Consider the following 71,793-nt stretch of genomic DNA (forward strand, 5'->3'; position numbering starts at 1 on the left):
GAATGCAAGGTCTTGACAGAATTGAGCTTCTAAACCGGTTTTCTTCAGCTTCTGAACGTTCATAGTGCAAGTTCAAGTAAGAACTGGTTCTCTCCTCTGGTTTGTGAGAGTCTAAAAGCTTCATGAGCTCTAAAGTTTCATCCTCAAGATAGCCATGCTCTCCATGTTCCTTTGTTAAAGCTATCTGAAGATGATCTTCTGTGTTTAACTCCTCTAAAAGCTCATCAGCAAGATTATCCATTGTCTCAACATAGAAGCATTGCCCTTCTATTGTTGGCTTCTTCATCATTGCATTCACATCAAACTTCAGCCTTTCAGAACCAAGTTGAAGCTCTATGATGCCACCTCTCACATCAATGATTTCTCCTGCTGTGGCCAAGAATGGCCTGCCCAAAATAAGAGGATCAACTGGTTCCTCATCCATCTCTAGCACAATAAAGTCAGTAGGAACCTCAAAACTACCTATCTTGACAGGCAGATCTTCCAGCATCCCAACAGGTAACCTAACTGATCTGTCTGCAAGGACAAGAGAGATCCTACCAGGTTTGAACACTCTAAATCCAAGCCTCCTTGCTAAGGAGAATGGCATTAAGCTGACAGATGCTCCCAGATCACAAAGGCACCCAGAGAAAATCAGGGGTCCTATGGCACAAGGGAGTGTGAAGCTCCCTGGATCAGTTAACTTTCTTGGGATTGCCTTTCTCTGAATGATGGCACTGCATTCATGACTCAATAACACCATACCTTGAAGCTCTTTTGTCTTGTTCAGAATAGCATCTTTTAAGAATTTACCCATTTTTTGCATCATTAGAAATGCATCAATGAGAGGCATTGTGAGTGGTGTCTGATGTTGATCTTGATGTGTGGTGTCGAGGGTTGTCAAGTTTTACCCTAATTGAAATCAATAGCCGCAAGTGCACAGCTGATCGATTGTAGTACTTAGGGATCGAATCCACAGGGAAGGAGGATCTTTTGCTGCAAAAAGCCTTTGAAATAAGTTAAAGTAAGGAAGTCTAGAACAAAAACGGTTTAGTGGGGGTTTGGTAGTGTGTTTAAAATCTAAAAACGAAATCTTAAAAGAGAATACGGAAATTAAATGGCGTAATAACTAAACTTAACGAAAATAACTAAAAATAATAAAAACGGATATTCTAATGCTTAAATGAAAATGAACTAAAAAGGAAAGACAATATTGAATTAAAGCTTAAAGAAAATCGGTGTAAAAAACAATGGAGAAGAAAGCGTTGGGCTTCAGGGAAGTTTTCTCAGGGGTACGAACGATTCAAAACAATGCTAGAGAGGAAATTTTGTAAGATCTTAGCTTAAACTTTTCGAACTGGAGTCACGGACGTATGAATACGCCACTGTCGTGATCATAGACAACTATCTCTCTCAACCCTGACCAGTAGGTTTCCACTCTGGCCCTGGAAGAGAAGAGATGCATTATGTTTAAGACTCGTCCTAATTCACAAATCACCCATAGGTAGGTTTCCACTCCTATGTTTGTTTTGCTCTCCCAAACTAGATCTGATACCTGATGAACACTTTCGTGTCACCAAGCATCTGGATCAGATTGTAGTTCATGACGCTACCTACATGCAGTAAAAACGAATTCCGAAGAAAAAGTTCTAAGATTCAGCTCAATAGCCAATGGAATCCTCACCGAACATATAAATTCCCATCGAAAATCCCTTAATCCCAACAATAAAACTACTCAGACATAATGAACGAAATCAAAGACATAATATTAAGAAGTAGAATAGGAACCGAAATTGAAAAAGAAAGAACAAGGGTTCAAGAGAACAAATCTCTCTCTCCCTAAAAGCTAAAGCAAAAACAATAAGAATATGAAGTAAATATTTCGGTGGTGATAGGTTACACGATTTCTAGGGCTCCTAAGACATGTATTTATAGTGCTCAAGACCTCTCTGGACGTCACTTAGGGTTTCTCCAAATGTGGGCTTCAGAAATGGGCTTTTTGGGCTCGGAGGTTGAAGGCCGCGGTCGGGACAAGTGTGACCGCGGTGGATGAGTGGTTTGCCGCGGTCGGGATGCTCCTGACCGCGGGAAAATGCTTGTTGGCTGCGGGTGGAAGTGCTGGCCAGCTGGTTTACGGGACATCTTGCTCTTCGCGTATCTTTTGATTGAACTGTTGGATTGCCAAGCTGTAAAGTGCACTGGAAAGCTGATACTTCCATCTTTAAGGTCTCCAAATTTGAGCTGGATCAGACGGTGAGAAGGCCTTCAATCAGGGGTGAACTTCTGACGGTTTGACTCTGAGCTGAAATCTGGTTTTCTATCCATTTTGTTAAGCTTTTCCCTAAGTTACCTGAAAAGAGTCTTGGAACTACAAATACTAGAAAAACGTGATAAAAGTACTTAAAAGCAATTAAAAACATAGAAAAAGTATTTCAAAACGATCCATAAAAGTGGTCAAAATACGGTGTTATCAACTCCCCCAGACTTAAACCTTTGTTTGTCTTCAAACAAAGCAAAAGCCTAAACTGGTTAAGTGAAAACAAAAATAAGGAATGCACAAATCTCATAGACATGAACTCCTAAACTAGGACCAAAGATAGTGCATCAATCCACAACTTAGTCTAGAAAATTCTCACTAATGCACAAGAGATACTAGTCCACTTTTTCCGTCATGCAAAACTTAAACAATTTAAATCTTGATTTCAGTCAACTAGCTCTCTACATTCATTAAGTTCAATAGTGAGTTCTCATTAAAGACATCATCCAGGGTAGACGGCGTTTGGTATTAAAGGGCTATTTAAGTGGTGGAGTTAAAGTGTTTCGGGTTACCTGAAGATCTGGAGGATGCAAGATAATATGCAAAACCGCAAGAGAGATAAGGACCTGTTGATGACCACAGTTTTCAATCACTTCTTCTTGCCAAATGTTGTTGCATAATCCTTCCTCTTTTGTTGTAAACAGCTATTCCCCCAGACTTAGATTCTTTCCGGGAATCAGAAAACAATCTCCAAAACTCCATAAACTCAAACTCCAATTGCCTTCGGACTTAAAATTCGACTTCTCTAGACTCTCTAAGGCTTTTATCTCTTTTCTTTTCTTATTTTCGGATTTTTTTTTTTTTTTGGAAAGGAAATGCCTTTTAAAGGGAGAGAGACTAGAGGACGAGATTGTACCAAAATTTGAGATTTTTCTAAGGCAAACTGAGCTTCCTCTTGTGTTGAATCCTTCCGGGAACTTTTCCGGAAAATCGCAGGTCTCTGTCCTTGGTGACTGAAAACTGCGTCGTTCCTCTTTCTCTCCAACGTTTTTGCACTTATCTGCATATAAGACAATAGAAAACAAGAGTGCATGTGGTTTGAAAGAGGATTGGTTAAGGTGGGGAACTAGCTAAAGATGAACTAGCCATTCAGGATCAACAGAGAGTGGTAAAAGGATAAAGGAGTCCTGAATGTATGATTCGTTTCCCTAGTCTAATGCTTCAATGAGAAAATTAAGTCCAAATTAAGTCCAAATAAAACAGAGCTAGTGTATCCCTTCATCTAAATCGAAATCATTCAAATTCCTCTAGGGTACTTCGTTTCAAATGTGCTTAGCTACCCCCTAGTCTAGTCCTAAATCATGAATGAGCATGTCACTAGGAACAGTCTAAAGCACACAGTCAACTATCATTGATTCATGTTCGCCATTCCCTTTAAAACGTATTTTGTTTTGAAAACCGATTTTAAAAAACTTTAAGGAAAACGCAAAAAGTGTAGATAATGCAAGACTCATGAAAGAAAAGTGGTTAGAAAGGGATGAAATCCTCCCCCAGACTTAAATCACACTGTCCTCAGTGTGAAACAAGTCGAGATTGGATGAGATAAATGCATAAATAATCGAATTGGTAAGGACAAAGAGAACTTACTTGGATCCGGGATGCTGGTGGAGATGAACTGGGTTCATTCGAAGGGGTTTGGGAAGGTGATTAGGTGGTGATGAAGGTGGTGGAGGGTGATGAATGAGGTGGAGGGTGATTGGTGAGTTGAAATGAGGTGAAAGGGGTGGTTTGGGTCGGGTTTGGATCTCAACGACCAAGTGCCGCGGTCAGGGGCTGCACGACCGTGGCAAACAAGCACTTGGCCGCGGTCAGGATCACGCGACTGCGGCCGACGGTAGGTTTCCCGCGGTCAGAACGTCTGCGACCGCGGGGGCTTATATCGCGGCCTCTTCCTGCTTCTCCTTGGTTCCTGCTGGGCCGAGCAGTCAGGTACCATCCTTCTTTTTGGTTTTTTTCTGGTTTTTTTGATATTTCTGGCTTTTTTGTTTTATAAGAAACACCTGAAACTAAGAAAAAGAAAAAGATCAAAAGAAAAAGAAAGAAAAATTCTAAAGAAAACAATACCTAAATGGGTTGCCTCCCATTAAGCGCTTTTGTTTTAAGTCGTTTAGCTCGACTTTTGGTGATGGACGTGACTTATTCCAATGAAGAAGACCTTGTCCTGAGACAAGTCTTTTTCGACATCTCCTTGCTTTGCTTAGCAGGTTCTTCGTCGCTCCAAAGTTCTTCTTCAAACTCTTCTGTTGCAGGACGTTTTTCTGCTTTGCTGTTGTATGGAACAGCTTTTGTGAAGACATCTTTGTCGATATTAGCAAATGAAATCCTCCGGTTTGGCCAGTCCATTATAGCTCCGGAAGTTGCTAGAAAAGACCATCCGAGAATCACTGGATAAGTTGCATCTCTCGTCTCGACAATGTAGAAGTCGACAGGAACTATGCAATCTCCTATTCTCAAAGGAATTTCATGAGCTATTCCTTGAGGTGTTGCATTTGAATCATCAGCTAGGCTAATTTTTTCTCTAGTCCTGCGCAGGTGTCTAATACCAAGTCTCAAAGCAATTGCCTTGGACATCATGTTAGGACAAGCTCCAGAATCACATAGCACGTTTTTAAACATCTCTCCTCTAATAGAATAAGAGATAAGAAACTGACCTATACCTTCTATTTTATGAAGTGTTCGAACAGGTTTACCTCTTGGCATGATTGAACAAGTCTTCTATCTCAGGGATTGATTCTTTGCTCTCACAGAAGTAGTGGCCTATCATGAAGTCCTTGCAAGCTTTGGCAAACGTGATTCCTTCGGGCAAATTTCGAACCACATCATTAAATTCATCGAGCTTTTCTTTGCTGATTCTGTTGGTGTAGTGGCTGCAGTCTTCCGAATTTTTGAGGTGAATCGCATAGACAGCTGCTTCTGGTGTTGTCATGTATCGAGCTCTCATAAAGTATCTATGGATATCCTCTTTAGACTCCTTGCAGTACCTGAAAAAGACTTGCAAACGACCAAGTTTCCAGATTTCATCAAAGCTTAAATGAGCAGGGAATGACCTGACTACGTTGTTGAACTCCATTAGTTTTTCTCTACTGATGTTGTTGGTGATCCATTGAATCTCTCCTCAGTCGTCTTCTGAGGAATATCCTGCGTTTGGATCTTCTACAAACAACCCATACTCTTCATCTTCAGAGTATTGCTCTTCATACTCATCTTCACTAGACAAAGCCATGTTGCAAGGCCATGACTTGTCCTCTTCTTCAGATCTTTGGGTGCTTATGGAGCAAACCAGTTGTTGTTGAAGTGGTTTAGTCATCCCAGGAGGTGTACCAGACGTACAGATGCTTGTATGAGCTGAACGGGACTGTTTTAGAACGTTTTTACGGTTGGCCTTGACTGCAGGTGACGCGACCGCGGGGAAGCGACCATGGGCCGCGGGCAGACCCATCACGACCGCGGGAGAGCGCCTGTTGGCCGCGGTCGGAGCCGACGCGACCGCGGGAGTTAGTCTCCGAGCTTCTCTGCTGCTGTTGCTTCCTCCTTTGCCTCCTTGGTGGTCTCCTGGGTCTTCTGGCTTGATGTACTTCCTCTCTGGACTTGAGTCCTTAGTTTTGGTTGCTGGAATCTGCTCTCCAAGTCCTTGCATGATCTCCTCAACCTTTTCTTCAACCTCATCAAGAGCATAGACTACTTTGTCCATGGTTGAGTCAAGCTCTTCGGTTTTGTCGATGAGTTTGTAAACTTTCTCTGAAACTTTGACTGTAAAGTCATAAGACTCGTTCTTAGCTTCGTTTAGGGCTTTTTCCACGTCATCAAGTTTGAAATCCAGGTCCATGACTTTGTTTTTGGTGTTGCGAAGCTCATAGTTGTGCTTTGCTTGCTCTTCCTCCATGCTGTTGAACCTGTTAGCAATCATAGCTGCATCCTTGGTTGCACGTTCTTCTATTGAATTGACTTGTGAGGTTAGGTTATCGATTTTTTCATTGAAAAGTTTCGATATCCCATCAATCCTTTCATTTAGAGCAGTTGTAGCGGTTGCTTGAGCTTCTATGAACTGTCTGATCACGCCTTCGAGCTGACTCAGTCTGTTGCTGAGCTGGACGTTCTCATCTTGCTGGAGAACTTGGTAAGGTAGGCGATACATAGAGTATCTAGGGTTTGCCATTTGAGGTGCGTAGGGCTCCTTTTGGAACGTTCTGTGGTCTTCGCTTTGAGTTTTTTCGTAGAGATCTCGCGGATACTGCTTCTCTCTGCGTCTGGTGGCTTGAGCAGTGTTATAGAAACCTTCCTCATAGTGTATATTTCGATTTATAGGATCCATATCTTCTGAAATGGAAACAAAATAACCGAAAAATAGAAAATTGCAGAAAAAGGAGTTCTAGAGTCGATTTACTAACCTTTCTCGGGGTTTTGCAGAAAAGAAAACGGGTGCCTTCCCCGGCAACGGCGCCAAAAACTTGATGTTGATCTTGATGTGTGGTGTCGAGGGTTGTCAAGTTTTACCTTAATTGAAATCAATAGCCGCAAGTGCACAGCTGATCGATTGTAGTACTTAGGGATCGAATCCACAGGGAAGGAGGATCTTTTGCTGCAAAAAGCCTTTGAAATAAGTTAAAGTAAGGAAGTCTAGAACAAAAACGGTTTAGTGGGGGTTTGGTAGTGTGTTTAAATTCTAAAAACGAAATCTTAAAAGAGAATACGGAAATTAAATGGCGTAATAACTAAAATTAACGAAAATAACTAAAAATAATAAAAACGGATATTCTAATGCTTAAATGAAAATGAACTAAAAAGGAAAGACAATATTGAATTAAAGCTTAAAGAAAATCGGTGTAAAACAATGGAGAAGAAAGCGTTGGGCTTCAGGGAAGTTTTCTCAGGGGTACGAACGATTCAAAACATTGCTAGAGAGGAAATTTTGTAAGATCTTAGCTTAAACTTATCGAACTGGAGTCACGGACGTATGAATACACCACTGCCGTGATCATAGACAACTATCTCTCTCAACCCTGACCAGTAGGTTTCCACTCTGGCCCTGGAAGAGAAAAGATGCATTATGTTTAAGACTCGTCCTAATTCACAAATCGCCCATAGGTAGGTTTCCACTCCTATGTTTGTTTTGCTCTCCCAAACTAGATCTGATTCCTGATGAACACTTTCGTGTCACCAAGCATCTGGATCAGATTGTAGTTCATGACGCTACCTTCATGCAGTAAAAACGAATTCAGAAGAAAAAGTTCTAAGATTCAGCTCAATAGCCAATGGAATCCTCACCGAACATATAAATCCCCATCGAAAATCCCTTAATCCCAACAATAAAACTACTCAGACATAATGAACGAAATCAAAGACATAATATTAAGAAGTAGAATAGAAACCGAAATTGAAAAAGAAAGAACAAGGGTTCAAGAGAACAAATCTCTCTCTCCCTAAAAGCTAAAGCAAAAACAATAAGAATATGAAGTAAATATTTCGGTGGTGATAGGTTACACGATTTCTAGGGCTCCCAAGAAATGTATTTATAGTGCTCAAGACCTCTCTGGACGTCACTTAGGGTTTCTCCAAATGTGGGCTTCAGAAATGGGCTTTTTGGGCTCGGAGGTTGAAGGCCGCGGTCGGGACAAGTGTGACCTCGGTGGATGAGTGGTTTGCCGCGGTCGCGATGCTCCTGACCGCGGGAAAATGCTTGTTGGCCGCGGGTGGAAGTGCTGGCCAGCTGGTTTATGGGACATCTTGCTCTTCGCGTATCTTTTGATTGAACCGTTGGATTGCCAAGCTGTAAAGTGCACTGGAAAGCTGATACTTCCATCTTTAAGGTCTCCAAATTTGAGCTGAATCAGACGGTGAGAAGGCCTTCAATCAGGGGTAAACTTCTGACGGTTTGACTTTGAGCTGAAATCTGATTTTCTATCCATTTTGTTAAGCTTTTCCCTAAGTTACCTGAAAAGAGTCTTGGAACTACAAATACTAGAAAAACGTGATAAAAGTACTTAAAAGCAATTAAAAACATAGAAAAAGTATTTCAAAACGATCCATAAAAGTGGTCAAAATACGGTGTTATCAGTGTCTCATTCAGAGCCTTCTCAAACACAGCTTTTGCCTTGTCTACAAGCTGCTTCTTGAATCTCCCTGGAAATCGGAGCTTGGGTTGGTATGGAGGTGGTGGAACATATAGCTTTTCTGGTTCAGATTCCTTTTCCACCTCTTTACTCTTTTCTTTCCTTGATCTTTCAGCAACTTGATCATCTTTTAAGGCTGCCTCCCCCTCAGTTTGATCATTGTCCTCAATGATCACATTGTTGTGCTCAATACCAGGTAGCTCTTTGCCACTTCTCAGTGTAATGGCTTTAGCATACTCTTTGGGGTTGGGTTCAGGCTTATCAGGTAGTTGGCATTGGTTCCTTGAGCTAGAGGCCTGATTTTGCTTCAATTCCTTGATGTCCTGCTGCATAGATGCATACTGACTTACAAACACTTGTTGACCCTGAAGCAGCTGTTGTAGAATCTCAACCATATCTGCCCCATCTGTGGCTGCTGGTGGACAGGTGCTGACTGAAACTGATGCTGAACCGGCGGCTGCTGCTGGAACTGTGGTGGACCAAACCCTGGTGGTCCCTTTGGCTGCTGCTGTGAACTGTAACCAGAACTCTGAAGTGATTGCTGATGCTGACTGTAACCCTGATTCTGAGAATACTGATTCTTTGGTTGAAAAGACCCTTGAAAGTTGTTCTTGGGAACAAAATTCTGTGGACCTTGAGAGGTAGCATAGACTTGGTCTTGTGAGTTTGCTACATTGGTATTCCTGTAGGAAAGGTTCTGATTGGCATTGGCATACTGATACCTTTGGAACCTCTGATTCCCAATATAGGTAAGCTCTTCCTGAGTAAGACCCTCTTCACTGATGTTCTCAAAGCATTGAGAAGGTTCCTCATACTCTCCTACAAAGTGCATTGGCTTTTGAGTGGACAATAACACCTTGCCCAGCTTGTTTTCAAGTGTTTTAAAATCCTTCTCATACCTTTGATCCCTGCTTGAACTCTCACTCCTATTTGCTCTATCAAAGTCTTCACCATCAGTATCGTTGCTCATTGCTAAGTTCTCAACCAGCTCTAAAGCAGCATGAATCTCCTTTCCCAGAAAATTTCCATTGGAGGCAGTATCCAGCTGGTTCCTTATCTTGGGAAGAGCTCCTCTATAAAGTGTGCTGAGAAGAGAAGCCTCACTAAACCCATGGTGTGTGCATTGGTTGGTGTAGCTCCTGAATCTCTCATATGCTTCACCAAAACTCTCATTGCTATGTTGAGTGAAGCTGGAGATTTGGTTTCTTAGCTTTGCTGTTCTTGAAGTTGAGAAGAACTTAGATAGAAATGCCTGCTTGCATTGCTCCTAGGTCTGAATGGAGCCTCCTGGGAGATTCTTCTCCCATTGGTGTGCTTTGTCACCAAGACTGAAGGGAAATAATCTGAGCTTGAAACTGTCTTCAGATACTCCATTTATCTTTGTCAAGTCACACACTTTATCAAATTGATACAAGTGTTCCAAGGGATCTTCCATTGCCAATCCATGGAATTTTGAGTTTTGGACCATATTCAGTAATGATGCCTTCACTTCAAAATTGTTGTTTTGCACAGGTGGTGCTTGAATTCCAGATCCATACTGATGAGCATTGGCCCTGTCATTCTCTCCAACATAGACCTGTGGCTGCTCATATCTCCTTTGTTGGTGTTGGAAGGGCTGATGGTGGTGCACTTGTTGTCTTTGCTGTACATTGGCCTGATGCCTCTGCTGATGAGCTGGAGCTTGTCCCTGGTGGACATAAGCTTGCTGTTGATGCTCCTGTTCCTGCTGAACATTACCCTGATGGAACCTTAGACCAGCTCCATTACCAGCTGCATTACCAACTCCATTACCCTGAGCCTGTTGCTCCTCCTGAGCCTGGTGCTCAATGTCAACCACATGCTCTCTTTGATCTTCCATGTCAGCCTGATCAGTCTGCCTTCCACGCCTATCCCTTCTCCTCCTTGGGACCAAAAGATTAATGTTGTCGTTTAAGGGGAAAGGTGGACCACAGCTTCTTGATCTGGACCTGGTGTTCATGCACCTGAAACTCACAACCAGAACTTGAAAGAAATTAGAAAACACAAAAGAAAATGCTTGATCTCAAGAAATGACACAATCTTAATGCTATCACACTTTGGCAACGGCGCCAATTGATAAATTAGAATTTTCAAGGCTCTAAATGAGGGGTTATCAATCCCTTTTGTCACTTTGCAGTACAAAGGGTATCAATCCATCATGTGTAGACACTAAGATGCAGGATCAGTTCTTAATTCAATCCAAATGAGTAAGGTTTTGATGTTATTTCTACTAAACAAACTTAAAACAAGAATTAAAGCTAATGATCAACTTAAACAAGAAAATGACAGGTGGTATGAATATGAGATGATGGAAGCATGAGATTCTAGACATGATAGTTGGCTAGGGTGCTTTGATGCTAAATCAGGAATGCTAATGACAATGATGAGACATGATTCAAGTGATTTAGAACTCTAATCTAGATTAATCCTCTCATGAAGGCATTAACCTCTATACTAATCCATTTTCAAACCAAATCATCATTTGTGAAATATGAATTGATAGATAAGAGTTTTTAGGCTCTTAAGGGCTACCAATCCCCTTGTCAAAGTAGTATAAGGGGTGTCAATCCAAGAATGTGGAAGCTAGACACTAGACTATATGAACTGATTCTTAATTCAAGCAAACAAATGAGGTTTGGTTTGAACTAATGATTAGAACAAGAAACTAAACAATATTAAGAGAAGATAACAATGATAAACAAAGCAAACAAAGACAAGCAAATAACAAAATGAGGATGTATGCAATATGATGAAACTAAGGCCTTAGACAGGATATTGGATTAGGGTGCATCAATGCTAAACCAGGGAGCTAATGAACCAGTAATCACACAAAGCCATTCAACTTAGAACTCAGCATTAGATTAATCCTCTCATGAAGGTATTAACCTTTACACTAATCCACTTTCATACCAAATTCCCATTTGAGAAATATGAATCAATGAGCATTAAACATCAGTTCTAATATGTCATTCACAGACAAAACAATCATTTTCATTGTCTTGATGCATGAACCTCTAATTAGCTTGGTTCAGGCATTTCATCAAACACTTTTGGTGCATGAAATGCCTATGATCTAGACCCAAGTGATGTTCAAGGATCTAGCTTTAAGAATAGCTAATAAGAAAATGGAAAATGCATGATCTAACTCCTAAACTCCCTAATCTAACATCTTTTCACCCTAATCTACCTATCTAAGACCTTATGAAAGAAGTACTCACTAATCATGATTAATACACTTAATCCTTTGCAAGATGTGATGTTAATCATGATTAGAAGCTTTGAATGATGAAAATAAATGGAAAAGAAACAGCCTTTAATGATTCAAGACGTGATATCTCTTCCCAAAATCTGGGTTTTACACAAAAGAGGCAAAGGAAACTAAGAGAGAATCAGTTAAAAGATAAGATCTAGGGTTTTTCTCCCAAAAAACTTGACAACATCCATGAGATTAGGGTTTAGTCTCCTTTGACTTTCGATTGAGTTTTTAGCATTATCCTCTAGATTTATCTTGTGCATATAAAGATCTGGGGAGATTCCAGGTATGTCATCAAGTGAATATCCTAAGGCTTTTCTATGCTTTCTCAGCTCAGTCAACAGCATTGTGGTTTCTTCTTCCGTCAAACCAGAGTTTATTTTGACAGGATAAGTAGAATTTGGTCCAAGGAAAGCGTACTTAAGTCCGATGGGAAGAGGTTTAAGCTCGACTTTAGGGGCTTTAAGCTTGCTCCAAGGATCATTAATTGCTGCAGCAGTGTCTTTAGGAGGTGTATGAATGTTTGTTTGGTCCTTAAGATCTAGATAGTTTAGAGGTTTCCTATAAGTTTCGGACTTATCAAGCATACGTGCGCATTCACTCGAAATTCCTTCAAGGAAATTGCGTTCATCTTTTGCGGGCGAAAGCGTGACACTTAAAGGGTTGTCTAGAAGCAGATCTTCATAGACTTCCTCAATAATTCTGTCTAACTCATCAACCCAACAAATTTTGCCATCCAGAGTCGGTTTATCGAAACTTTTGTTCATGTCAAACTGCATAACTAGGCCGGCTAGATGAAGGTCTATTTTTCCTTCAGGAACATTGATTATGGCTCTGGCTGTAGATAGGAATGGTCGTCCAAGAATAAGTGGATCTTTAGGTTCTCTTTCTAGTTCTAGAACTACGAAATCAGTGGGGATGGAACATTTTTCGATTTCGACAGGAACATCAATTAAGAGACCTATAGGTTGTCTAACAGAACGATCAGCTAATACTAAGGAAATTTTAGTGGGCTGGAAAGTGTGATGTCCTAAAAGTTTTGCTACTGAAAGAGGAATCATATTTATGCTAGATCCTAAATCATAGAGAGCACGCTCAAAAGCTACATCATTGATGGTGCATGAAAGTACAAAGCTTCCAGGATCGTTTTTCTTTTCAGTGATTCGGCTTTGCAGGATAGAACTACATTCATAGGTTATCATCATAACACCTTCTTCAAGAGTTAAAGAATTTGTTAGAATACCCTTCATGTATTTTCTTAAAGCAGGAATCATAGCACAAGCTTCTACGAAAGGTAATCTCACATTTAACTGATCGATTAGCTCTTTCAGCTTAGCTTTTTCTTTCTCTTTCTTAGGGGCTCTTAAGGCTCTAGGATATGGAGGTTTAGGTTTATAGACACGAGTTGGTGGAGGTGGAATCGGATCTTCTCCGAGGATTTCCCGGGATGAATCTTCTGTTACTTCTTCTCCATCCTTTTCTCCTACCACTTCTTTTTCAACATTTTCAATCGTGATTCTTTCTCTTTCTTTTTCCTTTTCCTTACCCTTTTCCTCATCTTCGGGATCTTTACGAAATTCAGGCTCTTTGTAAGCTAATCCACTCCTAAGTGTGATAGCTTTCACATGATCGGAGGGATCTGCTTCGCTTGAGCATTCGAAAGATTTTTCACTTGGCTCCTCCTCAGAATTATCTATGTTTTTGGAATTAGTTTTGATCATCAGGCTAAGGAGGGTGGATAATTTTTCATTAAAATCTTCTTGCATCGTTTTTAGTTCAGATCTAAGTTCACTAATTTTTACTGACCTAGATTTTTCAAGCTCTAGAATCTTTTTGTTTAGGTTTTCAGCTTCAGAAGAGGAAAAACTAGGATAGAAATTGCAATTAGATTGAATAGCCAAGATTGGTACGGAAGGTGGTTTCAAGACAAGTTCGGAAGACAATTTCCCGCGGTCAGAAGGCTCGCGACCGCGGTGAAACAGGTCTTGGCCGCGGTTAGCATCATCACGACCGCAGTGAAAGCTTGCTTGGCCGTGGTCCGGATGAATAGACCCGCAGTGATCAGAAATGAATGGAAAATCTTGAATTTGGTAGACTTCTGCAGTGTTAACCATCCCTTGATCATAAGAATCCATTGGGTTGTCCCAACCGTCAAAGTTACACGTATTGTGTACCTTATTTGGTTGTTGCAATCCAAGATGACTCATTATGTGATGGAGACACTTCATAACTTCCGAAATTTCTTCTTTCTTCTCAGGAAGTGCAGAATTACCAAAAGTTACTTGATTTCGGATGCTGCTTGCAAAAATTTTAATGAAAACGTGAGCATCTTCTACAGATCTAGTTGAGAAATCTCCATTACTTGCTGTGTCAAAAGAGTGTCGTAACTCTGGAGTTATACCGCGATAGAAGATACCCAGCAGGTATTCCTTGGTATATCCATGGTGTGGACAGTCTCTTTGGTATTCCCTAAATCTTTCCCAAGTATCTTAAAGATCTTCATCTTCTTTTTGTTTAAAAGTTCTTTGATAACTAAGAGTTTTCACTCTTTGTAGAGGTTATCAATCCCCTGTCTTGTAGTACAAGGGGTTATCAATCCAAACTTGTGTGTGAGACACTAGTCTATGTTACTTGTGATCTTAAGTCAAGATGAACAGGTAAAGGTTTTTGCTAATCTACTTAACAAGCAACTAAACATGAAAATGAAGCAAAGGATGAGATTTAAACTAGCTGAAGATGCAAGTGATTAATCGTAAATAAGCAAATGATTCGGATGATGATGATATATGATAAAGGCAGAGGCTTTAGACAGGATACATGACTCGGGTGCTTCCAAGCTAGACTAATAAGTTAATGAATCAGATTTATCAAGCGGTTTCATTTAACATGAACTCAAAGTATGTTAATCTTCTCATGAAAGTATTAAACATCTAAACTGATCCTCTTTCATACCAAAATCCCTTTGAGAAGCATGAATCAGTCAGCATTAAGATTCAATTCAATAAGTCATTTAAGAGAACAAACTATCACTCTCGCGATGAAAGACTCTTAAACCCTTAACCGAGTGGTTCAGACATTTCTACAAACACTTTTGATGCGAGATATGTCTCAGATCTGAACCTTAAGTGATGTGCTTGGATCCAGCTTAGAGATCTCGTCGGTTAAAGAATGAAAGATGCAAGACTAGACCCCTAAACTCACTAATCTATCATGAAAGCACCCTAATCTACCTATCTAAAGCCGCTTAAACGACTACTCACTGATCATAACGAGCTCACTAAGTCCTTTGCAAGATGTGTAGCTAGTCATGATAAGGAGTTTAATGCTGAAGAATAAAAGAAATAAAGCAAGTTTTTTAGCCGATAACGACCACCGGATAGCGATTTTGGCCGATGTTTCGGTCCAGCCGGTACGAGTTTTCGCCGAGAAATTTCTCCAAGCGGCTTTCACCATTTTTGACCCTTTCCTTCACCGTTTTCACCTCTGATCCTCCTCTTGAGCTCCAAATAGCCTCCAAAGCACCTGATAAAGACTTCAAAACATGCAAAACTCTTTGGGACCTAATGCGAATCCTAAAACCTATTTTGATACCTAAAGACTCAATATACATGAGAAAACACATGAGATGGACTCTAAAATGCAGCCTAAATGATGCAAAATATAGACATATCATTCTTATCTTGTTTCTTAAGAGATTTGAACGATTTCTAGTGTAAAAACGATTTAGGAAAGCAGTTCTACACGCTGCCCACGTTTTTAGTGAAGCAGGTGGCAAAGATTTTAGCCATTTGCTGGCATTATCTCTAAGAGAGAATGGGAAAAGACTACACTTGTGGTAATCCCCATTTGCTGTAATGGTTGCACATAATTCTTCAAACGTCTCGATATGGTCAATCGGGTGTTCCGAATTGTAACCATGGAATTGATTTTGTTGAACTAAATGGATATAGGGTACCTTAATTTCGGTTTTGCCATCCTCTGGTAAGGCTGGTTGAATAGCTCTTCGATCTCCCATGAACTTTTCGAGTGAATCGAAACTTCCAATCAGTTCATCATCATCTTTGTGTTTGACGGATCCGATTAGCTCATTGTCATCATAAATCGGTTTTTCAAACTCATCATCAGTCAGGTCATCGTCACTTGGATCACCATTCACACGATTTGGTGGATCACCAAGAGTCTCGGGAACATGTTCCCGGTCTCTCATTGCAGAGAAACCTGAAAAATTCAAAAGAAAAGTAAAAGTAAACAAGTGCTCTAATGGATTTAAGCTAGGATTCGCAACGAAACAAATCAAAGTCCCCGGCAACGGTGCCAATTGATGCGAGTGTAAACGCGGGGTTGTTGTTTTCATTTTACTAAGCTTCAGGTTTTAAATTTATAACCCCTAAATATCTGCAAGTGCACAGATGTGCGCTGTAGTACTTAGGGTATCGATCCACAGAGACTTAGTTGTTTCAGTACGAATTCACGGCAATGCTTAAATCAGATTAGAACTAAACAGGTTTTGGTTTTGGTTTTGGGTTTTGGTTGTCACTAAATCTAAACTAGAAAGCAAGTAAAAACTAAAGAGCAATTGAAAACGAAAGCAAATCAAAGCAAGTAAAATCGATTAAACAAAAGCGAATGAAGGCAAGTAAATAGCGATTGAAAAGCAAATAGAATTGAAGGTTGTAAGCAATTAAAGACAAACATTAGGGCTCAAGGGGTATTCGCAGGGGTTCATGGACTAAGCTATGTCGATTTTAACCAAGTGATAAAGGTAATCAACTACGTATGTTTTAGAACTCGAGGCACGGAAGTATGAATAGCCTACTTTCGCAGCACTAAACAACTATCTCTCGCAACCCTGATCAGTAGGTTTCCACTCTGATCCTGGAAGGGAGAAGATGCAATAGCAGAACAAGACTCATCAATATTCACAACTCAACTACAGGTAGGTTTCCACTCCTATAGAATTATTGCTCGTTTCATCCTAGTTCAGACAATCAATGAAAGCTTTCGCAACATATCATATCAGATCGGCTTCTAAGTGGCCAGCAAAGAATCACGCAGTAAGATTAAAGGCAAACGAAGAACATCGAGAAGATTATAAATCCTACATTTATCAATTCATAAGCAAAGACACATGAAATTCCCATTGAAAAATCCCTTTAAACCCAACTGGGTAACTACTCAAACATATTGTAAACAATCATCACAGAGTATTGAAAGTTGCAGGAAATTAAAGAAAAGAAGGAAGAAGAACGAAGAACGGAATCGCAGATGGAGGCGCGATGATGCTCTCCTCGACGGCTCCTCCTTCAAAGGCGGTGGCCTCCTAGGGTTTCTCACACAAAAATCTCTATCTCTCTCTCTCTAATTTTGTCTCTCCTTCGATTCCCCTCTTTAGAATGACCTAAAGAGGGTATTTATAGCTTCTGGGGTGGTCCTAGACACTTAGGGCTTCAAAAATAATGAAAGGAATTGATCTGAGCTTTAATTAAGTCGTCTGGAACGACCAAGTTCCGCGGTCGCGGTGGCTCTACCCGCGGGAAAACAGGTGTTGGCCGCGGTCCCGGCACACGGCTCTCTTCCGGAACTGAATTTTCTGTCATTCTTGCATCGGGAGTATCTGAAGATCTAACCGTTGGATTGTCTCCAATCTAAGTGCATTAGAAAGCTGGTTGGATCCTCTATATTGTCTCAACTTTTGGAGGTGATCGGACGGTGAGAAGGTCTTCATCGCTTGTCATACTTCTGACAGTCTGCATTTATCCAAAATTGCTCATTTGTTCCAAATTGCATATCTTTTGCCCAAGTTTCCTGTAAAGTCTTTTGAAACTCTAAAACATTGAAAACACTTTAAAAACCATTGAAAACAGAGTTAAAACACCTGCATAAGACATAATTATGATCCATAAAAGTGGTCAAAATACGGTGTTATCAGTTACCGGTTGTAGAAACAGAAGGGTTTGGAGTGTCGATTGGTAATGGTCAAGTGGTATCAGGAAGGGGTAAATGCGAAGAGTGGAGGGTCGCTATACAAGAAGTTAATGTGGTACAGGATTTTCTGTTGTTTGAGTTGGGCACCTCAGATGTGGTCTTGGGATATCTGTGGCTGGTGTCATTGGGAGAAACCAGGATTAACTCGGGGTTGCATGTCTTACGTTTCCAGGTTGATCAGCATTTGGTGACACTGAGGGGTGATCAGCGTTGTTACGAGCTCAAATATCTTTGCAGACCATGGAGAAGGTGTGGCCAGAAGGAGAGTTGGCGTGTCTTCTGGAATTATCTGAGTTGTTTGTGGATGGCAATAAGAAACAGTCTGCGACACAAGACAGGAAGGTCCGAGAGGTGTTTAGCAGGTATCAGAAGGTGTTCCACATGCCTAAAGGTTTACCACCCAGTAAAACTAGAGAACATGCTATTACCTTGCTAACCGGAGCAGCTCCCATTAACCTACGACCCTACTGTTACTCGTATGATCAGAAGAATGAGATTGAGAGATTAGTCAAGAAGATGTTGGATGCAGTAATAATATGCCCAAGTATCAGTCCTTACTCAAGTCCCGTCCTGTTGGTGAAGAAATAGGATGGAGGCTGGAGATTTTATGTGGACTACAGGGCGCTTAACAAGGAGACAGTGGCTGACCGATATCCCATACCGATCATAGAAGAGCTGTTGGATGAATTGAAGGGAGCAACTATATTCTCTAAGCTTGATTTGAAATTGGGGTATCACCAGATAAGAGTGAAGATTAATGATGTGGAGGGAACTTCTTTTATAACTCATGAGGGCCATTATGAGTTTTTAGTCATGCCTTCTAGACTGACAAACGCTCCTGCGACATTTCAATCGGTAATGAATGAGATCTTTAAGCCATATTTGAGGAAGTTTGTGTTGGTACTTTTCTACAATATATTGGTGTACAGCCCGAGCTTGGAGATGCATGTGAAGCATTTGGAGAAGGTGCTTAAGTCACTGGCTCAGCACCGGTTTTACGCGAATGAAAAGAAGTGCTCTTTTGGGCAGAGGGAGATTTCGTATTTGGGGCATTTGATTTCGGGAAAAGGTGTTGCTGCTGATCCAGAGAAGATAGAGGCGGTGAAGTAGTGGTCCACTCCCAAAAATGTCACTGAACTAAGGGGATTTTTGGGCCTCACAGGATACTAGAGGAGGTTTGTGAAGGATTACGGGAAAAAGCCAAGGCCATTGACTGCACTCTTGAATAAAAATGGTTATGCGTGGAGTGAGGAGGCTGGAGTGAGGAGGCCACCGCAGCTTTTCAGTTACTCAAGGAAGCAATGATGACTTTGCCAGTTCTTACCTTACCAGATTTTAACCAAACCTTCGTGATAGAAACAGATGCATCTGGTAATGGTATTGGCGAAGTAATATCCCAAGGTAATCGTCCCATAGCTTACATCAGCAAAGGGTTCTCGTAGAAGGGCAGGAGGAAGTCAGTGTATGAGAGAGAGCTGCTTGCGATTGTCTTTGCCACAACAAAATGGAGGCATTACTTGGCGAGCAACAAGTTTGTAATCTGAACTGATCATCAATATGAATTAAATACGAACTATTTACAAAATAAAGTATAAGAATGATTACCAAGCAATAACCTCCTAAACATCTTTCAAACAGTTTACACATTTCCATAACGGAGGGTTAGTGTTACCGGGTTTCTCTGGAATCAGATAAACTTTTTTATTGCAAGTCTTGCATGCAATGTAATACCAACTATTGCTATTGGCTATCGAAGTCACACTGACCAATGTTACATACTTGCCAACCTACAAATTACAAATACACCTCGAATGTATCAGATACATAACGAAACTCAACTGAATAATAAATAAAAGTTACAAAAAATAACAAAACAAATAGACATAACGTGCTAGCATTTTGAATACCATTCAATGTTCTCCTGGTGATGTTATCACCATAAAATTCTTGCATCAAGATCGGAAAATTGGTTTTTTCATACTTGAAGAATGAGTAGGTGTTATTCTCATACCCAAATTATGTGACCGTGCATAAATCTACATAAAGTTAATACAAAATTAAATTACATACTTAAACTTTCTATTTTGTGCTAAATCATACATTCGAGTTAACAGTGTTATTAATCTGTTAACTCTTGCCTACGTGGACAACACGTGTGAAATGACTGTGTTTAAAAATCTTTAAACAGAATTTAGAAATTGCACAAACGACATCATTGTGGTCTCTCTAATTAAACGTCGTCGTTTTGAAGAAAAATTAATAAAAACCATAGAAGAGACGCCGTTTCACTCCCACTTCATCTTCAACCTCTCCACCTCGACACCCTAGAAACACGCTCACCCCTACTCGAACCAGGTCCGTCTCACTTCTTCTTCTGATTATGATTGTGATTATATATGTTTGAAGATTGATTGATCTTGAAATAAAAGTGTGTTTTTGGATGTTTGAAGGTTCGATCTGGTGATTTTCTGTGGGAGTACGAAGGAGAACTTGGCTTCTGGGATCTTCCATCCCTTCGTCTCTCAACCGAATACAAGAAAGAAGGGAACTTTAAAATCAGGCTTCTCTTCTGAATATGAATATAAGTCAAGAGGTTTGATAGTTACCAGTAAATCACCAGCAGAAATAGCTGATGTAGTGAGCCAATTACAGAAAACGAGAAACAAATAGTGCTTGAAGTACTCCTTGTTCAACCCATATGGCACTCTCGTAATCTTTTCCTGCAAATTACATGCAAGAATCAATCTCATATCAAACAACAGCATAGACTCAAACCATATGGATAGAAAAACAAAACAACAGCTTGCACTTGTAACTTAGATAACTAGGAGTGAGAAAAAATAAAGGATTCACTTTTATGAATTCCTAGTTTTTTTTGCAATTCCACAAGATACACGCTTTTATGAACTAAGAAAAAAAACCCACCAAGTTTCTTCCATTAATTTAATTTAAACAAAAGAAGCGAATCCAGAGGAAAGAGAAAGAGTAAGAGATGTGGAGAAGACCATAGATTACGATTATGATTCCGGACGAAAACAGTTTTCCATAGCTTCTTCTCCTTTGCTTCGTTTACTGAATCATCAGACTCAGCCATTTTTCCTTTAACGATTTGATTCTCTCTCTCACATACACACATCTACATGTTCTGGGATGTCGAGGTTGAAGAAGAAGTGGGAGCGAAACGACGTCTCTTCTGTGCTTTCTATTAATTCTTTTTTTCAAAACCATGTTTTTTAACTATGGAGACCACAACGATGTCGTTTTGTGCAATTTTTAAATTCAGTTTAAGAATTCTTTAACACAGTCATTTCACATGTGTCTTCCATGTAGGAAAAAATTAACGGATTATTAACAATGTTAAGTCGAATGTAGGATTTTGCACAAAATGGAAAGTTTAGGTATGTAATTTAAATTTTTATTAACTTGATGTACATTTATGTACGGTCACATAATTCGGGTATGAGAATAACACCTATGCATACTTCAGGTATGAAAAAGCCAATTTTCCCATCAAGATCTCACTAGAATTTTTAGGAGCGTCATCATCGACTGGTGTATATATTTATCGTTTGGCAACCTAGAACAAACAAATCAACAAATGTGAAAACTATGGCAAATATTTTATATAATAAATCCAATAAATATAAAAAGATTAAAAGGGACATACGCTGATCGAAACCTAGCTGTATATGTTGTAACTGGATTGAGCAAGATAAGAGTCGTCTTGAACGCATTCGAAAAACTAACCTCTTCTGTACAAAAAAAACTATCAATCGAATACGAAGAATGTAGTAATGTTAAGAATAATTTAATCAAGTACGCACCATGATACTCTTTGATGCAAGCAAGTCTGATCAGAAACAAAACAACTGATCCAGAATTACGCTTAACGTAATCAGACACTTGTTTTGCATAATCACCCCAGAGAGTACAATGTAACTGTAAATCACTGATACATACAAAGAATAATATAAACCATAATAATTATGTAAGCAAGAGGAATAATAACTTATCAATAAAAATAATAAGATCAACAGGAGAAATAACAAAAACTAAGTTTAAAGTAAAGAACAATGAACTGGTCTTGTATCCCTGAGAGATATTTTGAGCCGGGAATGGCGCTTTCCTTGAGCCACAACATTCTCAACGTGACCAACACGAATGATCTGACCAATTGTATCTAAAAAGCCCAAGAGTTATATGTAAAATATGAACAAAAGGAAGAAAGTCAATAAAAAATTAAGTGAACACACTTATCAAGTAGCTCTTATCAAGATCATCTGATAGGATCTCCGGGAAACTCTTTAAAAATTTCTCGGCAACTTCCGTGGGGAATTCTTTACATTTTTGAACAACAGTTGTAGCATAAAAGACGATCTTGTAAAGTAAGCGACCGGTTCGAAACTCACTATTATAATCTACAACCTTAAAAGTGTTTATAGTTACTGCTTGTCCTTCAATGAAATCCTTACGAAAAGCCTTGACAAAGTCCTTTTAAACAGAAGCATGAATCCTGTCACCCTAATATCTCAACAAACAATAAGAATTTCATGAGTAACAAAAAAATGATATAAATATACAACGATACTGATTGATAAATATAAGATAATATTATTTACAAACCTCTCGATCAACCAACACCATCTCAAGCGAACTCCCACCCTTTCCCTTGAACCCATCCCAAATCTTAACAACACTAACATTTATCACATAACTATCGGACAGTGGATTAAGATCACGCAGCAGAACCGAAGTCGACGACTTTCTTTTAAAAAATCGATATTGGTCAAAGATCTAGGAAGTAATAAGACGATGAGCAAAGTTGAAGTTGACTGGACAGATAATGTATGTATATATATACTCTAAAGAACCATCATAATAATATAAAATAAGCAGATCATAATCTCTAATATTTTGGAAATTAAACTTTAATAATTTAGAAATTATAGATAAAGGTAACTCATAGAATATATACTTTTTAGAATAGAATAATTTAGGATAACATCAAAAAATATAAAAAGAATATTTCCAAAAATCTAAAAATTATCTATATATAATTTTAAAATAATAGACAATGTAATATAGATAATATACTAAACTCCATAAAGCTATATATATATATATGATAATGTTAGACAATGCAAACAGGAATATTTTCATTATTAAAAAGGAATTTTAAACAGGTTTCAAAATTCATCTTTTAATACATAAAAGTAATAAACAACATGGAAATTAAAAACTATTATGAGGAATAAACCGGTTTTACCTAGCAAAATAGCAAAAAGATAACCATTGATGTAGTATAGATATTATACTGTATCTTTCAAAAATATAAATTTCTAGGATAATATTGAACGATTTAAAACCAACGATATTATCAGTATATAAATAAAGCTTAGATGTTGTTATCCTTAAATATATGAATATAGGATGATATATCGTCTAACAAATCTAAAAAAAAAAAATTAGGATAATATATCGTCTAACAAATCTATAAGAAAATTAATTAAGTTATAACTCCATAACGTCTAATGGATTAATATATTTTTAAAGATTAGATACAAATAGATATGAATATGTTTTTAAGGTTAAAAAAAAAAATTCAGTATGACGCTTAATAATCAATTTTGGATTAGAAAGATAAGGCCAGTTTGATGATTGATAACCAATATATTTTTATACATTATGCTTAAACCACAAAATCAATCCCAAAATCCATCATTCAAGACTATTAAAAAGAAAAACTTTGCAAGTACTCCACATTCAAGATTATTTTTGTGTCACAAGTACTTATAAAATCTTCGCTAGTAATATAATTGTTATAACATTGAATAACAAATTGTTCAAATATAATAAAAAATATAATGTATCATTTTATGGAATATTCGAATATCGATTAATGCAATTTAATCAGCAGGCCTAAATCATCACTCGTTACCGATTTCCTTCCATGAGTCCAGTAGATTGTTCACCTCGGGAAGCTTTGGGTTTAACATAAGCTGCGTACAACTATAAGCCGTCTTAACTATCCAATTACCTTGTAAAATACACAAAAAAATTATACTAAGTGACCAATATTCAGATGATAAAACAACTTAAATAAAAACTCTATAAGGGAATTTATTCACCTTTAAAAAACTTGACCTCTGCAAAGCAAATGCTGCACATGATAAAAGGATCATCACATTTTGATAAACCCTAAAAGAACTGAAAACCATAAGGACACCTTAACCGACATGGTAAGCGACATCCCCTATAAAAGTACAGCTGATAAACATCAGAATATATAGGATAAATTGGTTTTTTAAACGATGAAATGTACAAACTAAAATATATAAGATATAATATACCTTTTGTTCTCTAACTCAAGATATACGTCACCGTTCATGTAACTCTCATAAGTTCTATCTTCATCGACGGAATTCCCAACAGTCATAACGCAGCCAATTAAATCTCAAATCAAAAAGAAAAAAAAAATATATACAGACATATAAATTCATACACATGACAATTGAAAAAAATTAAAAAATAATTAGTCTTACCAACACCGCATCGACCACAGTAAGAACCATTCAATATGCTCTCGAATTCAAGAAAAGAAAAGAAATTATCAAAATTGTCTTTCAAAACTTTGGTAAAAGTTGTGTGCAAATCCAAAACAATACAAAAAGGATGCGAAACGACTTTGGTATTCAACTCATTGTTGGGAAACACTCTAAAATTCCGCAACACCACCCAATCACCCTCAGCAAACAATGGACCAAAGTTACGAGCAACTTCAAAGTCTATAGTCTCTTGAACCTTAACACCCTATGAATTAACAAAAAAAAAGGACATCAGGAAAGTAAAAAATCTGATCCGAAAGTAAAAGACTGAACATATATTAAAAATTGTATATATTACTTCTTCGTCGGATAATATGAGGATAAAAGTCATAAAATTTCCTTCTGAGTCACCAAAAATCAAAGTACTATAGATTTCCATTTATATTTGGAATACAATACAACGTTTACATTTACAAAGTTGAATATACATAATTAAAAATGTGTGTTTGGAGAAGATGTTGCTTATTTTAAAGTCTGTTGTATTTTTTTCAAATTTTACATCTTTTTGATAAACAACGACATCTAGAGTAAATAATACCATTCATTGTGAAAGTATAAATGTTTCACATACATGCTAAGGAATATGAGGAAAAATCCTAAAAATTTAAAAAAAAACAAAAAGAAAAGAAAACATATGAATATCCGATCTCTGATCCAAAAACTGCAACCAAAAATAGTTCATAGCATCGTCTAGTATCCAAGCTGTACTCTGTCTCACGTACACAGTCTCTTATCCGGATATCTACGGTCATAAAAAAACAAAAACAACAAAGACATCAATCAAAATAAAATTCTTTCTCAACGTGACCAACTAAAAACATTTATATTAACCAAATAATAAATAAGTACATAAAAACATTTACATCCATATAAGGATCAAAACCGTAATAATCATCAGTTCCATGACCAGACAACACTTTATCATCTTCAGAATCAACAATCCCTGTACAATCAAAACAAATAAAAATGAAAACGTGATAGCATAACATATAACGTGGATATAGGACAACAAATAAGATATGGTTTAGTGTATATATATATCATTAATCCCGCTAGATTCACTGCTAAAAAAAAAACCAAGCATTTCTCTGAAAATCCCAATCAAAGGTGTAAGGAAAACGCTTGATCGAATTAACACGTTCACAACCTAAGATTAGAGCATGCATGATAAAACAAAAAGAAACACTAACGTAAAAGTTTTGTAATATAATATTACAATTCAAAGCACCAGGGCAGACGAGATTACCTCCTCTAGTCAATATTTTTTGATCAACAACAGATATATAAATCGTAGAATCACGATCTACGTAAACGAATAAAATATTAGCTCTTATCTGTAAAAACATTATATGCAAAAAGACATGCATAGGAAATTCAGAAGGCAAGACAGCGAACCTTCGATTATAGGATTGTACGACCGCAAAACCCAAGATTCGATACCCGAATCCATAAGCAACTCGCATGGATAACCTAAAACAAAACATAATTTAAAAAGTTGAAAAATAATTTAAATTGATTAGAACGAACACTAAAAAATTTTCTTAGATATATCGGTGAAAACATATGGAGTAACGTAACGGTAACCCGATAATCTGTTTTGTTAGACATTCAGGCTCAAGAGATCGCTAGGTTCATCCAATGAAGACGGTAACCATCAGTAGAAGTCTGGTTCTCTAAACCTAGTCATGGTATTTAACAAACTTTTTAAACAATAGGTCGTATTAAGTTTTAGAACTTTAAGTCTATACCCGTTGAAGTAGACGAAACTTCCCAACAAATCATCACTTTAGATGGATGAGCAAAGCTGTACTCAGAAGAACACATGGTTAGTATCAAATGCAAGTAAATAAACATCTTGAACGATTAGAAAACTCCGAAAAAGATGATGCTACTATAAACTCTAGAACACAACGAATAAAGTTCAAAAAGCGACATAAAAGAATACAGACTATTTATACACAGGGATAACCTAGGGTTTAAGCGAAGATGTATATCTTTGTGTGTTAGGGATGAATACAAAACTCGAGAAGAATATTTATATAAGATCACAATTAACATATTTTTCTCAAAAAAAATAACACGATTAAAATAAATCCGACCTCATCTCCACATAAACTAACAATTTTACTATTTTATGATCAGGTAAGGTTCGTTTCCGGTACAGGACCCTGAACTCGAACCCGCTATATAGATATAACAAATGTGGCTTCTTAACCACTCACCAATCTTTTTTTTTTTAAGTTTTTATCAAACTGTTTTGTATATATTTGATTGCGCCCTAGTTTTCTTTTTTAACGAATTGGGCTCTCTATATCCAGATTCATATTTGATCCGTAACGTTTTTGATATAAATTTCTCTAAAAAAAACACAAAAAATAAAGAAAACAAAAACGATCAATCACGTTGGTTGACCAATTAAAACACTACGATTTCATTAATCAAAACGACGTCCTAAAATGAGCTTTGAACCACGGTACGAATCACTTCGGAAATAATATAATGATGGAGATCGATAAAATGTACTTTTGAAAAGTAGTATGTAGTATTTTTAAGATTTCCCTGTTATTCTTTCTAACTATTCAAAAAAAAAATAAGTGACTTATTATGGGTAGTTTTTTTTTTTTTTGTCAACAGCTCAAGCACCTAAAACGGTTCGACAAGCCAAACCGGTGGTACCGAATTTAAATAAATCACGTCTTGCGGGTGGACACGAGTACTTCTTGCTAGATTGTCTGCATTCGAGTTCTTTTCGCGAGGGATGTGTGATAAGGAGAAAAAATTAAACCTGCCCTTCATCTTCCCAATCTCTTCTTAATGTATAGCAAAAGCTGTTCATTCTTCGGGTATAGACACCATTTTCACAACCTCTGCACAGTCCGTTGCAAACGCTACTGTTGTTATCTGATTCTCAAGCATACAATGTATAGCCCAAATTAGGCCTTCTGTTTCTGTATGCAATGGCGTAAGGCTGCGTCTCACATTGTGAGCATCCATAACTCTTTCCGTAGTCCCCTCATGAAAATAGTACCATCCTAGTTCCGCTTTTGGGTTTGTATCTTTCCAAAAGCCATCAATATAGCATCTTCCTCTACCATACCTTATTGGTGTTGCCAATGATTTTAGCGTACCACTTGCAGTGGAAACCGAGTCCTGCTCAGGCCTTTAAAGTAATCTTTAAAGTAACACGTGGATCTATATCCTTATTGAAAATACTTTCTCGTTCCGCGTTTTTCAAATATACCATACAATCTAGGCCTGGGCACATTATCCGAATCCGAACAATTTATCCGAATCCGACCCGAAAAAGAGAAATCGAACCCGAACCAAAACTGATAAAATATCCGAACGGTTTTTAAAATTTTAAATCCAAAAAATCGAAACCGAATCAAACCAAACCGAAAATCCAAATAGATATCCGAAATATCCAAAATACAATTATATACCCAAAATACTAACTACATTTAGACTTAATAACATAAAATTACAATTATAAATCCAAAATATGAAATATTTTTATTCTGAAAATGATGACAAAATCTACAATAATTTAAATATACTAAATTTTTTAGTTATATTTGTTAAATTTTGCCAAATTTTATTTGAATTTAACCAATTTTATTTAAATTTAATTATTTCTATTTAATTTTTATTATTTTTTGAATATCCGAACCCGATCAAATATAACCGAACCCAAACCGAAATTCCAAAATACCCGAATGGGTTTTAAATCTAAAAACCGAAAATCGAAAAACCCGAATTATCTGAACCGAACCCGAATGGATATCCGAACCGAACGTCCAGGCCTAATACAATCCATGAGAATGTTATATCATTCATTTTATTAGGGAGTTTCCAAAACAAATGATCCCAATTCAAAAAAATCGATGTTCCCTGAAAAATCCTGATAGATGTTAGTATCTGGATAATGCCCAAGTTTATAATACCGTGGAGCATTCAAACAAAGCATGATTTATTGTTTCCTTATCCGCTCCACATCAAACACACGGTGTGTCACAAACAGACCTGTTTCCTTATCCGCTCCACATCAAACACACGGTGTGTCACAAACAGACCCACATCAAACATACTGTGTCACAAACAGACCGTAACCTACCCAAAATTGGGAGACCCCTGTTATTGATTGCCGAATAAAGTGACTCAACTTCGGTGGATAATTTTTATATTCTTTTTCATTATTATATATAGGCAGCTATGACTTACCCAAAGGGTAAATTTACGGATAAAATAGATTAAAATCTGCCGCGTAGTATCGGGTAACACAGGTATTGGTTTGCAAAATAGCTTTTTCCATCAAAGTCTTATATTCTTTTTTTTTCCTTCATTAACTGAAGCTATATGACCTGCACAAATCTTACATTTCCACATACAGAAGAATCCTTCAGGGGAGCAGTCTTTCAAAGGAACCGCGTAGGTATGTACTCGCCAACTCTAAGGGGAAAACTGTAGAACTCGTCGTTCCTGTTGTCTCCGTTCCTGTGCTGAAACGGCTTCCACCATGGTATTCCTCTTTCATTAATAGCATGACTTGGGTCCAACGTATTATCTAGTATAGTCGCCACAATGATAGCCACCAACGGAGCCGAAGCAAATATCGTGTTAAGTATATCGTTGAACTGCACCACAAGTCACCACGACATTATATTAAGAACTACAAACACGATATAGTATATGTATTATATCACTATAGTAAATGAACTTATAATATTTAATTGTTTGTTTGTGTCTGCATTATATGTTCCTGTTAAAACAAACCTAGATACTCCTTTTGTCCTTCTAATTCCACACATTTATATTGGTCTTTTAAACAATTGTCACTAGACCATAAGATCTTCAAGACGCTTACCCATCCACCCGCTGTTCTAACTGGCCCATATCCTCCTCTTGTAGTGTTGGAAAGAAAGTACTGAGCAATGGAAAGACTTAGGAAGAGAGAGACACCAATGACATAGATGTTTCGCATAGAATTGGTGTCCGAAAACTGTATAAAAGATATTCCAACAGCCGCTGGGCCAATCACATCACAATAATATCAGAAGCAGCCCTATTTTTAATAGAAAGATCAGGAAGTATAGATTCATAATACAAAATACTACTAACCAACAATTCCAAGTAGTATACAGTATATGCCTGCAAAGATTGGAAGCGGGATAGATGCAAAGAAGGCACCAAATTTTCCTGACGATAATTGAAAAAAACACAGGTTCAAATCTCAACATGGCTACTTCTTTAAATTGAACACTATCAAGATGACTCATTATAACTAATTTTATTTTGTTTTTGGGTGAGGGGGTTGAAAGAGATACCAAATATGGAGAAAAATATCATGAAACTCGTCGAAATCTGCACCACTCTTCTACTCCCTATTCGTGTGAGTCCAAGGAGACCGACATTTTCGCTGTAAATATGATCTGATAGCTTTTATTCTCAACTTGAATAATACTTCATTCACAGGTATACTAAGAGGACAGTACAACGTAGAAAAGAGAGATGTTAACTTACACAGACGCGGTATTGCCAGTAATGGAACCAAATATCCCTTCAAGGAGCACACCAATACCCTATAAATAAAATATTACAGCTTAAACCACTACTTGAAACATTAGAAAAGTAAAAGGAGTGTCTGAGAATAAACCTGCAGCCCGACACTACGAGAGACGACATGTGCTGGAGGTGCTGTTGCTCCTGCTAGTCTAGATGCAGCAAAAAATACTCCGGTAGACTAAAAATATTGAGATATGCAGAATATAAGAACAAGTTGTAACCTGTAACATGAATCAAACACAAGCGAGAAGCTAACACTGAGAAGTAACAAATAGGGACAGGAATTTCTACCTCTGCAGATGCAACGACCGCAGCACCAAACATTCCAAAAACATGACTCGCTCTGAATATCGGAGTCCCCCACTGGAACGGGTAGGGGATTCTAATCCTGTGAAATGAAAATGAGGGACCAACTCCACAGATATCTGACCTTGGAAGGAAAATTTAAGAATTAAAAAAGAAAGTAATAAACCTACCAGGGAGCGGAGGACATAAGAAACGCACGATCTGTGCGGCAACTTTGTTTTGTCGCAACCGAAACATTGTTATAAGCACCAGAAACAGTAAGGATAGCAGCAAAAGCCCAGATGAGTGCTAGGCAAACTAGTAAAGCATATCTTTCAAGTATCATATGAATTCTTGGGATGAGATGTTTAAGATACTGCAAGATGGACGGCAAAATTCAGAATAATATATCTAAACAATCACCATCATATATAGAGCTAGAACAAACAGAAAAAAAAAGCCAAACTTGTTGTGAGACGATCAACAGAATAAGCATTGGTAGACCGATTTCCACACAGTTTGCAAGCTGTAAACCCCAAAAGATCACATAATGAATTGGGAAACTGTTGAAGTTGTTCAAAGTGATAGAGTTTTAGATGAAACTGTTACCAATGGAAAACCTCTAACGAACAGGCCAAGGCTCGTAAGAGTAACCACTGGCACAACAATAATGGGACTAAAGATTCTGCATCGAAGAAACAAGGATTATTAAATACCACAACTTTCATCAGCACTCTGAACAACTAATCTCTTTATGTTGATTTTATATAACCTTATCAAGTTCCCCCATGCCTGACCATATCCAATTATGATGTTGACGAATGAAGAAATGATTAGGGATCCTTGTACGGTTCTCATAGTATGCCGGAATCTCTGTAAGAATCCATTTTAAACAGAACAGAAAAAGAATACCCCGACAAGAATGGCAATGGTATCTTTCATATAAAATAAAATAAAAAAGAAGAAGCTAAAGTAGAACCGTACTGCCGAGTTGTTACCTGCTTCTCAGTATCGAATTGACCATCGTTGTAATCTCTGATGATAGACAATACAGGAAGAACATACGCGAATGAAACTCCCATAACAGTGGGAAGCCTTGTTCCGATAAGCGTTTGTAGCAACGTGTTTATTCCCGACATAAACAATATAGTCTGAATAACCCTCGCTTTATCACCCTGTTTTTGTTCACAAAACCAAACAACCGATTTCAGAACAATATAATCTCAAAAATATTCGAAAGCCAAAAAACAAAACATACAGGATCTCCACCCATTTGGGGCACAAGTGTGTTGGCAATCAAAACAGTAGTCCCGAGCATCACGATGTAATGCTGGAAAGCTAGTACAACCGTCTCATCTGTATTTTAATGAAAACGAAATGAATCAAAGATAATGGAAAATGAAAACGAAAAATCAGTTATTGAAGGGAAATAATTATACACTCCATATGTTAAAAAATACCTTTAATTCGCCAATTTCTGTAGTTATAACATTTCCTTTTTATGACCAAGTTCATATGAGAGTTTTGGACACTAATAATTGCTAAGATTATTACCATAATTTTAGCAATTATTACCATAATTCTATGGTAATAATTTCTGTAATTATTACCATACTCAAATGGACACTGATAATTGCTAAGATTGCAACCTCCATGATAAATCTAATATTTTGGGTTCACCAAGTCCATATGAATAACTAATAACATACCAACCATAAAATATTTATTCTTAATTACATGATTAGTATGGGTCAATAACAATTTTACAACAATTTTAAATAGTTTAAAAGCTTTATATCATCAAAACATCATGAAGTAAAGCATCGAATCCGATTCTGAGATCTAAAATATTCTTCAACACTCAACAGAAAGCAAGAAAGACAAGCAGAAAGGAGAGAGAGAAAAGTGGACTCAGACAAATATTGACTTCGAAAATTTACATTATTTACATCTGAATCGGTATATAATAATCAAGAAACCAAACAGGGAGAGAGAAACTAACGCCATGAAGGGTTAGAGTGGATGCAGTACTGAAGATGATGGAGTTGTTCGGCGGGAGGCCAAGTGGGTCCTCTGGAAACCGCCATAGATGAGACCTGTGGAGGACCGAATGCAGCCGGTGCCGGTGGATGTTGATGATGGTGACCTGTTTCTACCATTCTTTAATGGAAAAGTCTTTTACTTTTTTTGGTGGAAAACTTTAGGAATCTCTCTTTGTAGTTGAAAGTTTTCCAAATCTAACCGACAAAGAGAAAATGATAAAAAAAGATCGCAGGAGAAAAGCGAATCTCGAGACACAGAAATAATAAAACACCAAAAAATAAGAAAAGAAACCGTTATATACCACCAAGCAATTTATTTTCATATACAAACATTATAAAAATTAATTTATTTTTAAATTATTTTTAAATCGGAAAAATGAGAAAATACTTAATCACTCTTAAAATATCATAATATTTACTGATCCCACCAGTCATGGATCAAATATCCACATCCAGTTAGCTATACTGGATTTGATTTCGGATCTAAATTTGAATAACCTAAAATTCGAATGTAAATCATTTCTAGAAAATTCGTTCCATTAGGTACAACTACAAGGATACTACGAAGAGTTTTCGATTTTCTAAACTGGTCACAATCTTCAAATTCGCATCAGGTTCGTACTTCGTTTTTTCTTCCTTTTTGCCGTTTTACCGTAAATTATCTTAGACAGAAGGCTTACAAATGAATCTGTAGTGTCTGATACCTGAGTTTAGGAATGAGGAACTGAAATTAGTATTACCTGCAAAATTTGAGTTCAGTTCACTTTGATTGATGTGTGGATCCCGTAGAAATACTGTAATGACATCATTCGGAGGAGATAGTGAGTCGCTTCAATTAACGCTGTGGGAGCCATTACGCTTTCGTAGTGAGGTTGAGGAGCAAACGTGTAATGAGCAAACGCGTAATGATGAGGAAAACCAGCCGCCAATGCAACCGCTGAGTATGTATTTTAGTCCAAATCAGTACAACAAGGCAATAAAGTTAGGTACTCGGTGTTGGATCCACAAAGCAGTGGAGAATCTGGAGTCATCGTCACTGGGACTGAGACCCGAGGAGCTAAGATGGTTTAACGAGAGTATCCTCAATTCAAGCAATTCTGGCAAATGCACAAGGCCATGTATTTGGATACAACCCAGAAGACTCAGGGATTGTGGATGCTCCTTCTACACACAGCAAAGACAAACAAGAGGAGAGAGTGTTGGTTTGTTGTTAATGGAGTTCCAATTCGGTATTCGCTTAAGGAACATGCACTCATATCTGGATTAGACTGCCATGATTATCCAAAGAATTATGAGAAGATGGGCAATAGTGATTTTAAGGAGAGGTATTTTAAGAAAGGAATTGTCCCTGCACTTGCTGTTGTTAAAGATAAGCTTGAAAAGATGCGTTGTGGTCCTGTACTTAAGAATGTGTGTTTTGTACTTTCTAGCAAGCGTGTTAGGTGGTAAGGCTAAGATTGGGAAAGGAGCTCCCTCGGTAGACCCTTTATTCTTGAGGATGGTAGAAGATCTCGATGCGTGTAGAACATTTTCTTGGGGGAGGTATTCATTTGATGCGAATCTAAAGGAAATTGAACATACATTGAGACACTTCAATGGGGTCGTCGAAACCGATTCTTGGACATTTCGTGGCTTTGTTACTCCCTTGGAGTTGCTACCTTTTGAAGCAATACCTTGTTTGAAGGACTCATACAGAGAAGAAGCTAAAGGAGCAGACATAGAGTGTCCTCGGATGTGTAAGACAAAGTTCAGACCATTCACTCTCAAAGGATTTCCTCTGTCGGACCTCTACGAAACACTCGGTAATACCAAAGATATCCAGAGTATCTTGGAACCATCTGCTGATGAGGAAGATATGTTAGCTGGTATCATGGAAAGGTATGAATACCCAGATAACAGTAATACAATTCCTAATACTTGGACGAGTCGTATAATTGATGATGGGAAGCCGATATTCTGGAAGGATATGAGCTTGGACGATGAAAAAAACAGAGTTGAACCAGCAAAGAATGCCTCCTCTAAATCTCCAGCGCCGAGTGGGATTGTGGACCAGATTCAAGGGTTGAAGAAAAGTATAGATGAGCAGTTCCAACTAATGAGAGACCACATCAATGGCATGGATATTAGATTGAAGTCCTTGAATCTTATGTGAAAGAGGCAATTCGAAGTGAATGTCTTGGAGAAGAGAAGGAAGGAGAAGAACAAGGTGATGAAGGAAAAGAACAAGGTGATGAAGGAGAAGAGGGAGAAGAAGGAAAAAAAGGAGAAGAAGAGAGTGAAGAAAAAGTTGAAGAGAATGAAAAAGTGGGAGGTGAGGTGGCAAAGAAGGAAAAGAAGAAGACGAAGACGAAGGCAGCGGATGTCAGAAAGTATTTGACCAGACAACGGACTGGAATTCAAGTATTTTTGGTACTTATAGGTATTATTTGGTAGTAATAGGTATTAGTTGATTCTAATAGGTATAACTATAGTATAAACCACATATCTATGTTACCATGTAGGAACAATCTGGTGGTTCAGTCGAGGAAGGGGAGGTGCAGCATGAGAAGAAGAAGAAGAAGAGTAGGAATTAACAGTCCGAGATGTTCACTCTATCATGCTGTCGATTTGAATTTATGGTTTTTTTAAGAACTAAATTGTGGGATCGTATTGTTTGCAAAATTTAAATTTATTTGGAGGATATTGTTTTGTTATTGTTATAGGAATCAGTTTCTATTTAGTTAGAGGATTTCGGTTTGGTATTAGTCGGTTTAAAATATTGTTGCTCTTTGGTTGTCGGGTAACTGTCTTGTCGTTATTAAATTATGTTATCTAAAACGACGCGTGTGGGAATAGAGAAAGGCAGTATTTGTATAGTGAGAGAAATCCCATAGTGAGACGGCACCATTAATGCATGCCACCGCTTAACTTCTTCTTCTATAAATACCACACCCTCGCCTTCTCATAACACCATCGCAGAGAAAGAAACATTCCCTAAACGTCAAAAAAATAAATCTTATCTTTCCCTTTGCTAACTCAAAACCCTAATTTCCCCAAATGGCCCACTTTGCTCACAACATTTGTCCGGCGTCATCAACAGGTCCCGAGTACTGGATGCGCCGATACCTGCTTGACCTCCAGCGAAACCCGTCGCCCATATACTCCGCCGGGGTGGAGGCGGAGAACGTGTATGTGTGGGCAGCGACCATCACCGGTTCGCCGGGAACTCCCTACGAAGGGGGTGTCTTCTTTCTCCGCATCATCTTCCCTCCGGATTTCCCATGGAAGCCACTGAAGGTGCACTTCCGGACCCCCATCTTCCACCCCAATGTGAGCCATCGTGGCAACATCTTCCATCCGATGCTCATGCCTGATACATGGTGCATCGCGACATCTGTGGCCCAGATGCTGATGAGTCTGGCCTAGATGCTAATGCATCCGCTAGTGGCGGAAGGCGACGTCGTGAGGGAGGAGGTAGCAGTGATGTACCGGGAAGACAGGACAAGCTACGAGGAACTCACACGTAGCTTCACCAAGATCCACGCCATAGATGGTTAACATAACATCCACGGCGGAAAAGACTCTAAATAATTGTGTTTTTTTTTGTTTTTTTTTTAGTTTTCGTGAACTTCTTATTATGTTTTCTGTATGTTTATATTATGTTTTTATCTGGTTATTAATATTATTATGTTTTTTTGTGATTAATGGAAATATTTCACAAACTTTTTTAATAACCTACATGCAACCCTAACATCTGATAAGACTTGGTAGTTGGACCAGTTTTATATCGAGGATCTGCACTCATTTATAGCCCCATTTATACTGGTTACGCGTGAAGACGTCATCAAGCAGACGCCTCTTTTTTTTATTCATAATAGATAAGCGTAAATCACGAGAATTTATTATCTTATTGAAAGTAATTATTCTTTAAAAATTTTTTTTTAAATAACTGAGGTTAAACCAAAAAATTACAAACGAAGATATCCAAAATTCTAAAATCAAAAACTGAAAACCAAAAACCAAATGTGAAAAACTGAATACAAAAACCTACATCGTCTTTGCATCCTACAAAGCCTAATTTTGTTCAGAAAAAAAAACAAGATTACAAGTATAAGCATGAGCAATCAATGCCAATCAACGCTTTATACTTGTAATCATGTTTTTCTTGCCTGAACAAAGATTAAACCTTGTATTTCCCAGTCGGCAACATCAGGTGACCAAACTCGCTGACCAAACTCTGACTCGCTGATCTGACTCTTCATCAAGTGAAATACCCTTCCTTCTTGCTTTTATGGTGTAAGTACGATGGGTATTTCATGTGATGAAGAGTCTGAGATCAGCGAGTAAGAGATTGACGATTATTTTCAGGTTTATGTGTTTTTGAAGGACGACATTTTTCCAGGGTAAGATCTGACTCGCTGATCTGACTCTTCATCAGATGAAATGCCCATCCCTCTTGCTTTTAAGGTGTACGATGGGTATTTCATCTGATGAAGAGTATGCGATCAGCGAGTAAGATATTGATGATTATTTTAGGGTTTATGTGTTTTTGAAGAACGACGTTTCAACAGAGAGTGGTAAAAGGATAAAGGAGTCCTGAATGTATGATTCGTTTCCCTGATCTAATGCTTCAATGAGAAAATTAAGTCCAAATTAAGTCCAAATAAAACAGAGCTAGTGTATCCCTTCATCTAAATCGAAATCATTCAAATTCCTCTGGGGTACTTTGTTTCAAATGTGCTTAGCTACCGTCTAGTCTAGCCCTAAATCATGAATGAGCATGTCACTAGGAACAGTCTAAAAGCACACAGTCAACTATCATTGATTCATCTTCACCATTCCCTTTAAAACGTATTTTGTTTTGAAAACCGATTTTGAAAAACTTTAAGGAAAATGCAAAAAGTGTAGATAATGCAAGACTCATGAAAGAAAAGTGGTTAGAAAGGGATGAAATCCTCCCCCAGACTTAAATCACACTATCCTCAGTGTGAAACAAGTCGAAGATTGGATGAGAAAAATGCATAGATAATCGAATTGGTAAGGACAAAGAGAACTTACCTGGATCCGGGATGCTGGTGGAGATGTACCGGATTCATTCGAAGAGGTTTTGGGAAGGTGATGGGTGGTGATGAAGGTGGTGGAGGGTGATGAATGAGGTGGAGGGTGATTGGTGAGGTGAAATGAGGTGAAAAGGGTGGTTTGGGGTCGGGTTTGATGTCAATGACCAAGTGCCGCGGTCAGGGGCCATACGACCGTGGCAACCAAGCGCTTGGCCGCGGTCAAAACTACGCGACCGCGGTCGATGATAGGTTTCCCGCGGTCAGAACATCTGCGACCGCGGGGGCTTATATCGCGGCCTCTTCCTGCTTCTCCTTGGTTCCTGCTGGGCCGAGCAGTCAGGTACCATCCTTCTTTTTGGTTTTTTTCTGGTTTTTTGAATTTTTTTGGCTTTTTTTGTTTTATAAGAAACACCTGAAACTAAGGAAAAGAAAAAGATCAAAAGAAAAAGAAAGAAAAATTCTAAAGAAAGCAATACCTAAATGGGTTGCCTCCCATTAAGCGCTTCTGTTTTAAGTTGTTTAGCTCGACTTTTGGTGTTGGATGTGACTTATCCCAATGAAGAAGACCTTGTCCTGAGACAAGTCTTTTTCGACATCTCCTTGCTTTGCTTAGCAGGTTCTTCGTCACTCCAAAGTTCTTCTTCAAATTCTTCTGTTGCAGAACGTTTTCCTGCTTTGCTGTTGTATGGAACAGCTTCTGTGAAGACATCTTTGTCGATATTAGCAAATGAAATCCTCCGGTTTGGCCAGTCCATTATAGCTCCGGAAGTTGCTAGAAAAGACCATCCCAGAATCACTGGATATGTTGCATCTCTCGTCTCGACAATGTGGAAGTCGACAGGCACTATGCAATCTCCTATTCTCAAAGGAATTTCATGAGCTATTCCTTGAGGTGTTGCATTTGAATCATCAGCTAGACTAATCTTTGCTCTAGTCCTGCACAGGTATCTAATACCAAGTCTCAAAGCAATTGCCTTGGACATCATGTTAAGTTAAGCTCCAGAATCACATAGCACGTTTTTAAACATTTCTCCTCTAATAGAACAAGAGATAAGAAACTGACCTGTACCATCGATTTTGTGAAGTGTTCGAACAGGTTTACCTCTTCTGGCATGATTGAACAAGTCTTCTAACTCAGGGATTGATTCTTTGCTCTCACAGAAGTAGTGGCCTATCATAAAGTCCTTGCAAGCTCTGGCAAACGTGATTCCTTGAGGCAAATTTCGAACCACATCATTGAATTCATCGAGCTTTTCTTTGCTTGATGTAGTGGCTGCACTCTTCCGGTCTTTGGAGGTGGATTGAATAAACAGCAGCATCAGGTGATGTTCTGGGAAAAGTCAGACGTCTGGCCCTCCCAAAGTAGGTTCGAATATCCTCCTTTGTCTCCTTGCTGTACCTAAAGAAAACTTGCAAACAACCAAGATGCCATATATCATCGAAACCTGTGTAAAGAGGGATTGATTTCACAAACTTGTTGAATTCAACGAGCCTTTCTCTGGAGATTGGTGCTCCTAATTCCGCCATTTTGTCAGGATTCCCTCCTTCTATGAACAGACGATAGTCTTCATCTTCGAGGTAGTTCCCTTCATATTCATCCTCATATGCTAAAACTATGTTGCAAGGGAGTACCTCATTTTCTTCTTGAGATGTTTTGGAGCTGATAGCATACACCGTTTGCTCATGAAGAGGGGCTTTGACCATCCCAGCAGATGTATCAAATAAGCATTGACCTGTAGGAGTTGAAAAGGGCTGAAAGGTATCTGACGGAGCATTTGCCGCGGGTAGAGGCTTCACGACCGCGGGTGAGGAGGGTTTTGCCGCGGTCAGGAGGCTGACGACCGCGGCTGGAAGCTTGTTGGCTGCGGTCACGAGAGTTCCGGCCGCTGGAAGGAGGCTCTGAGTTGTTTCCTCCGTTTCGTCTGCTCCTTTGCCATCTGAACTGATTTCTGCACCTTCTAACTCCGTATCCTCCTCTTTTAGGCTAAGATCTTTGATGAGAAGCGTCGAACCATTCGTTTCACGTCCTTGCATAAGCTTTTCGACCTTCTCTTTGATTTCATCGAGGGCATAGATTACTTTGTTCACGGTTGAGTCTATTGCCTCTGCTTTCTCTTGAACCTTGTGTACTCCATCCCAAATCTCTTCCACGTAAGAATAGGTTTGGTTGTTATGGTAGTTAATAGTCTCTTCTGCTTCACCAAGTTTGATCTCTAAGGTGCGGATGCTCCAACCGGCTTTGCCAATGCGAACTTCGTGTGCTCCAACTCGTTCTTCGATTGCTTCCATCCTCTCCTGGATGGTTTCAGCACATTCGTTTAGTTGGCTTTCGATGGTCTTGACTTGAGCTGAAAGATCTTCAAGCTTTCTGTTAAAGCGCATTGACAAGTCGTCAATTTTCTCGTCAATTTCCCCGGCAACGGTGCCAAAAACTTGATGGTGACTTGATGTGTGTGTCGAGGGTTGTCAAGTTTTACCCTAACTGAAATCAGTAGCTGCAAGTGCACAGCTGATCGATTGTAGTACTTAGGGATCGAATCCACAGGGAAGGAGGATCTTTTCCTGCAAAAAGCCTTTGAAATAAGTATAAAGTAAGGAAGTCTAGAACCAAAACGGTTTTGTGGGGGTTTGGTAGTGTGTTTAAAATGTAAAAATGAAATATTAAAAGAGAATACGGGAATTAAATTGCGTAATAACTAAACTTAACGAAAATGACTAAAAATGTAAAAAACGGATATCTAATTGCTTAAATGAAAATCTACTAAAAAGGAAAGACAATATTGAACTAAAGCTTGAAAGAAAATCGGTGTAAATCAATGGGAAAGAAGGCGTTGGGGTTCAGGGAAGTTTTCTTAGGGGTACGAACGATTCAAAACATTGCTAGAGAGTAAATTGATAAGAGCTTAGCTTAAACTTTTCGAACTGGAGTCACGGACGTATGAATACGCCACTGTCGTGATCATAGACAACTATCTCTCTCAACCCTGACCAGTAGGTTTCCACTCTGGCCCTGGAAGAGAAGAGATGCATTATGTTTAAGACTCGTCCTAATTCACAAATCGCACATAGGTAGGTTTCCACTCCTATGTTTGTTTTGCTCTCCCAAACTAGATCTGATACCTGATGAACACTTTCGTGTCACCAAGCATCTGGATCAGATTGTAGTTCATGACGCTACTCTCATGCAGTAAAAACGAATTCAGAAGAAAAAGTTCTAAGATTCGGCTCAAAAGCTCATGGAATCCTCATCGAACATATAAATCCCCATCGAAAAAATCCCTTAATCCCAACAATAAAACTACTCAGACATAATGAACGAAATCAAAAGCATAGTATTAAGAAGTAGAATAGAAACCGAAATTGAAAAAGAAAGAACAAGGGTTCAAGAGAACAAATCTCTCTCTCCCTAAAAGTTAAAGCAAAAACAATAAAAATATGAAGTAATGATAGATGGTATTCGGTTCTCTCTCATTTAGGGTTCTTAAGACATGTATTTATAGTGCCCAAGACCTCTCTGGACGTCACTTAGGGTTTCTCCAAATGTGGGCTTCAGAAATGGGCTTTTTGGGCTCGGAGGTTGATAGCCGCGGTCGGGAGTACTCTGACCGTGGGGAATGAGTTGTTTGCCGCGGTCGGGATGCTCCTGACCGCGGGAAATTGCTTGTTGGCCGCGGGTGGAAGTGCTTGCCGGCTGGTTTACGGGACATCTTGCTCTTCACGTATCGTTTGATTGAACCGTTGGATTGCCAAGCTGTAAAGTGCACTGGAAAGCTGATACTTCCATCTATAAGGTCTCCAAATTTGAGCTGGATCAGACGGTGAGAAGGCCTTCAATCAGGGGTGAACTTCTGACGGTTTGACTCTGAGCTGAAATCTGGTTTTCTATCCATTTTGTTAAGCTTTTCCCTAAGTTACCTGAAAAGAGTCTTGAAACTACAAATACTAGAAAAACGTAATAAAAGTACTTAAAAGCAATTAAAAACATAGAAAAAGTATTTCAAAACGATCCATAAAAGTGGCCGAAATACGGTGTTATCATCTGACCCCAATGAGTAAGAGGGGTTTGAAGTGTGACCGGATGGTGTTTCCCAAGAGTGATGGCTTGCCTCATCAGAACCATCGTCAAGATCCACCCATGCTGTGCCATATGTGACCAGGGCCGTGCAGTTCATAGAACTCTCTCCAACTTCCTCTCTGTTCCTTGGTGAAACCGGTGTTGGAGATCCACCTTTGCAAGGGTTTTCAAGCTTCTTGATCCTCTTCTTCATCTCCTTGATGCATTTTGCCATCTTGTGGATGGTTTTGTCTTGGTTCTTGCACCATTGTTGGAGAACACCAATCTTTTTTTGAGCTCTAAACCCTGAAGTGCCTGGCTCCTCCCAGTTGTAATCATCAAAGTGATATCTGTTTCCACCAAAACGTTTTTGAGGTGGAGGCAGACCAGCATCTTGAACACCAGCAGCACTTGTGGTAACATCTTCAGCGGTTGCTTTCTTTTCCTTGGAGGCTTCTTCTCTGCAAGCTTTCTTGTACTTGAGGATTGGTGGATCAGTTTGGACATTGTACAGCTCTTCCTTCAGCAAGAAGAAGTGAATGTTGCTCTTTACTTGGACTGTGGTGATGGAGGGATTGGGCAGGAGAGTTTGGACTGGTTCATTAATGAAGGACTTGAAGTTGTAAACCAGCTTGGCTCCAACTCTTCCTTGAAGGAAACCAATCTTACACAAATGGGCTTCATTAATCAGGTCAAACCTTGCCTTGTTTTCCTTGAATCTGTTCCCCTTTGCCTTCAAGATCTTTGTTACAACCCATCCATGGGCCAGCTTTGCATCATTCTTTGTTGAAACCCAAATGCACTTTTTGTAGAACACCAAAGACCTTGCTAATTGAGAGGCAAGGCAAGGTGTGTAAGCATATCCTTCATAGGGCTCCCCATTTTTATGAGTTGGCATCAACTGTTTCAGCACCACACCAAGGAGCATCAGATCACCTTTGTGAATTCTTCCAACATCAATTTTGAAGTAGAAGCTGTGAGAGAGAATCTTGTGTACATATCTCAGCACTGGATTTCTTATCCAAGAGGACTTAGCTGCTCCAGCTATGTACTTCCCAGAAGCTATTGATTTCCATAGAGCCTGAGTATCTTCCTTTATGAGATCGACCTGGTTGGAGAGAGGAACATTTCTAGGTGCAGAAAACCCAAATATCTCATTCAATTCCCTGAATGACACTGTATAGTCCTTTCCTTTCACAGTAAACTCCATGTGTCCAAGTCCATCCCCTTGAAGAATTCTTGAATCCCTTGGGTAGTACATAAAAGCTTCAAAAGAAGCCAAGAACTCTTGAGACTCCTCTTCATATGCGATCTCTCTCATCTCCAAAATTGATTCAATGCCCATGTTCCCAAGCAAAGTTTTGACATCTTCATAGATGCCAATCTTCTTCAGAAAGTCCACATCAGGGAACCTCCCTTGCTGGATCTCCATCTGCTGAAACTTAGCCAGATAATCAGGTGTTTCTGGTTCAGTTTTCTTGATCCTCTTTGATCCCTCTTCAATAGTGCCTTGGGAACCTCCAGCTGAGCTGCTTGAGCTACTCTCAGTCTGTTCATCATCAGATACCACAGCCAACTGTTTCCCTTTCTTCTTGGAACCATAAGCAATCACCAATGCTTTCTCTTCATGCCTTGTTCTTTTTGGCGCTTGATCACATTTCCCTTGCTTTGTGACTTTCTTGGTGACTTGGCCTTTTCCTTTTGGCTGTGAAGACCCTCAGACCAAACCCTTGTTCTTGGATGCAGTGCCCTTCTTCTTGGCTAGAGAGTTGGTTCTTTCAGTCATCTGCCAAGAAATTTTTCAAAAACAGGATTAGCACAAGATCAAGTTGCACAAAATTTTCCAAAATTTTGAAAACATTTGTTGCAAGAATCGATTTCAAAAGCACATGAACGAGTTTCTCAAGCCAAGCATCAATCCAATAAGTTCATAGCAATGCAAAAACAAGAGTGCAAAGCTCAACAAGAAACAAGTTCATTTCTTTACCAAGAAAAAATCGATTTTTCATGAATTAACTTGCAACAATTTTCAAAACTCAAGAACAATGAATCACCAGAAAAGTGCTCTGTTTTCCATGACTATCTGGCACCCTTTCATTTATAAAAAATAATCCCAAGGTCTAAAACAACCTATCAAAATCGATTCCACACCTTGAAGTTCAAAAATCACCATTGAAGAACATGGAAAAAGATGAGTTTTAACAGAGTGAATACCTTGTGATTATTATGCAACGAGTTCGAAATGCAATCAGGATGATGTTAAGAACTCAAAAACGAGCTCAGAGCACTTTGAATCAACGAATTTGGTGGAGAAATGAGAGAGTTATGATGAAAACAATGGAGAGAAATGAGAGAAAAAGGGCAAACTCGTGGTTTTGGTGAGGAAAAGAGAGTGTGGGACAAGGTCAAGCCTTTGGACTGGTGGTCAATAGATCTATTTTGACCAGTCAAGGCTTTGACCTGTCCTTTTCTCGTTGACCGGACTCCTATCTCCTTGTGCGATCTGGAACCGCCATGACCGAGCCGCACGACTAACTCGGTGTTAAGCTCTCCTCACGTGTGCGACTTGGACCATTCTTCTTGCTGTCCCGCACACCCAAGTCGCACTAAATCCTCTTCTGTACGGCTTAGTCCCTTCTTCCATGCTGCGACCTGGCCATTCCTTCAGCTCAGCCGCACGACCAAACCGGTGTGAATTGCGAGCGTGTGTGCGCCTTGGTCCCTTCTTGAGTCAGGCCGCATGACCGTGTCACAGGTCTGGACACTTAGATTCCTGGATCCTTTGATTCGTGTGCGGCCTGGGAAGACACTGAGACCAAACCCTTGCCCTTGGATGCAGTGCCCTTCTTCTTGGCTAGAGAGTTGGTTCTTTCAGTCATCTGCCAAGAAATTCTCAGAAACAATGTTAGCACAAGATCAAGTTTCACAAAGTTCTTCAAAATTTTGAAACAATTTCTTGCAAGAATCGATTTCAAAAGCACATGAACAAGTTTCTCAAGCCAAGCATCAGTCCAATAAGTTCATAGCAATGCAAAAACAAGAGTGCAAAGCAGGGACTCAGCAAGAAACAAATTCATTTCTTTTCCAAGAAAAATCGATTTTTTTTTAATTAACTTGCAACAATTTTCAAAACTCAAGAACAAGGAAAAACCAACAAAGTGCTCTGTTTTCCATGACTATCTAGCACCCTAGCATTTATAAAAATAATCCCAAGGTCTAAAACAACTGACTTTTAACAGATGAACATGAAGTTCAAAAATCACCATTGATGAACATGGAAAGAGATGACTTTTAACAGAGTGAATACCTTGGGATTATGATGCAACGAGTTCGAAATGCAATCAGTATGATGTTAACAACTCAAAAATGAGCTCATAGCACTTTGAATCAACGAATTTGGTGGAGAAATGAGAGAGTTATGTTGAAAACAATGGAGAGAAATGAGAGAAGAGGTGCAAACTCGTGATTTTGGTGAGGAAGAGAGAGTGTGGGACAGGGTCAAGCCTTTGGACTGGTGGTCAATAGATCTATTTTGACCAGTCAAAGCTTTGACCCGTTCTTTTCTCGTTGACCGGCCTCCTTTCTCTCCTTGTGCGACCTGGAAACGTCGTGACCGAGCCGCACGACCAACTCGGTGTAGAACAGGTATTGATTTTGTGCGACTTGGTATTCGATGTTTCTGTCCCGCATGCTCAAGTCGCACTATTTCTTTGCTGCACGATCTCATTCTCCATTCTCGTGCTGCGACCTGGGTGAACACAGAGCTAAGCCGCATGACCATCTAGGTGTAAAATGCGAGCTTGCGTGCGACTTGGGTCCTGATGTGTCTAGCTCGGATGACCAAGTAGCATTTTTTCACACTTAGATGATTTTCTGGTTCCTTCACAATGTGCGGCCAGGGACCTCTAGTAACCAGCTAGCACGACCAAGTAGGTGTGAATTGCGGATCAACGTGCGGCCTGGCGTCCTCTTGTCTGACCCGCAGCACCAACTCGCACGATTTGTTCCTTATGCACCTCGGCCTTTCTTCTCTTGTGTGCGGCCTGGTTTCATTGTTCCCAGGTCGCAAGACTCAAGTCGGTGTAGATTGCGAGTCTTCGTGCGGTTTAGTTCCAAGCGCGGCCAACTCCCATGCCTAAGTCTCATGGTTGTGGACTTAGCATTTTTTTCTTGCTCGGAAGCCTCAGACCTTATCCAGTGATAGCTTACCCGCACTTCTCAACTCGCAGCTCAACCTCCAGGCATTTATTTTCATGCGTTGCGAGTTAACCAAGTCGCAAGACCATCTCGCAGCATTCAGGGCTCCTCGGACCACTTCACATTCAGGGAAGCGTAACTTCTAGGTTACTGGTCCGAATGGTGTGATTCCAGCTTCAGTGGATAGAAGACTCAGACATCTTCAACTTTAGTGAAGGAACCTTCGGTGCTTGGGAAGTGGAAGGTTTCCAGGAGGGTTCATCTTCGCAGTGCATTGACACGATCAGAAAGAGGCTTCTAGACATGCGTCCATTCCGGAAACGTTATCTTCTTGCTCATAGCTCCGAATTGAATGCTCTCAGACGTTCTGGAAAGAGGACTCAAATATCTCGGATTCTGATGAAGACCCTGTAAACTGAATCGGTCTGGAAGTGCACCGTCCTTCGCATTCTTCGGAGCTCATCGGATCGGTCCAAAACGGCAGCGAGACAGGAGTTCTTTCCGACGAGCTTAACTCTCTGCTCACGCCTCCAAATCCTATGATTCCACCTGCTCTGGAACCATGATCCAATCTTCTCCAACTTTTATGAATCACCCGACAACTGAATCGGACCAAAAGGTTCTCCGGACAGGCGATTTTGGGAATGTGTCTGCACCTGGGAATTTTGGCCGAGAACCTTAACCAGCCGGTACGCGTTTTGGCCGAGGAATCCACCCGCGGTACATGAAAATTGCCGAGAAAAACCTTCCTGCGGTATGAGAGAATGGCCGAGAACCTCCAAAAACCCATTTTCACCATCTTTCAAGCCCTGATCACCATTTCTCTTCCTGGATTCACCTTTTCAACTCCAAATAGCTCCAAATACACCTAATAAACACTCAAAACATGCAAAGACTCATTGGTACCTAATGTAACTCCTAAGTCCTAAAACAAACCCTAAGGACCTAAAATGCATGAAATAAGATATGATTTGGAATGAAATATACAACCTAAATGATGCAAATTATGAACATATCACATGGTACCCTCGGCACAAAACCCTCAGCATGGGCTATGCCGAGGTACCCATGTCAAGGAGTGAAAAAAAGCAGCCATTTTGAAAAGCGGGGTCACAAAGATATTCTTGAGTTCAAGGGTCAAGATGTTGACCAGTCAAGATGTTTAATGCATTCCTTTCATTGTGTCTCTAATGATGATTAGGTATTAGCAATGTTTGGTTTAGTGTTTTGATGCTTGAGAAAGATTAAGACTTGATTACAATCCTAAGCTGCTTAGATCATTCATCGTCACTATCATCAGCTCCTTAGTTAAATCCTGAAAGCACCCTAGCCAACTATCATGTCTAGAACTCTATGTTTTATCATCTTTACATCATCTAAATCATTTGCTGCTTTTGTTTATTGCTTTTGTTTATTGCTTTATTTAAGTTCGTAATCTTGTTTAATTGCAATTCTGTCACTTTTTTGAAACTAAACCATCTGGTTTTGCTTGGATTAAGAGCTGATCACAAAGTCTAGTGAACTAAACTCTACAACTTGGATTGATAACCTTTTGTGCTACAACAGACAAAAGGGATTGATATGCAAAGAGCCTCAAAAACTCTAGTTATCAATTGGCGTCGTTACGCCTTTTTATTTTGTTTTACTGATAAACCTTTAAGTTCTGTCTTTGAAGTTCCAGGTGCATGAACATCAGAACAAACCAGAATCTGTGATCCTCATATCCCCTAAATAGACAACATTAATCTGTTGGAGAGAAGAGGAAGAAGACCAAGAGAAAAAGGTCTAGTTGCAGATATGGAACAACAAAGACAGCATGAACAGCATCAGGCTGAGGTTAATTAACAGCAAGAAAAGCAAGGAATGAGCAGCAAGCTTATGTGAATCAAAAAATGGCTGCAAGGAATGCGCATCAGGCTCAGGTTAACCAAAACCAAGCTACTAGAAATGAGCACCAGGCTCATGTGAACCAGGAGAACCAACACCAGAACAGGCAACACCAACCTCAAGGTGTTGCTCAGAATCAAGCCCACCCAAACCCACCCATGCGTCAGGCTCAGAAAAAAGAGAGGAATCAAATCGTTCTTGGTGCCAATGACAGGCCAATGCTCACCAGAATAGGCAGGGTATCCAAACTCCAGCTGAGGACAACAACAACTTTGAAGTTAAAACATCAATCCTCAATATACTGAAAAACTCAAAGTTTCACGGCTTACCTATGGAAGATCCCCTAGATCATCTTGATAACTTTGACAGAGTCTGCAACCTTACAAAGATAAATGGTGTATCTGAAGATGGCTTCAAGATGAGACTCTTTCCATTCAGTCTAGGAAACAAAGCATGCAAATGGGAGAAGAATTTTACTCAGAGTTCTATTCATACATGGGAGCAATGTAAGCAGGCTTTCTTATCAACTTCAAGAACAGCCAAGCTCAGGAATCAGATCTATTCCTTAAACCAACATAACAATGAGATATTTTGGTGAAGCATGGGAAAGATTCAGGAGCTACATTAATCAGTGCCCTCACCATTGGTTCTCAGAAGCTTCATTGCTTAGTACTCTTTACAGAGGTGCTCTTCCCAAGTTCAGGAATCAACTAGACACTGCCTTCAATGGGAACATGTTAGCCAAGCAGATCACTGCTGCCATGGAGCTAGTTGAGAATTTGGCAAGATTATGCTAGAGCTAATAGAGGAGATGGCCCTAGTGAGGAGAAAAGAATGAGAAAAAATATCTGCAAAGCAAGATAGACAAGGTCTTAGTTTCTACTCAAAAGCCTCTTCTTTTTGTTGGTGAATTTGATGGGCAAGCTCAATGTTTTGAGAATGTGAATGAAGATGCTTTAACTCAGGAAGAGCTCCACTATATTGGGAACCAGAACAAGTTCAACAGCTTCACCAATTACAAACAGAACCTGAGCTAAAGAAACTCAATTGTAGCTAACCCTGGAGACCAAGTGTATCCTCCTCAGCAAGTTCAGACTCAGGGTTATGTTTCAAAGAATCAATACTCTCAAGCATCACCCCACTTCAATTACCTTTGGAGATTCCCACTCAAAGAAACCACATGGGATCCTTGAAGACTATCCACTAAGGGTTGGTGAATGCATAATCCCCACTGATTTTGTAGTCATGAAGATGAAGAAAACCAAAGAGCTTCCTCTATTGCTTGGAACTCCATTTCTAAACACCACAGGAGCAAGAATTGACTTTGATACTCAGAGAGTGGTGCTCACAAAGATAGATAAAGAAGTCTCCTTGATATGATCATGGATAGCTAAGGAGTTTGTGCCAGAAGAAGAAGAACCATCACTTGTTTCTAACGGCCCGCTGACAAGAGCAAAGCAATACAACTCAAGGAGGCTGTTCACAACATCATCAAGCAACCTATTCAAGAGGGAAAAGAGTGTGTTCCAAACACATTGGTCATGATCCAAGTTCAAGACTCTTAGTGGACTTGTGATCCGGCTTTGTACTTTTTTTCCCCATTTCAGGTTTTTTCCTAATGGGTTTTCTTGGAATGGGTTTTTAATGAGGCAATGCTCGGATCACCTTCACCTAAGTCCACTAAGACCGAAGCCCAAAGAGGAGGAGCGTGTCTTCTATTTTGAATTCCACTTAGACAGCTTGTTTTTTTAGTTCCGAGACATCTTTAAGTCTTAGTCGAGTCCTTTCTCTTTATAAACCTTTTGTAGTTCATTGTTATCGATAATCTTTTGTTCAATCCAAAATATCTTTCAATAAAACATCAACTCTTTACTTTTTGGTGTGTAATGTCCTTAAGTAATCTGATCTCTCTTTGGTGTGTCATATCCGAAGAACATCACCGGTGAGTCAAGACATCTTTCCGCAATCTCTTGTGTGACCATTCGACTTCACACTCCTTGAAACAATTCTTTGTTTGCAAGGCTTATCCCCATCGATATCCAGCACTAGAGTGACGATCAAAGGGAAAATCTATCAAAGATCATATTAATTGGTATCAGAGCAAATCATTCTATTGTTGGATCATCGACTTGAATCAGGTTGTATCTAGTATTTTCTTTGGTTCTAATCTGTTGCCTGATTCATATTGTAGGAAAAAATTGTTCAAAAACTATTTCGTATCTGTTTATCGCATTCATAAGTGATAGATCTGAAGTTGATCCATGTAGTTTGCATCTAAAACAATAGATCGTTGCAGTCTGTGTTTAAAATCTCGTCTATCATCATCACCTATTACATCATTTTTCATGTTTAGTCACCGATCTGTCCAATCCACAAGAGTGTCGATTCAAATTCAAAATTCGTGTTAGGGTTTTTATGATTCCTTGAGAGACACGAAGAGTCACTTTACTTATTTGATTGATTCTCGGAACCGTTGCTATTGATCTGTGCTGTTTTGGTTTCTGCCGTGAAGTCTGACCAACAAGGGGAGCATATTAGCATCAACAACAAGCTTTTTTATGGAGGCGATGATGGCAGAAATGAAAAAGTTGATTGCAGAATTTCGACAAGAGCTCCAACAACACCAGTCTGATGCGAGGCCAACTACGGAGCCGAGAAGGAATAACGCTGAGCGATCACCAGAAAGGGTTAGAGAACAAGTCAGACAAACCAGAGATGAGGCCGCAGATGAATACTATAATAGAGACAGTAGTTCATCAAGAGGCAACCAAAGGAGATATAGACGTGTACGAGAAGAAAGAAACCGTCTTCAAGATAACCTTGGAAGGCTGAAACTCAAAATGCCACCGTTCATGGAAGAAACGATCCAGATGCCTATCTAGAGTGGGATAAGAAAATTGAATTAGTATTAAATTGTCAACACTACACTGAGATCAACCGTGTAAGAGTGGCAGCAACAGAATTCTATGATTATACTCTCAGCTGGTGGGATCAGCTAGTCACCTCTCGTAGACGTAATAGAGAATACCATGTGGAAACTTAGCAAGAAATGAAGACCATTATGCGTTAGAGGTTTGTGCTTAATCATCATCACCGAGAGTTGCACAACCGACTTAGACGACAAACGCAAGGAACTAAGAGTGTTGAGGAGTATTATCAAGAAATGGAGACTCTGCTGATTCGTGCTGATGTATCAGAAGATAGAGAGGCGATTATGTCAAGATTTGTGGGAGGCCTCAACCGACAGATCCAAGATCGGTTGGAAATGCAACACTATGTCGAGCTAGAAGAAATGTTGCACAAAGCCATACTTGTGGAGCAACAACTCAAAAGGAGGAGCACGACTAGAGCCAGTTATGGAATTGGAGCTTCTACAAACAAGCAAAGTTATCAGAAAGAAGATAGAGCGAACCCGTTCAAAAAGAAGTCAAGCCCGTCATACCTGTTAAGGTGGAAACTTAGCCGATTATTTCAGTACAAGAAAGCAAAGGCAAAGCAGAATCAACTATGACGAGATCACGGGATGTTATGTGCTTCAAGTGTCACGGTCGAGGGCACTATGCCAATGAATGCTCAAACTGTAGGGTTATGGTGTTTTTAGAGAATGGAGAGGTCGAATCGGAGGATGAAAAGCCCGCATGATATACCTCCTCAGAAGAATATGAAGCACTGACGGTTCAAGGATACCTTTTGGTGGCTCGGAGATCCATAAATGTTCAGACAAAGACTGATGAGCAAGAGCAAAGACAAAATTTGTTTCACACTCGCTGTGTCTTCCAAGGCAAAGTTTGTAGCCTCATTGTTGATGGAGGTAGTTGCACCAATGTAGCTAGTGAAGCGATGGTGAATAAACTTGGTCTAAAAACAATTAAGCATCCGAGATCTTAAAAACTTCAGTGGCTTAATGACTCAGGGGAAATGAAAGTCAGAAACCAAGTGATGGTCCCTCTCTCTATTGGCAAATATGAAGACGAGATCTTATGCGATGTGTTACTAATGAAGGCTGGACATATACTTCCCGGACAACCCTGGCTATCAGATAGGAGGGTATTGCATGATGGCTTTACTAATAAGTTATGTTTTGTTTTCAGTCGCATGAAAACAACTTTGGTTCCTATGATACGACAAGAAGTGTACTGCTAACACCTGATTTTGACCACTTTTGTGGATCACTTTCAATATCTTATGCAGGTGTTTTTACTCAGTTTTAAAGGTTTTATAAGTGTTTTCCATGTTTTGGAGTTTTAAAAGGCTTTTCAGGAAACTTGGGACTTTGGAGTGCATTTTGGAGCAAAAGTACATTTTTGGATGAATTCAGGCCGCCAGAAGTTTGGCAACTAAAGAAGTCCTTCTCACCTTCTGATCATCCCCAAATTTGGGTAAATTATAGAGGAAGCAACCAGATTTCCAACACACTTGGAATCAAAGCAATCCAATGGTTGGATCTCAAGATATCATCAATGCACTGAAGGCCCGATCAACACAAGCCCAGTCAAGCACAAGTGCTTTCACTCGCGGCCAGCCTTCTTCCCACGCGGCTCAGGAGGTTTTACCCCCGGTGGACCTATGTCCGGACCTCAGGAGCCCAAATAAGACCCAAGACACTTCTTGCACCCATTTTACAAGCCCTAGACGCCCAAGACTTGGAGAAACACTATAAATATTCATTTTTAGGTCTTTTGTAAGAGAGCATCTTTCTTCTCTTTGAGAGAGAACTCATTTGTAGTTTTAGGTTTTATTTTTATGCATTTGTAGAAGCTCTCGCCATACTGTCTTCAATAAGAGAAGTTTTCTGCAACTTTGTTTCTTTTACTTTTCTTCTTCTTAGTTCTAAACCGATGATGATGTCTACCTCAGCCATGTCTGAGTAGTCACCTTGTTGGGTGAAAGGGTAATCCAAAGGGATCCCCTGTTCGAATGACATCTAGGTTTTTAGGAAAAAGGATTTCGATTTTTAACATGATTCTCCCATTCATCCAATTCTCAAAGTGGTAATTCTAGATTGATCACCCATAATCCGATCCTAGGTTTAATCTGAGCCACGAGATTGTTGTATCTGGGTTGCCTGAACCGGATCTTATGGACGTCCCCGTCGTAGGAAACGAAAGCTACCTACGGAGGATACGTAAGCAGAGATGGATTCCGATCTACAAAGCATGATCTTGTTCTGGCATGAGAGCGAGAGTTAATTGCCACGAACAAGTGATTTGATGATTAGGGTGACGAGAGTTGGCTAATCTTACATGTGTCTATCCTAGTTTCAGAGTCATAGAAAATCCTTGCCTAAATTCCTTGTGTTTTAGAACATGAACCCTAAAGATGAACCCTGAACCCAGCGCTTTTTCCTTACTAGTTTTTCCAACCAATTTTTACTTAAAGCTCTTTTTAATTCTCTGCATAATTAGATTTAATGACAAACCAAAAGCCCTTTTTATTAGATTAGGTTTACGATTGTTTTTAGCATCAGTTAGAAGTCTTCGACACACAGATCTCTGTGGATTCGATCCCCAAGTACTACTGCGTTTGCTGTGCACTTGCAGCTTGTCTAGGGTAAAACTTGTGTTGCCCACTGCACTCACATCAAGTTTTTGGCGCCGTTGCCGGGGATCTGTCGCTGTTGACTTGACTTCTTAATCTAATTTCAATCCTAAACCTCAAGATTTTCGAGTTCTGCTGGAGATTTTCTAACTCATCTTTTCATCTTTGCTTTCTTTTTTCACAGGTGCATGAAAACTAGGAGAGATCCTGACAAAATCGTATAGCCCTTAGACGAGATTGACTAACACGGAAAAGAACTTAGGAAACTCAGACGAAGAACGCTCAAGATGGCCAATCCTAATGCCCATCGGGAAAATCTTCTAAACCGTGATTAGGAGGATCACATTGGAGATGATGACCGTGATTCAGTTCATGGTGAAAACCTAGACGCTGCTCATGAAGAAGATGGACAGCCACAACTCGATGAAGAGGGAAACCGAGTTCCTCTAAATCCTGCTGAAGCCGCTGAAAATCAAAGGAGACAAGACCAGGCCGATGTTGAAGGAAGAAGGAATGATGGAAAAAATTGTTCCACCAGTTGTTAGAGAAGCCAGTCGACCAATACAGCTTGCCAATCCTGCGAGAAGACAGCCTCAAAATAGACTCATTGCCGATTTTGATGCACCTCACCAACACTTTCAAAATCGATCAGCTATTCAAATCCCTGTTCCAAGAGAAAATCATGAGATAAAACCTCAGATTGTCTCTTTGGTGAAGCAGAACCAATTCCATGGAATCTCTACTGAGCATCCAATGGATCACATTGATCTTTTTGAAGAAATCTCTGGATCGGTGAGAACAACTCCAGAAACTGTGGACTATGTGAAGTGTAAGCTTTTTCCTTTGTCTCTAAGTGATAAAGCTTTTAGATGGTTGAAATCTATGCCATCTAGTTCTATTACTACATGGGAAGAATGCAAGTCAGCTTTCCTGAACCACTTCTACACCAAGTCAAGATCGAACCAGCTGAGATACAATATATAAAGTTTCCAACAAGGCCCGATAGAATCATTCTATGAAGCCTAGAAGCGATTCAAGGAGTATGAGAGAGACTGCCCTCATCATGGTTTCTCTGGAGCAAACCTGCTAAGCACCTTCTACAGAGGACTTCAGCAGAAGTATCAACTTTCTCTTGATACTGCCAGCAATGGAGATTTCAGTTCAACAACCATACCACAAGGGAGAGCACTCATCGAAAATCTGGTTGTAGCTAACTCCAACAACAACCCTGAGTATGACAGATCAAAGAAGACTATCACTAGTCATGAATCAAGGGAGATTGCTCAGCTAAAAACCATGGTAAGTCAACTTCTTCAGTCTCAAAACAAGAATATACATGCTTGTGATATTGCTGTTGGAAACGAAGAAGATGGAAGATATGAAGAAGATGGCATGTACGAAGAGGAAGAAATAAATTTCATGGGAGCCCAGGCATATCATAACCGATCTGGTCCAGCTTTCAACAACAACTTTAGGAACTGTGGTGCCAACTTCAACAATCTCTCATACAGAAATCAAGGAGCTGAAAATCAGCCCTATCCGCAGTAGCAAAGGAGTTTTCAAAATAAATTCAAGGTGGAAACTATGGAGGAGGAAACTTCCAACAAAGACCAGCATTCAATCCTTAACAAGCACAGACCAGCTCATTAGAAGCAACCCTTTCCCAGCTAAGTAATCAGGTAAAATCGCTTGAACAAACTATGATGCAGACTACTCAAGGCAATGAGAAGTCATTCAGGGAAATGGGGGTGAAGATCGATTGTGTCTACACTGATTTGAATGGGAAGTTTGATTCTCTTGCGGCCCATGTCAAGAAGTTGGAACATCAGATAGGTCAAACTGCAGATTCAATGAAGAGACAACCAGAAGCTTTACCAGGAAGAGTAGAAGATAATCCAAAGAAGTTCTGCAATGCTATGACAGCAGTTTTGGAGGAAGAACCTGTCGCAGACTCTAAGGAGAGATTGACGCCTGTAACTCTCATAAAGGACTCTGAAACCGAGCATGAGAGAAGTCGAGTCATTCCAGTTAAGGTACCCAAACGCTTGCCTGGCCAAAGACTCAAAAAGTCTAAGGATCCAGGGCGTTTCTCATTCACTTGTTCAATCTTTGGAATTGAATTTTCAGATTGTTTATGTGATTCTGGTGCTAATGTGAGTGTCATGTCAAAATCTGTTCCTGAGAAAATTGGTGTAGGCACATTTGTCCCATCTCCGGTAAGGATAATCTTTGGTGATTCATCTCAAAAGAGAACAGAAGGAATGATCCACGATTTGCCACTAATCATTGGAAACAAAAAATCCCAGCCGATTTTCAAGTCCTGGAGATGGACAAGGACAAAGACAGACCTTTGATATTTGTTCGCCCATTCTTAGCCACTGTAGGTGCTGTTATTGACCATGAAAATCGCTGTTTAGTTTTCTTAAATGTGGACAGGAGAAAGTTCTATAAGACCACACCAGACCAAGCTCCAAATCAAAAAGACAAGGACAAGGAGAAGGTATTATAGGACAAGAAGGAACTAAAAGCACTTGCATCTAGGAAATTTGGAAACATCAAGATAGTGGTGCCACCAGACATCAGCAAGGAAAAGGATAAAAATCTTGAAGGAATTGTTGAGAAGACAAAATATGTCCTCAAGGATGCATAAATCCTTAAGAATAGAAAAAGAGATTGTGATTCAAGATGAAGGAAATCCAAAGTTCAAGATAAGGAGGACCACAAGGACTCTTAATTCAAGGGGTCCTATCTCTTCTTTTTAATCCTAATCCTGCCAAGAGTCTAGCTAAAAGACTTTAAACAAAAGCGCTTAATGGGAGGCAACCCATTTGGTATGATTTTCTTTTCTTTTTATTTATTTTCTATTTGATTTCTTTTCTTTTTATGCATTTCAGGCTTTCATAAAACCCAGAAAAACCAAAAACATTCAAAAAACCAGAAAATACAAAAAGATAGGAGGAGAAAGCAGGAAAACGGGAGAACCCAGGAACTCCCGGAAGCATTTGCTGCGGCCGCGATAAACTCAGCCGCGGCCGACACATCGTTTACCGCGGCCCGTGATTGCGAGCAAAAGCGGGGTTGTTATTGTCGTTTTACTAAGCTTCAGGTTTTAAATTTAGAACCCCTACATGTCTGCAAGTGCATAGATGTGCGCTGTAGTACTTAGGGTATCGATCCACAGAGACTTAGTTGTTTCAGTACGAATTCACGGCAATACTTAAATCAGACTAGAACTAAACAGGTTTGGTTTTTGGATTTGGGTTTTGGTTGTCACGAAATCTAAACCGAAAAGCAAGTAAAAAGCAATTGAAAAAGAAAGCAAGTAAAGCAAGTAAAAAGCGATTAAACAAAGGCGAATGAAAGCAAGTAAATAGCGATTGAAAATCAAACTAAATCGAAGGTTGTAAACAATTAAAGACAAAACGTTGGGCATCAAGGGGGTTTCGCAGGGGTTCATGGTCTATTGCTAAGTCGATTTTAAACAAGTGATAAAGGTAATCAACTACGTATGTTCTAGAACTCGAGGCACGGCAGTATGAATAGCCTACTTTCGCAGCACTAAACAACTATCCCTCGCAACCCTGATCAGTAGGTTTCCACTCTGATCTTGGAAGGGAGAAGATGCAATAGCAGAACAAGACTCATCAATATTCACAACTCAACTACAGGTAGGTTTCCACTCCTATAGAATTATTGCTCGTTTCACCCTAGTTCAGACAATCAATGAAAGCTTTCGCAACATATCATATCAGATCGGCTTCTAAGTGGCCAGCAAAGAATCACGCAGTAAGATTAAAGGCAAACAAAGACCATCCAGAAGATTATAAATCCTAAATCTATCGATTCATAAGTAAAGACACATGAAATTCCCTTTGAAAAATCCCTTTAAACCCAAATGGGTAACTACTCAAACATATTGTAACAAAGCATCATAGAGTATTGAAAGTTTGCAGGAAATTAAAGAAAAGAGGGAAGAAAAACGAAGAACGGAGAAGCAGATGGAGGCGCGATGACTTCCTCCAGCGGCGGCTCCTCCTTCAAGGGTGGCGGCTCCTAGGGTTTTCGAAGCACACCCACGAACTCTCTCTCTCTCTCTCTATCTAAACTTTCGGTCTCTATTGGTCTCTTCTCTTTAGAATGACCTAAAGAGGGTATTTATAGCTTCTGGAGTGGTCTTGGACACTTAGGGCTTCAAAAATAACGAAAGGAATTGATCTGGGCTTTAATTAAGTCGTCTGGAAAGTGAACGACCAAGTTCCGCGGTCTCGGTGGCTCTACCCGCGGGAAAACAGGTGTTGGCCGCGGTGGCTCTTCCGGAACTGCATTTTCTCTCATTCTTGCATCGGGAGTATCTGAAGATCTAACCATTGGATTGTCTCCAAACCAAGTGCATTAGAAATATGGTTGGATCCTCTATGTTATCTCAAATTTTGGGTGTGATCAGACGGTGAGTAGGTCTTCATCGTTTGCCATACTTCTGACGGTCTGTATTTATACAAAAATGCTCATTTGTTCCAAATTGCATATCTTTTGCCCAAGTTTCCTGAAAAGTTTTTTGAAACTCTAAAACATTGAAAACAATTTAAAAACCATTGCAAACAGAGTTAAAACACCTGCATAAGATACAATTATGATCCATAAAGGTGGTCAAAATACGGTGTTATCAGCCCGCACACTTCAGCCGCGGCCCGACTTGAATTTACCGCGGGCATGCGCGCCTGGCCCGCGGCCGGCCTTGGTTCGGTCACCAGGCAAGGTTTCCCTGTTTTCCCGTAAACCGGAACTTCAATTCTCCATTTTATGACGGGATTTAACCGGGAAGTTCCGAAGCATAATTTCCGTGTTAAACACGCCAGGTAAGTCTTCTAAACTTTTTTTTAAAAAACATTTCTAAGTGAAAACACTTTTTTAAAAAGAAAAAGAGGATTTAAAAGATCAAAAAGGTATTTTCTCTTCATCTTCCCCAACAAGCTTGGAGATCTAGAGAGAAAGACAGATTTCAAACTTGACAAATCCTTTCCAAAATTTTCGAACATATCTCACTCTTTTTCAAAGGAGATTTCAAATCTATCATCACATAACACTTTCATCAAGGTATGAGCTCAAATTTTTCACTTTTTCTTAAACACTCAGATTTAAGGTTTTCTTAGAATGAGTAGAAATTCACCTATGGATGATTGGAAACTGTCTTTGGACTTAAGGCTAGCCTACTGGGCAGTTTAATTGCATGATTAAACACTTGTACCAAAGAGATTTGAAATTTTCGAAAATCTGAGATTTGAACTTTAAGCAAATCGAAATTTGGAGATCTGTTTGGTTCAGCTTTGCAAATCTGGATTGTTTGATTCTTGTTGATAGAAAATGATAACTTCGGATTTTGACCATTTTTATGGATCACTTTAATGTCTTTTACAGGTGTTTTTACTCCATTTTCAAAGGTTTTCAAAGGATTTCTATGTTTTCGGATTTTAAAAGAATTTTCAGGTAATTTGGGATAAACAGGCACAAATTGGAACAAAAAGACTTTTTTGGATAAATGCAGACCGTCAGAACTCTCATGGAGAGACGAAGACCTTCTCACCGTCTGATCACCCTCAAAATTGGACAACTTATAGAAGAATCAACCAGCTTTCAAATGCACTTGGTTTGGAGACATTCCAACAGTTGGATCTCAAGATATTCCATTAGCCCCGGAGCCACTCGAAGACGGCCAGCAAGTCACGCGACCGCGGCCACCAGCCCATTCCCCGCGGTCACAAGCCTCCCGACCGCGGCCAGCCACCTATTTCCTGCGGTCACGTCATTCCCGACCGCGGCCGACAAACTCTGAATTAAAGCCCACATTTCTGAAGCCCAAAGTCATCTTAGCCTCAAATCCGGAACCCTAGAGACCATGGAGTATTGAAGACTATAAATACTTGTCATTTAGGTCGTGTTTAGAGACCACCCTTCATACTTTACAGAAACCCTTTTCCTTTAGCCTTTTCTATGCGATTTTTGTAGAAGATTGTTCAAGTCTGAGTTCTTCAATAGAGAAGCTTTCTTTCATCTCTTTTCTTTACTGTTTTTGATTACTTTTATTAAAACCAATGATGATGTTGACCTCAGCTATGTCTGAGTAGATCCCGAGTTGGGCTTAGGGTTCCCGAAAGGGGCTCTTATAATCGATTAAGACATCTAGGTTTATAGATCTGAGATTTTAACTTTGTTCTCTGTTTATTCTCGTTCTTGTTGCATGTATGCTTGATTGATCACCTAGTATCTGATCTAGATAGCTAGTGTTGCGAAGGTTTTCATTAAGTATCAGCCCTAGAATGAAACAGGCGATTTTTTTGTAGGAGTGGAAACCTACCTGTGGTGAGATCGTGAGTATTGACGAGTCTTGTGCAGCTCTTGCGTTCTCTCCCTTCCAGGGCCAGAGTGGAAACCTACTGGTCAGGGTTGCGAGAAACAGTTGGTTATGATCATGACAGTGACGTAGTCATACCGCCGTACTCTAGCTCTAGAACCCTATATATCAATATCCGTCAATCCCAATATATTAACCCTAGTGTCAAAACCGATTATGATCCCTTTAGAGTTCCCGAAAGCTCAGGGTTTTTAGCCATAGTTTACAAACCAATCGATTTTTACTTGCTTATTTAGATCTGCATTTCAATTGCCTTAATTCGATATTTTGCCTGCTTTATTTGCTTTCCATTCGATTTTTCTACTTGTTCCTTAGGATAGATTTATTTGCTTTCTTTTGCTTTAGCTTAATCCGTGACAAAAAACCAACCTCTAGAACCAATCTAATCTAGACATAAAGTTAGAAACCGTAGAAGAATACCAGGCACACAAATCTCTGTGGATTCGATCCCTAAATACTACAACTGATTAGCTGTGCACTTGCGGCTTTCATTTGTTTTTGTTAAGGGTAAAACTTGTTCCCTCACGCAGTTGACACGCATCAAGTTTTTGGCGCCGTTGCCGGGGATTTGTTTCGCTGCCTTTTGCTATTTTTCTTGTTTTAACTTTTGTTCTAGACACCTAATCTCTAGTTCTTTCTTAAAGTTTTGCTGAATTATCTTTCCCTTCTTTTGTTTTTCTCTGAATTGCATGAATACCAGGCGCAGACCTGTAGAAAACATTCCGATTCTAGACGAGATAGACAGACACGAAAGAGAACTTTGAAGACTTAGACGAACGCAAGGAATGGCCAACGACGACCAGCCTGGAGATCCTATTAACCGAGCTTTAAATATGGACCAAGACACGTCCGAACATGGAGAAAATGAAGAGAATGATCACAGAGGAGAGGAGGACGAGGTTCCTCCAAGAAACCACCAGAACCGCGAGAGAGAAGAACGTGAAGACCTTGATGCACCTATCAATGCAGCTGATGGTGACCACCAAGGAATGCAGCCGAATGGGCGCGTTAATCGCCCTGTGTAGCCAGAAAATCAACACCGTAGACAAGCCAGGAACCATCGCATAGCTGATTTTGATGCACCTACTCAAAACTTTCAAAACCGATCTGCAATTCAAGTTCCATTTCCGAACCGGAACGAGTTTGAATTCAAGCCTCAAATCATCTCATTGGTGAAACAAAACCAATTCCATGGAGTTCCTTCTGAACACCTAATGGACCATATCGAGCTCTTTGAAGAAATCTGCAGCATGATGAGAACAAACCAAGTTCCAGCAGACTATTTAAAGTGTAAGTTGTTCCCTTTTTCACTAGCAGATAAAGCTCACCGTTGGTTGAAATCTTTGCCTGCAGGATCGATTACTAATTGGGAAGAGTGTAAAACTGCTTTCCTGAATCACTTCTATACTAAGTCAAGGTCGAACTTGTTGAGAACAAAGATCTCAAGCTTTCAGCAAGGACCGACTGAACCTTTCTATGAAGCCTGGGAACGTTTTGAGTATGAACGTGATTGGCCCCACCATGGATTTCCTGGATCAAGCCTGCTGAGCACCTTTTACCGAGGTTTGCAACCAAAATACAAACTTTCGCTTGATACAGCTAGCAATGGAGATTTTGGACAAAAGACGATAGCACAAGGAAGACCCCTCATCAAGAATTTGGCTCAAGCCAATAGCAATGATTGTCCTGAATACGATCGCTCGACGAAGCAAACCGGAACAGACAACAAGGAGATAACTAAGTTGAAGAACATGATGAGCCAGCTTTTGAAGAGCAACAATCGCCTAATCCATGCTTGTGAGACCAACAATGGCGCAGAAGATGAAGGGCCTAGTGATATCGATCACATTAATCAAGCCTTTCAAGAAGAAGAGGTGAACTATGTAGGAGCACAAGCACCATATCCATATCGCTTCAACAATGGCTTCAATAACAACTTCCGGAATGCAAATTACAACAATCTCTCTTACCGCAATACAAATGTGGAGAATCCTCAAGATCAGTACAACCCACCACAGCAAAAATCCTTCCAAAACAAGTTCCAAGGTGGAAACTTCGGAGGGACAGGTTTTAACAATCAATTTATACAACAGCAAGGAGTCACGACGAACCAGCTAGCTTCACAAATCGGTGGACTTGAACAGTCCATCCAATAGCTCGTTATGACGAACGAAAAAGCATCTAAAGACATGAACGTGAAGGTTGACTGCATGTACAATGACCTGAACGGAAAGTTTGAAGCTTTATCTTCGCACATCAAAAAGCTAGATGTACAAGTTGCCCAAACAGCCGACTCTATGAAGAGGCAAACTGGAGTTCTTCCAGGAAGAGTTGAGGATAACCCTAAGAGGTTTTGCAATGCCATAACCACATTTCCCGAAGAAGAGGCCAGAACCGATGGAAAGAAAGAAGAAACCCCAATCTTTGTACCACTTTACAAGGATGTCGATGCCAAGCAGCCACCATTCAAGGTACCTCAACGATCACCGTTTCAAAGGCTTACAAAAACCGACGATCCGGGACGTTTTGTTTTCCAATGTTTCATTTCAGGAATCAAGTTCACAGACTGCCTGTGCGATTCCGGAGCCAAAGTCAACATCATGTCAAAGACATTTGCCGAAAAATTGGGCATAAAAACCTTAAGGACATCGACGGTAAAGGTTATCTTTGGAGATTCATCTCAAAAAGATACTGAAGGGGCGATTCATGATCTACAAGTTCTAGTGGGAGACAAGATTGTTCCAGCAGATTTCCAAGTCCTGGAGATGGATAAAGACAAGGAGAGGCCACTCATTTTCGGGAGACCATTCCTAGCTACCGTAGGAGCAGTAATCGATCACGCAAACCGGCATGCTGTTTTCCTCAATGTAGAAGGTTTTACCCGACTATCCTAGATGATTTTCCAAGCAAAGGAAACCGGCCAAAAGAGAAAGAAAAGGAGAAGCCGAAAGCTTTTGCAAAGATCAAGATCATCATTCCACCAGATGCAACCAAAAATATTGAGGACCAAATCCAGGAGCTCATCGAAAACACAAAAAGGGTTTTAAACAATGTTAAAGTCTGTAAGAAGAGTAAAGTAAAGAAGACGGCTCCTCAAGGAGAAGAAGTAAAACCTCCAGCGACTGGAAGTGATAAGGGCACATCAAGTGGAGTGCCATTCAAATCAGCCTGATTCTTCATGCCTACGTCGATCTAAATGACTTAAAACAAAAGCGCTTAATGGGAGGCAACCCATTTAGGTACTCTTTCTTTTAGTTTTCTTTTCCTTTTTACAGTTTATGTTTTCTTTTTCTTTTAAGTTTCAGATATTTTATAAAACAAAAACACAAAAAAAAATCAGAAAATTAGAAAAACCAAGAAAAAAAGATAGGTTTTTAGCTGCTTGGCCCGGCAAAGACCCGAAAGTTGGACGAAGGCCGCAGGAAAAAGGGCCGCGGTCACGACCAACCGACCCGCGGCCAAGGCATCATCGACCGCGGCACCGTGAATGTGACCGCGGCCGAGCCCCCAACCACCGCGGTCGCGCATCTCCTGACCGCGGCCGTTGGTCGTTGAGATGAGAACGCAGATTTCCGCCGCTTTTCAAAAGTTCCTGGTGATTTCCGGAGCATTCCCGGTAATGCCCGTTAAGATTTTCCGTAAGTTTTAAACCTCCGTTGCGTGCAAGACAAGAAAGGTAAGTTCCCGTAAACTTATGAATTCCCGGAAATTTCCCGTTTTGCTACAAAAACGCTTTTTAAAGAAAGGAAATGCACTTTTTGGATCAAAACTCCTTTTTCTCTTCTTTTCCAAAAGACTTGGAGATTTAGGAGATATAACACCTTTTTTAATTCTTAAGCTTTTTAAGAGATTCTTGGCCCAAACCTCACTCTTTTTCAAAGGTGATTTCAATTCTGTCATCAAATCTCTCTTTCCAGCAAGGTATGAAGCTCTAACTCGCCATTTTTAATTGATTTTAGAACTTAGGGTTTTCTTAAAAGGCCCAAATCTTGGTTTATTGATGGTGGAAATAGCTTAAGAACAATAAGTTATCCTTTTAGGTTATCCAAAAATCGATTTTAACACCTAGCTTAAGAGGAATTGAGATTTTTGAAATTTGGATTCTACATGCTTTATAAAAATCGAATTTGGAACACCAAAATTGGTAAATTTGATTAAGTCTTGTGTGATTAGTGATTAGTATTAGGTAACCTATAGGTTTGACATGGAAATTGCTCACTAAAACCGATTTTTAGAAGATTTCTATGTTGAGAACATCAAAAATCCGAATCTGGTCATGAACTACTCGATTTTCTTTTCAATTCAATGCCAATTATGATTGCTCATGGTTTTAACTAATCTCTTGATACTAGGATTAGTATAACTGATCGTTAATGCGTTAAAATCAGCATCCATATTCTTTTTCCAAGAATCATCTCGTCTTGTAGGAAAATGGAACAAACTAGATCCTGAAGAAGCCGTCGCACTGGTGACAGCTCTGAGGACATTCCCGATGATGTTACTCTTGGAGAGTACATGCTGAACCAAGCCAGACTGAGAAGAAGAAACTATGTGATGAGACTGCTCTAGCACTCGAGACAAACGCGAGCAACTCCCGAGCCACCACAGATCTGATACATTGGCAAGGAGATAAACCCGAGAGTGGACTATGCAAGACGTTTCAAGAAGCTGAACATCAAACCCACGCCTTGCATTGATTACCATACACTTGAGATGCTTGGAATCAGAGAAGACGTAATCTGGTACATCGATGCAATTAAGCTAAGACCCTACATGGAGCTGAACCTTCCAAATTATTCTGAGCTTGTCCGCGAGTTCTTAGCAACTATTACACTCCACCACACTAAGAGGAGGAACCCCAGAGCATCTGATGGCATCTTGTCATTCTCTATCTGCGGACAGACTTACTCGCTCACCATTTCTGCACTTTGTGAAGCTCTTAAGCTTCCATACACTGATGGCATTCACCTTGAAGAAGAACCCAATTTTAACTTGTGGAGAGAGATGAGTCATGGCGTCTATGATAGCAGGAGATCCAAGTCAGCCCTTTTTACTCATCCTGCAGTGAGAGTTGTGCACAAACTCTTAGCACACACAATTTTCTCTAGAGCGAACATGGGATGTGTTTTGAAGACCGAGCTCATTACACTTCAGATACCATTTATGGACGACCCACGACTTGCCTGCTTTGCCTGGATCATAGCACAGAACATGGTGAAGGTGAAGCATGATTTACATGGTTGCGAGGACGCTACTCCAGCTTACGGGAGCGCTATTACAGCGATACTACAAGCTGTAGGATTTGACTTCTCATCTGACGATCCACTTCCCGACGTCTGGTATCACCTACTTTATCTCTCTCGCGATCACACTATCTCTCGTGCCGCTTTCGACCCAGACAGGTTTGGTTATAAGTATTGCACTGGCACTGAGGAGCACCCAGTCTGCTTGCCTTCAGCATCAGTCCCGAGATTTTGTAACGGAGGACGTCCGCGATGGACTCCGGAACCCGATGAGTTTCTGCCATCTGTACCTCGTCTACCATTCACCATTGGCCAATACATAGTGGCCAAGGCAAAGCGTGATGCAGCTGCGGCCCGTGCTCATTTTCAGCCATCTGTTTCGACAGGCCACACCTCATCATCGACATCATCGCACACACATTCTGATCTGGAGTGCAGAGTTGAGAGAAAGGGACGACGTTTTGAGCGCGTTGTCACTTTCCTACAAGAGCAGCACCAGTTCGAAGCAGACACATCGGAGGATGAGTGATTGATCAGCACTTCACTGCCATCACGGTTCTATCATCATTTTCTTTTCTTTTATCTTATTTTATTTCGCTTTTATTCACCATTTTCTCACCAACTTTTTCACACTGGGGACAATGTGATTTAAGTCTAGGAGGATGTCTATCCGTACTAATCATTTTGTTGCTTTTTCTTTCAAATTTCAAGCACTTCTTAAATTTTAATATGTAACCTATTCGACATTAAGTTTTTTTCAGGAATGTTTGACACAAAACTATGATGATTTAGACCTGCACGCTTCTACACTATGCATGATAACTCATTTGTGGTTAGCACTAGACTAGGCGATAACTAGAGTACTTGCACTACGAACTCCCACCAGAGGACTTTTATTCATGGAAATTCTTTCTGATAGGATATACTAGCTCATTTTACTTGACCTTAATATTGATATCTAATTTTCTCATTATTGATTTTAGGCAGGCATCAACATACACATCTAGGACGTCTTTTACCCTCACTTTTACCACACTTTGACGTCCTAGATGACCAGTTCATCTTTATCTGGTACCATACCCTAAACCCAAAACCCTTGTTTTCAATCCTCATGCATTCTCTCTTTAGTTTATATCAGCAGATATATACAAAAACGTCAGAGAAAAGAGGAGCGACGCAGTTTTCAGTCACTCACAAGGAAGACTAAATGGAATCGGGAAGGAAGAATATCAGAAACCTCATGAAACTTTACAAGACTTATTTTAACTGGTAATTTCGTCCTCTCTATGACTCTATATCTAAAGGTGTTCCCTCTCTTTCAAAAAAAAAAATGAATGAAAAGAGAGAGGGAAAAAAAAAGCCTAATGAGTCCTAGATTGTCGAAATTTGTGGAGCAAGAAGCAACTACTATGCGTTTATAGAGCTATGGTTTTCAAAGATTTACAAAAATCTAAGTCTGGGGGAGTTAGGAGAGAACCTGAGGAAGAAGACCAGGAATCTATGGCAAGAAGAGAGTGACTGAAAACTGTGGATACCAACAGCTTCACTCTCTCTTGCGGTTTTGCATAATATCCTACACCCTCCATATCTTCAGGTAACCCGTAAACACTTTGAGCCTTACCCCTAGAATAACCCTTTTTGATACCTAGCCTAGATTGCCTTGCCTAGACTGCATATGTTTGGCCAACTCCTCCATCATCATATCAACGAGTAGCTCTTTTGCGTGTTCGTACTTTCGGTGCAAAATAGTACGAAGTGAAGTGCGAAGTCTTTTGCGTCAAGCTTCCCGCTACAATTGAGCCTTCCACATTAGCTAGGTTTTTGGCTTTACCCTTAAGATGCTTCATGAAACGCTGGAACGGATACATCCACCTGTACTGAACTGGTCCACCGAGCTCTGCTTCGTGAGGGAGATGAACACGAAGATGTTCCATAACATCAAAAAATGATGGTGGGAAGATCTTTTCCAAATTGCAAAACAAGATTGGAATATTCGATGCCAGTTGTGATATTACATCAACTGATAATGTTCGTGTACTAAGATCCCGAAAAAAGGCACCAATGCCTCCAACAGCTTCATGGACATTTTTGGGCAAGAGGTCAGCAAATGATAATGGAAATAATCGTTGCATAAACACATGGCAGTCATGGCTTTTCATCCCTGCAAACTTGACCCCCTTCTCAACAGATTTAGAAAGATTAGAAACATACCCATCAGGAAATTTAACGTCAGAAGAAACCCATCTGAACAATGCTGACTATTGATCTGCACTCAACTGAAATACAGGAACTGGTGCTTTCCCGTTTCTCAGTATATGCAACTCACTTCTGTTGCATAAATCAGGCAAGTCCAATCTTGACTTACCATTGTCTTTTGTTCTTCCCGCTACGTTCATAACTGTATGCATGATGTTATCAAAAAAGTTTTTTTCAATGTGCATGACATCAAGATTGTGTCTGAGCAGATGATCTTTCCAATAGGGTAGTTGCCAAAAGATACTTTTCTTGTGCCAATTATGATGAACTCCATAACCTTCAGACATATTTGCAGGAGTGTGCCAGTTTCCCCCACGCGTTACTGTTTCCTCTGCCCCCCAATGCTTGATTTGCGCATGTATATCAGCTCCTGTTAAATTTACGGGTGGAGGGACATGTACACTTTTGTTCTTCATAAATAACCTCTTGTTCCTCCGATATGGATGGTTATCCGGTAAAAACCTCCGGTGACAATCAAACCAACAAGTTTTTCTACCATGTTTTAGCTGAAACGCATCAGTTTGATGAAGACAATAAGGACAAGATAACCTCCCATGTGTAGTCCATCCTGATAGCATACCATAAGCGGGGAAATCGCTTATTGTCCACATAAGCACAGCCCGCATAGTAAATTTTATTCTCGTAGAATAGTCATATGTGGGAACGCCGATATAACATTGATATATTCATAAATTACATCTTTTAATGTACATATTTTAGTCCAAATCATGTATTATCTCATGCATTTTAGCTCTTTAGGCATTGTTTTAGGACTTAGGAGATTGAATTAGGTCCAAGAGAGTTTTCCATGGTTTGGAGTGTTAACATGTGCTTTTGGAGCCTATTTGGAGTGGAGGATGTGATTCAGATGAAGAAATGGAGTTGAAATGATCAAAAATGGTGAAAAGGAGCAATTTTGGGTTTCTCGGCAAAATGCTGTACTGATAGCCGAAAATTCTCCGCCAAAATCCCTCCCGCGGGTAGCTTTCTTGGCCAAAAACACGTACCGTGGTCAAGTCTCTCGGCCAAAAATCCTGGGTGCAGATACATTTCCGAAATCGCGTCACCCGAGGCTCTTGCCGGCCGATTCAGCTTACAGGGTCTTCAGAAAAGTTGGAGATAATTTAGTCAAGAACCCAGTACAGGTTGAATAAAGGCATTTGGAGCACTGAGCTGAAAGATACGGTCACCGGAAGACAGACCTCTCTCGCATCCATTCCGGAGCAATCCGATACTCCTGAATGATCGCCTGTTCGGGGAACCTTCCGGTCTGATTCAGTTGTCGGGGGCTTCATCAACGTTGGAGAAGATTGGATCATGGTTCCAGAGCAACTGGAATCATGGAATTCGGACGCGTGAGCAGAAAGTTAAGCTCGTCGGAAGAAACTCCTGTCTCGCTGCCGTCTTGGACCGACCCGATGAGCTCCGAAGAATGCGAAGGACGGCGCACTTCCAAGCCGATTCGGTTTACGAGGCCTTCATGAGAATCAGAGATATTGGAGTCTTCTTTCCAGAACGTCCAAGATCATTCAATTCGGATCTATGAGCAGGAAGTTAACGTTTCCGGAATGGACACATGTCTAGACGCCTCTCTCTGATCGTGTAAATGCACTGCGAAGGTGATCCCTCCAGGAAGCCTTCCACTTCCCAAGCGCCGAAGATTTCTTTACCAAAGTTGGAGATATACGAGTCTTCTGTCCTCTGAAACCGGAATCACACAATTCGGACCAGTATTCTGGAAGTTACGCCTCCCGGAATGCGAAGTGGTCCAAGCTGCTCTGAATGCTGCGAGATAGTCTTGCGACTTGGTTAACTCGCAGGCCTGAAGATGAATAATACCTGGAAATTGATGCTGCGAGTTGAGAAGTGCGGGTAAGCTATCACTGGATAAGGTCTGAGGCTCCCGAGCAAGAAAAATGCTAAGTCCACAATCATGCAACTTAGGCATGCGAGTTGGCCGCGCTTGAAACTAAGCCGCACGATCACTCGCAATCTACTCCGACTTGGGCATGCGGCTTGGGACTAAGGGATGACCAAGTCGCACATGTACATTCCCCAGAAACCCCCTTGGTCCTGCGAGTTGAAGAAGAAGAAGATTAAACCGCATAAAGACTCGCAAAACACACCTACTTGGGCGTGTGGCTAAAACCAAGCGATTTAAGTCTCACAAGACAAGTTCTTCACCTGTGCGACTTGGGCATGCGACCTGGGAGACACTGGACCAAACCGCACATTCCCCACTTTACCCACTAAAGCCGGGTCAGGACCCGGTTTGTTCAGGGCTGACCCGGTTCATTAGCACTTAGTATATATAGCTTTTGGAGAAAAACCCTAGACATCTTATCTTCTACTTAGTTTTCTCTCTAGTTTTCTTTCCTTTTTAGTATAAAACGTTTTTGATTAAGAGATATCTGAAGGGATTTGATCATTCCAAAGCTGTTTCTTATCATCTCATCATCTCATTTCTGCTTCTAATCATGATTAACATCATCTCTTGCAAAAGATTAGATGTGTTCTTCATGATTAGTGAGTAGTCATCTTTTAAGCTTTTAGGTGTGTAGATTAGGGTGCTTAGATGTAGATTAATGTTTGTTTAAACTTAGATTCTCTTCTCCTTTCCTTAGTTAGCTGATCCTAATGCTAGATCCTTGCACATCACTTGGGTCTAGAATCTGGGTTTTTCATGCACCAAAAATGTTTGATGAAATGCCTGAATGAAAGCTAACTAAGGGTTTATGCATTAATGCCATGGGAATGTTTGTTAATTGCATAAATGACATATTAGAGTTGATTCTTAATGCTTACTAGTTCATATTTCACAAATGGGAATTTGGTTTGAAAATAGATTAGTATAGAGATTAATACCTTCATGAGAGGATTAATCTAGCTTTAAACTCTAAGTTGATTGGATTAGAGATCATGTGATTGCTTGCTATGTCTTTCTGTATAAGATTCAGTCTTTTTGGTTGAGAGATTGTTTGGTTACTAATGAGGCTTGATGCATTATGCTTGTTGATTGCTTGGTTATCTCTAATGGTTGTTAGACTTGATTAAGTGATTTGCAAAGAGATTTCTGTCATGAGAGTGGATTAATCTGATTAAGAAGCCTAGACTAAAGAGTAGCAAGTGTTGCATTTTTGTTTAGCATCATTAGTTGCATTGAAAGCACCCTAATCAATGATCACATCTAGAGGTTTATCTTTCATCATTTGCTTTATCATCATTTTGTTTGCTTGCTTGTTTAGTAGTTCATTAATCATTTGTTGTTTGTTTCTTGTTTATGCTTCTTGTTGCTGGTTTCACCAAACTCATCTTTTATTCAGCTTGACTTAATAACTTGTCACATAAACTAGTGTCTAGCAAACACACATTTGGATTGATACCCTTTGTACTACAAGTGACGTAAGGGATTGATAACCCATCTAAGACTGAAAAATCTTAGTTATCAATTGGCGCCGTTGCCATATTCTGTGGGGATTGTTAGCATTAGTTTCTGATATAGTTTTTGAGATCAAGTTTCTTTTGTTTTACAGATCACCTTTCAATCTCTGTCTTTGTTTTCAGGTTTATGATCACAAGAAGCCAAGCCAGAAGACAAAGAGAAAGAGCTGTTCACTTGGAGAGGTTAGGAATGAATCAGCAAGTTGGGAATGAGCATCAGGCTCAAGAAGCTGATCACGGTCAAAGAGCTGGTAATGGGATTGGAATTCAGGCTCAACAGGCTCAGGTCCATCAGGGACACGCTCAGGGTAACCAGAACCAAGACCGACCTCAGGTTAATCCACCACAGCCCCACCCAAACCCACCCATACGTCATCAGCCCCAACCAGTCTTTGTTGGTGAGAATGACCGAGCTTATGCACACCAGTATGGAGCAGGAATCATGCCACCTCCTGTCCAAAACAACAACTTTGAGGTGAAGGCCTCTTTGATCAATATAGTTCAGAATCAGAAGTTCCATGGCTTACCTATGGAGGATCCCTTGGAGCATCTGGATCAGTTTGACAGAGTTTGTGATCTCACTAAGATCAATGGGGTATCTGAAGATAGCTTCAAACTGAGATTGTTCCCATTCAGCCTTGGAGATAAGGCACATCAGTGGGAAAAGAACCTCCCAAGAGGATCCATCCAGACATGGGAGCAATGCAAGATTGCCTTTCTATCCAAGTTCTTCTCAAGCTCAAGGACTGCAAAGCTAAGGAACCAGATTTCCAGCTTCACTGAATATTCTAATGAGACCTTTGGAGAAGCTTTGGACAGGTTTAGAAGCTACACAAATAGGTGTACACATCATGGCTTTTCAGAAGCATCTCTCCTTAGCACTTTGTATAGAGGAGCTGTTCCTAAGATCAGGATTCAGTTGGACACAGCATCAAATGGAAATTTCTTGGCCAAAGAAATCAATGCAGCTATGGAACTTGTTGAGAACTTAGCCATGAGCCAAGACACTTATGGGAAAGATTATGATAGAAGCTATAGAGGAGAAGATTCTGGTAGACACCAAGAGCTGGAAGAGAAGATCAAAGTGCTGAATATCAAGCTTGACAAAGCCCTAGCTGCCACTCAAATGCCTATAAACTATGTGAGTGAGGAAAAGAGATGCTTCACAAATACAAATGAAGAGAGTCTCACTCAAGAGGAGTTGCACTTCATTGGGAATCAAAACAAGTTCAATGGTTACAACAACTTCAACAACCACCAGAACTTGTCCTATAGGAGCAACAATGTGGCCAACCCCCAAGACCAAATATACCCTCCTCAAAGCTTTGCTCTACAGAATCAGTACCAAAATAACTCCCAAGGTCAACAGGGTTTTCAGCAACCAGCGGTTCAGAATCAAGGGAATAGCTTCACAAATCAAGTCAGCCTACAGCCAAAGGCTCCACCTCCTGGTTTTGGCCCACCAACTGTTCAACAAAATCCTGATTTCAATGTTGTTCTCCAACAGCTCTTACTAGGACAACAAAAGATGGTATCTGACCTGGAGACACTGGGCGCTGAACTAAAGTCTATT

At 39.9% G+C, this 71,793-nt stretch overlaps 3 protein-coding genes and 5 non-coding genes across 8 annotated transcripts; 4 read left to right on the top strand and 4 right to left on the bottom strand.

Moving 5' to 3' along the window:
• Window positions 1–9,512: 9,512 nt before the first annotated feature.
• Window positions 9,513–9,619, top strand: LOC112086304. Its single transcript, XR_002899426.1, has one exon. It is a non-coding gene; the product is annotated as a small nucleolar RNA R71 (small nucleolar RNA).
• Window positions 9,620–14,113: 4,494 nt separating this feature from the next.
• On the top strand, window positions 14,114–14,217 carry LOC112086340. Its single transcript, XR_002899462.1, has one exon. It is a non-coding gene; the product is annotated as a small nucleolar RNA R71 (small nucleolar RNA).
• A 14,267-nt stretch (window positions 14,218–28,484) lies between these two features.
• LOC18015905 (nucleobase-ascorbate transporter 3) lies at window positions 28,485–32,400 on the bottom strand. The gene is made up of 14 exons (XM_006397971.2): window positions 32,117–32,400; window positions 31,373–31,470; window positions 31,113–31,289; window positions 30,887–30,987; window positions 30,724–30,799; window positions 30,581–30,640; window positions 30,306–30,490; window positions 30,121–30,217; window positions 29,921–30,007; window positions 29,788–29,846; window positions 29,592–29,683; window positions 29,386–29,463; window positions 29,132–29,292; window positions 28,485–28,901 (listed from the first exon to the last, which is right to left on the bottom strand). The coding sequence occupies exons 1-14, from the start codon at window positions 32,271–32,273 to the stop codon at window positions 28,683–28,685; spliced, it is 1,647 nt and encodes a 548-aa protein (XP_006398034.1). The 5' UTR covers window positions 32,274–32,400; the 3' UTR covers window positions 28,485–28,682.
• A 555-nt stretch (window positions 32,401–32,955) lies between these two features.
• Window positions 32,956–34,729, top strand: LOC112086247 (uncharacterized protein At3g43530-like). The gene is made up of 4 exons (XM_024155155.1): window positions 32,956–33,274; window positions 33,587–34,228; window positions 34,312–34,556; window positions 34,658–34,729. Exons 1-4 carry the CDS (start codon window positions 32,956–32,958, stop codon window positions 34,727–34,729), a joined length of 1,278 nt encoding a protein of 425 aa, XP_024010923.1.
• Window positions 34,730–35,192: 463 nt separating this feature from the next.
• Window positions 35,193–35,561, top strand: LOC18015906 (ubiquitin-conjugating enzyme E2 29). The gene has a single exon (XM_024155156.1). The coding sequence runs from the start codon at window positions 35,193–35,195 to the stop codon at window positions 35,559–35,561; it is 369 nt and encodes a 122-aa protein (XP_024010924.1).
• Window positions 35,562–47,874: 12,313 nt separating this feature from the next.
• Window positions 47,875–47,982, bottom strand: LOC112086328. The gene has a single exon (XR_002899450.1). It is a non-coding gene; the product is annotated as a small nucleolar RNA R71 (small nucleolar RNA).
• A 5,853-nt stretch (window positions 47,983–53,835) lies between these two features.
• LOC112086331 lies at window positions 53,836–53,941 on the bottom strand. The gene has a single exon (XR_002899453.1). It is a non-coding gene; the product is annotated as a small nucleolar RNA R71 (small nucleolar RNA).
• Window positions 53,942–70,971: 17,030 nt separating this feature from the next.
• On the bottom strand, window positions 70,972–71,078 carry LOC112086339. Its single transcript, XR_002899461.1, has one exon. It is a non-coding gene; the product is annotated as a small nucleolar RNA R71 (small nucleolar RNA).
• Between the last annotated feature and the right edge of the window lie 715 nt (window positions 71,079–71,793).

The sequence above is a fragment of the Eutrema salsugineum genome, unplaced genomic scaffold (assembly GCF_000478725.1).
Source record: "Eutrema salsugineum unplaced genomic scaffold, Eutsalg1_0 scaffold_21, whole genome shotgun sequence".
NCBI lineage: Eukaryota > Viridiplantae > Streptophyta > Magnoliopsida > Brassicales > Brassicaceae > Eutrema > Eutrema salsugineum.

Excerpts from the sequence above, each read along its gene's own strand:
- LOC112086247 (XM_024155155.1), top strand. The coding sequence starts at position 32,956 with ATGACATCATTCGGAGGAGATAGTGAGTCGCTTCAATTAACGCTGTGG. Across the intron at positions 33,275-33,586 it reads TGGCAAATGCACAAGGCCAT|CAAGCGTGTTAGGTGGTAAG; the intron begins GTATTTGGATAC and ends TGTACTTTCTAG. Across the intron at positions 34,229-34,311 it reads GATTCAAGGGTTGAAGAAAA|AGGCAATTCGAAGTGAATGT; the intron begins GTATAGATGAGC and ends CTTATGTGAAAG.
- LOC18015906 (XM_024155156.1), top strand. The coding sequence starts at position 35,193 with ATGGCCCACTTTGCTCACAACATTTGTCCGGCGTCATCAACAGGTCCC.
- LOC18015905 (XM_006397971.2), bottom strand. The coding sequence starts at position 32,273 with ATGGTAGAAACAGGTCACCATCATCAACATCCACCGGCACCGGCTGCA. Across the intron at positions 30,800-30,886 it reads GCATGGGGGAACTTGATAAG|AATCTTTAGTCCCATTATTG; the intron begins GTTATATAAAAT and ends TCTTCGATGCAG. Across the intron at positions 29,293-29,385 it reads TATACTACTTGGAATTGTTG|CGGCTGTTGGAATATCTTTT; the intron begins GTTAGTAGTATT and ends TGATTGGCCCAG.